At 37.1% G+C, this 56,230-nt stretch overlaps 2 protein-coding genes across 3 annotated transcripts; one reads left to right on the top strand and one right to left on the bottom strand.

Annotated features, from left to right (window-relative positions):
• Nucleotides 1–33,024: 33,024 nt before the first annotated feature.
• LOC137744030 (cytokinin dehydrogenase 1-like) lies at nucleotides 33,025–36,194 on the top strand. Its single transcript, XM_068483891.1, has 5 exons — nucleotides 33,025–33,685; nucleotides 34,736–34,863; nucleotides 35,069–35,329; nucleotides 35,402–35,664; nucleotides 35,752–36,194. The coding sequence occupies exons 1-5, from the start codon at nucleotides 33,025–33,027 to the stop codon at nucleotides 36,113–36,115; spliced, it is 1,677 nt and encodes a 558-aa protein (XP_068339992.1). The 3' UTR covers nucleotides 36,116–36,194.
• A 1,142-nt stretch (nucleotides 36,195–37,336) lies between these two features.
• LOC137746058 (uncharacterized) lies at nucleotides 37,337–40,571 on the bottom strand. 2 transcript variants are annotated; one of them, XM_068486111.1, is made up of 3 exons: nucleotides 40,434–40,571; nucleotides 38,706–38,782; nucleotides 37,337–37,866 (listed from the first exon to the last, which is right to left on the bottom strand). In XM_068486111.1, the coding sequence occupies exons 2-3, from the start codon at nucleotides 38,734–38,736 to the stop codon at nucleotides 37,472–37,474; spliced, it is 426 nt and encodes a 141-aa protein (XP_068342212.1). In that variant the 5' UTR covers nucleotides 38,737–38,782; nucleotides 40,434–40,571; the 3' UTR covers nucleotides 37,337–37,471. The 2 variants fall into 2 exon arrangements, with proteins under 2 accessions (XP_068342212.1, XP_068342213.1); XM_068486112.1 differs by lacking the exon at nucleotides 40,434–40,571 and adding an exon at nucleotides 40,281–40,405.
• Nucleotides 40,572–56,230: the final 15,659 nt, after the last annotated feature.

Raw genomic sequence — 56,230 nt, forward strand, 5'->3', positions numbered from 1 at the left:
CGCTTTCTGAACGACACGTGGTAGTGCAGATGCGGCTCCTTTTGACAAAGCTGCACGCGTTTTCTGAAAAGCAGAGAAAGCGTCGCCGAACTTTGCGCTTGTCGGCTAAAGACGTGTAGTTGCGATGATGGCCTCCACGTGTTTTCAGCTTTGTCAGAAATCTTTTGACAAAGTTGAACGCGTTTTCTGAAAAGTCGAGGGAGCGTCGCCTAACTTACGCCGGAAAATCCGGCTTTTTGAATCGGTGGACGCGTCGCCTAGGCTTTTTATAGAGCTATCGATCACCGCCAACATACACACTCTGAAGAACTCCCATTCTTGAAAATTGTCTCCGGCCCTTCGAAATTTAACTCCATCCACTCCTTCTCTTTGAACACTTTTGAAAGAAAATGGCAAACTCATCGAACCTTAGCTTAGATTTGAGTCTCAGCAGCGATCCGGTTGCGCCCCGTCAAGGTAATGTATGGCGCCCTTCTTTTTTATCTTCTAACGGTCCTCTTTCAGGTGAAGACTCTGTGATGCAGGACGCCACAACAGCTACAATAGTAGCTAAGAATCTCCTCACTCCGAAGGATAGTAGGCTGCTGTCAGGACGGTCCGATGAGTTGGCCGTTCAAGAGTCCCTCGCACTTAGTGTTCAGTGTGCGAGCTCTGTGTCCAACATGGGCCTACGCCTGCTTGCCCGCTCCCGTCAGGTGGAATCGTTGATGGCAGAGGTGGAAAGACTTAAGCAAGAGATCCAGCAGCTTAAGTACGAGAATAGAAGTTTGCATGTGCTTGCAAATAACTATTCGTCGGGGATGAAGAGGAAGCTTGATGAGCTGCAAGAATCTGAGGGTCGAATTCACAGTGACCGTCAAAGGCTTGCGTCTTATCTCCAGAGGCACCTTTTTCCTGGGTCATCCAGCGCTTGGCCAAGTATTGAGGCCTGGAATGCTCTAGCTCCGATGCCTCCCGCTCCGATGGCTTCCGCTCCGATGCCTCCCGCTTCTATGCCTCCCGCTTCTGCGCCTTCCGCTTCTGCGCCTCGTAGTGGGGCTTCACGTAAACAACCTTTGTGAAGCTCCACCTTTCTCCATGTTTAGTATCTTTCTTTCAAATTTTTTTTTTTTTTTTTTTTTTTTTTTTTATTAACATAAATAAAATCAAACGGCATGGAATTTATCTTTGAATGGGCGGTGATACTTGAAATGATCCGGTAATAGTTTAAATTCCATTTTGGGTGCCTGAATCATTAACCACATGTTAGTATAAAAGAAAATTGAAATTCGGGGAGGCGGCTTACCTGTGTGCTCCAAAATGAACTCCAGAATAAACACCCCTTCGAAAGTTATGACTTGTCCCGTGTCATAAAATCCAACTTCCTTGGGAATTGTGGTTTCAAATTTGTCCTCTTTGATGCCTTCTACATCTTCTCCAGCCACTACCTTCTCTTGAATCATTCTTCTTGGTGTACAAAGTCCTTTGAAGAATTCAACACCATCTAAAACTTGCTGTGTTGCACCAAGAATTTGAATAGCATTTTGCACCTTTGGGAAGGCTTCCACGATGTCCTTTTTACTCTCTTCTTGGTTGGGAATCAAAAACCTACTAGGAAAAGGGACATTGGGTGGAATAACATCAGAATAACATGGAATTGGGACGTCCTTACTGGTGGTGGGTGGTTTAGAGGGCTTAGGGGGCTGCGGCAAGGGTTGTTCTACCCTTGCCGTGTGCATGTCTTCTTCCTCCTCCTCAATTAGCAGCTCTTCATCCACTTCTAGGCTATGTTTGGACATTTTTAGGTCAGCTCCAACCTCCATAGCACTTCCCAAAGTGATAGCATTATGGATTTCAAAATCTTCCTTCGAGTTTTCAATAGTTGAGTTGGAAAGTTCACTTTGCTCTTGAATTTGTTTCATGAACTCCATAATCTGCCCAAATTGCTCGTCCAATTTACCTAACTTCTTGTCTTGATTTTGTTCGTCCTGTGTCAAAGAGTTTAGTAATTGAAAATTTTTATCATTATCCATGGACATACTTGAACTTGATTGGAATTGTTGTGGGGGAGGTTGTGGTGGCTGCATAGGTGTTGTATTGAACTCCTCATATGGTTGCCAATATGCTTCTTGTTGAGCCTCCTTGGCTTGATTTTGTGACCCCTGCGCCAAAGAATTTATTTCATTAAGAATTTGAATATAATCTATTGGCGAACTTGAATTTAATTGAGCATATTGCATATGAAGTTGTGGTGGCTGCATAGGTCTTGAATAGAACTCCTCATATGGTTGCCAATATGCTTCACGTTGAACTTGTTGATCTTCCCACCATATAGAGTTTGAATGATCCCTCCAATCTCTTTGTGGACATTGATTGGCTTGAAATCCTTGCCTATATGAAGCACCAAATGTAGGGACACTCTGCATTGTGGTCCTTTCGGCATACGGCGACAATTTAGAAGTAAGATTTGCCAATTGAGCTTGAATGCTAGCAAAATCCATAACTTACTTCTCTAGTACCTAAAAAGAAAGAGAACTAAATCAAAAATCAAAAGTAACAACAAACAAAGAAAACAACACTAAGTTAGAAACTAAAACGAAAACAACTAAACCAAAAAAAAAGAAAAGAACTAAGGGATTAGCAAAGTTGCTAATCCCCGGCAACGGCGCCAAAATTTGGTGCGAGATTTATACGCACACAAATTAAACCCTCTTTTTGACGATTTGTAGTATAAGTGCAAGTAGGGATCGTTCTGGACCGGGGATTAGGAGGGATTGCAAATCTCTTGGAAACTGACTCAAAAACGTAAAATAAAGTTTAAAACACTAAACTAGACTCAAAGAATGCAAAATTAAAATTTAAAACACTAAGACAAACCAAAAACTCAAAATGCTTTAAAAACACAAACTAAATTGAATTCTAACTAAAATGAGCATTAAAGCAAAAGGGGGATTGAGGTTCTTACGAAAATTGAAATAACGAAACAAGTTAATAAACTAGACAGAATGTAAATATGAAGTTTATGGATGAATGCTAGCTAAGGGGTTCATCTCCATACATGTTACACTTGCATACAAGATTGATTCTCAGTTGGTCTTTCGATAAATTATGAAACTCAATGCTCCAAGTTAATTAGGTTCGCTTAAATTAACTTTCAGATTTCCCTAGATTCGTTGGATTGAATGGAATACGCATTACAACCAAATTATTCTTAATCAAAGTCCCTAACTATGGAATACGCATGATAGAGACATTCAACAAAGATCATTAAGTTCAACGGAAATCATAAACATCGACGAGGCATTCGTTACTATGGAATACGCATGAAACTTATGCCAAGAATTCGTTTAACGCGATTATGAGCAACCTCCACTACTTGTGAATATAAGTTCGTAACGTTTAGGTGAAACTCACTTATATTCTAGCGTCATATTCATGCATGAAAATTAAGCTTGCAATCTCAATGAACATACATAAATAAGTTATCAATCAAACAGTTAAACGAATTGAATCCACAACTTATGAAATTCCAACGAAAGTTAATCAATTCATATTGCAAATATAAACATAGTTTCGAATCACCCCCTAGCTAAAGGGGGGTTTATTTCCTCATAACTTTGAAATTAAAGAAACACCTAAACATTCCAACAACTCAAATTTGAATTGTATGAACGTTTAGGCACTCTTCTCTTCCATTCCTTATACGTACAAAACAAAGAGAATTAAAATGAAACATTGAAATCAAAGAATCACCTAAACATTCCAACAACTCAAACTTGAATTGTATGAACGTTTAGGTCCTCTTCTCTTCCTCGTTGTTGTAGCATAAGGTCTAAGGATAGTTGGTTTGGGGGAATGGAAGTGTGGAATGGAGTGAGGAGTGATGGAAATGGAAAGATGGTTGGTGTTTGGATTAGTAGGGAGGGGGGACTCACGGCTAAGGAAAGAATGGAAGTGTTTGAGGGGTGTTGTGTTGTGAATGAGATGTTCTTGAATGAATGAATGCAAGGGTATTTATAGGAGTAGTGGAGGGAACATATGGTTGTTTGTTTAAGATGCAAGTGGCTAATTAATGATGGAAAAGTATGTGATTGAATTAAAGGATGCAAAGTGAATGAATCATGAATCATTGTGGATGAAAGGTGGAAGTGCATGTGTTGATGACTAGGTTAGTGGGTGGAAATCTGAAAATGGCATATAGGAATGGGAGCTCACGGTTTGAATGTGTAAAGTGTGTGTGAATGCATGTGAAGATGCAATAAATAATGCATGTAGGGTTAGGAAATAATGAAGAAATGCATGTGAGATGTTTGGAAAGGAAATGGGAACCCACGGCAATGAAGTTGTTTTGTGTTGTGAATTATGATGAATGCATGTGAGTTAAAGAGGGAGAATGTGGTGAAATGATGAAGTAGGAAGGTGGAAATGTGAGTGAATGATGTGCATGTGTGAGAATGCATGTGGAATTAAGAGGAGTATGGAAGTGAAATAAATGAATGATATGTTAAGTGATAAGTGAATGATATGTGGTGAGTGATAAGTGAATGGTTTGATAAGTGATAAATGAATTAGTTTAAAGGGCTAGGGTTTAAGTACATAGAATGGGCCTAAAATAGGTTGGTTTGTATGGCATAATGTGTTTGATTGGGCTAGAGCCATTGTTTTGTGTCTTCAAGTGCATACAAGGCCTTCAAATTCGTCCATCCTCTTGGCTCCATGGATAAGCTATCCAATCCATGCCCAAAAATGCTCCAAATGGCCTCAAAATGCACTTTCTTGCTCCCTAAGCCCTTAGAACCTGAAAACACACAAAAGAAGCATAAAGGACTAAAATAACGAGAGAAACATAACGTAAATGCACGAGAACAAGCCATTTAAGTCGCAAGAATATGCTCCTATCACCCAACCTGTTAAAATTAACTGGTAATATGACCCGGACCATTACTCGCTAAAGAAAATATATTTTACTTCAATGAATAATCAAATGAAAAACGTTATATCAATTAATATCTATATACCACGTTTTCATTAAATTAGTACTACATACCCCAAACCAAAACCCTAAACCTTAAAACCTAAAACTCAAACGATGATGAAACCATAGTCAAAGTGTAGAGGATGCGATCACGAGCATTGACACAATTTTTTTTTTCCAGATTTTTCACACTTATAAATTAATTATTATGAATTATTACACATTTTCAACTCACAAACTGTTCACGAAGGTTTTGAAGGTTTTAAAAATTCAAACGATGATGTACGTAACCACTTCAAAGCATAAGAATGCGATCACAAGTGTTTGTATATATGTTTCATATTTTTCACACTTATAAGTTAATTATTATGAATTGTTTAATGTAATTTGAATTTTTTCTCTACAAAAGACCAAAGCACATTAAAAATTTCATAATAATTAATTTACAAGTGTCAAAAATGTGAAGAAAAAAAATGCAAATGCTTGTGATTGCATCCTATTAATGATGCGTATATCATCGTTTGGATTTTTGAAACTCTTCATGTCACATCCTGGCCCGAGGCGAATCACTTCCCGGGCCCCCTCCACCACTGTAGCACAATATTGTCCACTTTGGGCTTACCATTCTCTCACAGTTTTGTTTTTGGGAACTCACGAGCAACTTCCCAGTGGGTCATCCATCATGAGATTGCTCTAGCCCCCTTCTCGCTTAACTTCGGAGTTCCTACGGAACCTAAAGCCAGTGAGCTCCTATAAGGCCTCATGCTAGGTAGGGATGAGAATATACATTTAAGGATCACTCCCCTGGGTGATATGGGATGTCACAATCCACCCCCGTTAGGGGCCCGACATCCTCGTCGACACACACACAGCCAGGGTTAGACTCTGATACCAATTGTCACATCCCGGCCAAGGGCGGATCACTTCCCGGGCCCACTCCACCACCGTAGCACGATATTGTCCTCTTTGGGCTTACCATTCCCTCACGGTTTTGTTTTTGGGAACTCACAAGCAACTTCCCAGTGGGTCACCCATCATAGGATTGCTCTAGCCCCCTTCTCACTTAACTTCGGAGTTCCTACGGAACCCGAAGCCAGTGAGCTCCCAAAATGCCTCGTGCTAGGTAGGGATGAGAATATACATTTAAGGATCACTCCCCTGGGCGACGTGGGATGTCACACTTCAAACCCTCATGAACAATGTTTTAAGGAGGAGTTTAAAATAAATAAAAATTCATAATAATCAATGTATGAGTGTGAAAATTGTAATAATTAATGTTATATATATATATATATATATATATATATATATATATATATATATATAAATGCTCGTGGTTGCATCCTCTACTCTTGGACGATGGTTACATCGTCATTTGGATTTTTAAAATCCTCAAAAGCCCCATAAATAGTGTTTTTCTTGAGTGCAAAATTAATAAGAATTCATAATAATTAATGTACAAGTGTGAAAAATGTACAGAAAAAATACGAACACTTGTAATGACAATCTCTACAACTTTCGTACAAGGGTCAACTCCGAAATTCAACACAATAATCCATAAACCCTAGATTTACATATAACTGTCGGTTGTCATTTATGTTTATGCATCATTCCTCTCACCAGATTTCATTTTTTCAGATTTTCTTTTTCGAAATGATCTTTTAGCAAATGCAAAAAGATAAAAGGTTCAGATCATTGGTATCACGTTTAGATTTTTGTGGTTAGTGAAATTATTGCTCAGAGTTCATAAAGTTTCTAAAAACTATATACCATCGACTCATTTTTCAGTTAATCATACATATTGGAACGTGAGATCAACGATGCGAACCATTCATTTTTCTGCATCTACTAAAAGACCATGTTTTTAAAAATGAAAATCTGAAAGAAAAAAACTAAGTCCGATAAGGAAAATGGAGCATAAACGTAAATGACAATCGATAGTTAAGTATAAATATACGTTATGGATTATGGTGTTGAATTTCAAAATTGATCTCTTCACGAAAGTTGTAGAGCTTGTCATTATGAGTGTTTGTCATTTTTTTATTCCATTTTTCACAGTTGTCATTGTGAGGGTATTAAAAAGACGATGTAACCACCGTTCAAGCGTAGAGTTGCAATCACAAGCATTTGTATATTCTTTTCACATTTTTCACACTTGTACACTAATTATTATGAATTTGCATTTATTTTGAACTCTCCCTGAGGGTTTTGAGGCTTTTAAAAATTCAAAGGTACACAACTCTCATCTCTCTCTCAAGGTTCTGATATTTTATAAGTACCGAGTCCCTTTCTTTTTCTCCTCACATTGCAACTTTCCTCTCTCTCTCTCTCTCTCTCTCTCTCTCTCTCTCTCAAGATACACAACTCTCATTTCTTATGTGAATAATAAGGGATCGATCTGTTTTCTTTTCCCTTCCGTTACTACATATTCTTAATGTGGAAAACGAGAAGCTGGTGTTTGCTTGAGAGAACTTTTTTATTGTTTTATTCTAAAGAAAAGGTTGCAAACTTGAGGGAACAAAAAAAAAAAAAAAAAGAACAATTGACTAATGTTCGGGCGAAGATTTCTCCGGAGAGGGCCCCTCGAACCTCAGCACAGCTCCCCAAGGGATTGGCACTTTGGATGTGTAGTCAGGCTCTTGCTTGCTGATGTGCTGCAAGAAGAGAACAAAGTTAGTTCTAAAAGGTGCCTTTGTGAGGCCTTAGGTGTAGGCCTTGAGGCTCGCAATCAAAACTAACTGAGTGCTAGGCGTGCCACTACTATCTCAATATAGCAAATGTAAAACAAGAGTGTGTTTAGTTGATTACTTGCGCCCCAAGTTACTCGGACTTCTTGTTATCAAAGGATTGTCGTCGATAGGTTAAGTCCACATTAAGTTCTTTTTCTTTCCTTGTGACCAAGGACTTTCAATTCATAGTCTTGTATATTCGTATGAAATGAGTTCGGATCTCCTTTAAGTCATTTAGCCATGTGCTTGGTTCTTGATTGATTTCAACGATAGCCTATCCATTAAACTAACCAGATCCAGATGCAAATTGGACTCTTAAAGTAGGACAATAGGTGGACATGACTTGAATACATATTGGGGAATGCATTATGTAATAGATCTACAAATTTAGAGATTAAACAAAGAGCTTCGGGCAAGATTTCACCTTATTTGTCAAGGTTGAACTTCTTGCAGTCACTTATCTTTGTGATTATAGGGGTTTGTATGCTAAAAATGGATGGATGGTAAACAGGTTTACACAAGGGAATCGATATTACGCCACTAAGGGAGATAATAGAGCTTTAAACTAGAGAGAAAAATAGTTTGTCACTAAAAATAACTAAACCTTGGTTGATTTCAGCTTTTGGGTGCAAATCTAGCTTGAGAGCAGAGTTTGTGTGTTTGTTTGTTTGATTGGTTAAGTGTCATTGTCTCTATTAGCTTTTTACTTCTATTGCTACTGAAAAGTGTTTTTTGGCTGATATTGAGTTAGTCTACATCACTTGTTATTTAAATCATAAGCACATGGTCTATGCATTAATGTGGAGGTGCCAATTTGTCTCTGGACTTGGTGCTGGGCTTTGAGCAAATCTTCTTCTAATTGGCATCTCTGGGCTTTCCCACACTTGCAGGCCAATGTTCAAATATTAACCCAAACAGTGCCCTTTTTAATCATTGTTGGGTTTGTAACCCAAGATGCTAATAATGATTAAATAGTCACTGCATGCCTTTACCTGGGACTCGCACCATTTAAAGCAACCGTCGGTTAACAAAACCCTTGCACTAACCCACGAACTCCACCGTTAAGTAACCGCTCACTATATAATTCTCACTTAACCTCATTGGCGAAGTATCTTAGCCATTTTAAGGACTCAAATTCCCAGAACTTTCCAGAATTCTTAGAGACTTCTCTCGTTCTTCAGTTCTTGCCCCCTAATTCCAACTTTTTTCTTCTCTTCTTCTCGAAATCCCTAATGGCACCCAAAGTTACTCGAACTCAATCTCCCTGCGAGACTGGTGAGGGGATTTCCACCATGCGCCTTTTACTCAATGGCCTTCATCGCCCTCGGGCAAGCCTGCAGACTTCTCTTTTCTTCAAGGATGGATGAGTGCATTTCTTGAGACCTGCATGGACTTCTCAAATCCCAATTGTTGTTGAAAGCAACATGCCCAAGGAGAAATCAATTCCCACAATATCCTCATAAAGGTGTACTATTTCCACCTTCTGTTTCAGGACTTTTATGGCATTAAGGAGTAGCCGAGCAACTTTAATTCCACCGGTAGATTCTACTTGTGGATATAAAGCTATCTTATCTTACACTGATATCCACAAGTTCGGACTTCCCCAAAGCTTCTGTTTTCTTGATCACTTCATCATCATAAGTGTATACTTTGGGATCAACTACCACGACCTTATCAGTTTTAGGATCAACGTCAAAGGCTTTGGTAGGACTTGTGGAAGAAAGCTCTGCTATGGAGACAAGGATCACGAATGTATCTTCTGAAAATGAGAGGTTGGAAAAGCAACTATCAAGTGACCTTAGATAACCAGGATTTTAGGATAGTTACTCTAGTCAAGGATGTAAAACTATTGAGCTGATTTTTATGTAACTTTAACATATAATGAAATCAAAATGACTTTTTTCATTCACTTTGGCTTGCATTTCCTTCTTGAAACTCATCTATGATGAGTACATAAGCTGACTTTAAATTTCTTGCAATGCTTATACTTCTTCAATGTAGCAATCCCTAACATCCCACAAGGTTGGGTGGTATTTCTTTAAAAACTTAGCATTGATTTGATGCCTCTGCAAGCTTCCTTCCAAATCTGCCAAGTAATATCCTCATTTGCCTAGTACTTGATTAACAATGAAAGGATCGTCTTAAGTCAGGCTCCACCCGAAGACTCTTATTTGAGCTCCCACATGTAGAATTGATTTCCATACTAACTCTCTTTCCTTGAAGGTCTTTAATTTTACCTTCTTATTGTTTGCTTGGCCAACAATTCTTTTCCCATCTTGAATTTTATCTAGGGCTTCAATTCGAGCTATATTTAGATCTTCAACTTTTTTACACATAGCTTGAATATATTCTTCACTATTCAGCCCGAACTAATTTTGAATCCTAACAGAACTCACATTAATCACCATAAGGAGTACAGCATCTTGCCCGAAAGTCAAGGCATAAGGAGTAGTTCCAATTCTTGCCCTCTTGGAGGTTCTGTAAGCCCACAAAGTGTCTTTCAACTTCTCATTCCACTTCTCTGGACTGTCTGCCACCATTTTTTTGATAATGTTCACTAAGACCTTGTTCCTAGCTTCTGCTTGACTATTTGACTGAGGGTAGTAAGGACTAGATTAGATCATTTTTATCTTGAACTTACTTGCAAACTCTTCTACTTCCATTGAAATAAAAGATGGCTCGCGGTCTGTGACAATTATCTAGGGCACCCCAAATCTATGTAAGATCTTGGTTTCAATGAACTTCTTGACTACAGTTGAAGTGATAGTCGTCACAGCATAGCTGAAGCTTCTACCTACTTGGTGAAGTAATCCATTGCCATAATTATGAACGTTTGTCCTTCGTTAGAGGCTGGGTGAATCTGCCAGATAAATTCCATTGCCTATCCTCTAAAGGGCCAAGGCTTGACCACGGGGTACAAGGGTACTAAGGGCACATGTTGGAGAGGTCCATGTCTTTGGCATTCTTCACACCCTCGGGCATAAGCTTTGCAGTCTTTCTCCATTTCGGGCCAGAAATAACCATATCTTCTCACACCCTCGGGCATAAGCTTTGCAGTCTTTCTCCATTTCGGGCCAGAAATAACCATATCTTCTAAGCAACCATCTCATCTTAGTTCCAGCCTGATGTGCCTCACAGATTCCTTCATGTACTTCGGCCATTACCCTAATTGATTTTTCCTGGCCTAAGCACTTCAGCAGAAGTACATCTAGAGTCTTTCTTAATAGATTTTCTTCCCACAAAACATACTTAGTTGCTTGTCGTCTATTTTTCTTACTTATGGGGAAGGATAAATCTTTCAAATACTGAACAATAGGTGTCCTTCAATCCTCTATCTCCATTGACATCCTCTGTGGTGCTTGTTTTACAAGTTTATATCCCTCCTTAATAGACATCATATGGTGTACTAAGGTTGGATCTAAACCTGGCATCTTAGTCTAATGCTAAGCAAAACAGTCTTTGAACTAGTGTAAAAGGTTGACTATTTTTGCCCGATCTTCCACTTCTAACAGGCCACTAACCTGTATAGGCCTTGGATCTTCCTTAGTCCCTAAATCAATGGTCTTCAAGGGGGTATTGCACTTCTGGTGGTGGCTTGTCAGGTTCTGCACACAAAAACTTGACTAACTCTGGATTCTCGAGTAAGTCTTCTGGCATATCCAAGTCATATATACATTCGTCCATTTGTATGGCCGCTTCCAACTCTCTTCCAAAAACTTTTCTTCACCTCGTTTCTGGCTGCTTGAAGCTTCTTCCCCTTGTTCGTCGGCCAAACTTTCCCTTTCTTGCTTCTTCTCTCTTCCATACACCAACAGTCTTTTGATTAAGGACCTGACTATAACTACTTGGTCATTTCTTCTTTGTTCTGTCATTACTGGTGTTGGGGAGTTGGGACAATATGGGGCCTATCCCATTCTTCCTTGGTGAAGAATAACCCTTATTCTAGAAGCTTTTGGGCCGTCACCTTAGTCGAGCGACCGTTCTTATCAGCTTCTAAGTATTGCAGAATCCCAACACTGGGATTGTAAAAGCTAGCTTCTGAAACATTAGCAGTGGGGAGGAATGGTCGTGACTCGGCCTCCACCATCTCCCAAAATCTTGGTCTCTTGGCTCCTTCCTCATGGTAAACTGCTACATGTTGGTATAGGGTGGAAGGCACAAAGAAACTCTGATGAATCCAATCTCGGCCTAGTAAAGCTCAATAAGTAGAAGTGTTGTCCACCACGAAGAAAGCTAGCATGATTTGCTTGGAACCCAAGTCAACCTCCATGAGTAATATCCTATGAATTCTAATGATGGCTCCAAAAAAGCTGGAAACTGTTAGATTCGTGGGGATGAGATCATCCTCACTTCTACACATCCTCATCATTTGCTTGTACATTAACACATTGACCGCAACTTTTCCATCAATCAAAACCTTCTTAAAAGGCATTCCCTCCAGATGAGCAGTTACATAAATAGGCTTGAGATGGTCGGCTAGGATCAAACTTGGGCAACTAAAGACCATTCTATCTGAGTATACTCTTTCAGGCTCTTTCTTTGTGAGCTCGGGCAAACCTATTCTGCCCAACCGTTGTTTTCATACCTCTTCAACACTAAAATGTGCCATCATACGTTTTGTTGCAAAGTAATCACCCTCCATTGTGGCAGGTTGATCATGTTTGGGACAAAACATGGTAGGTTAATCACCCTCCATTATGGCAAGTTAATCACCCTCTGTCCCCCTCAGTCTTGCTATTTTCCTTTTCGACCTTCTTTTTGGTTCTCTAATGGAGTTAATTTCTTCTACCATCAGGTACTTTCTCAAACTTTACATTTTCAGAGATTTCTGAAGTAATGGGGATTTTTAATGAGTTCATGTGGGTTTTGTGCTGCCTCTGAACTCTCCTAACCGTAGAGGCTCCCATTTCTTTGACGGGTCTCCCATCATTTCCAACCACATACCATTTCTGCCCGCGTCGGGCAAGATTCTTCTTTGTGACTGGATTCACTATCTTTTCCCTTCTTCTGACATCTTCACCAGCATAGCTTGGCTGGAGTGGCCTCACATCCACCCATCTTGGTATTTTGGTTTCTCGGTCCTCCACCTTTTTAGAGGCTTCATAATTTCTGAATACCTCTAATAAGCCCTTTGATTGAGAATCTTCTCCTAACCTTTGGAAAACATTTTTAGAGGTACCTTTCTCAACTATCCTCAAGATACTTCTGTGGGCTTCTTGTTCTTCTTTTTCTCTTCTTTTGATCAACTCCTGATCAATGATAGCTCCAAATGTTGGTACTTCCAACTCACATTCACACCAACATTTGCTGAATAACATCACTCTTTTGACTACGGTTACTTCAGGCTTCTCGGGCAACTTGATAGTTCTTTCTATTGGTATGTCAACTTGCCTCCTTTCTGCTTTGACTTCCCAGGTAGACTTCCCTTTCCCTTTCTCAGCCCATGTCAAGTTGATCATGTTTATTAGGGCTTTTGGGAAGGGATATGTGTCAATCATCATATTAGCTTGTGGTTTTTCCAACAGAAACTTTCCTTTCACTATTAGGTCTTGTATCCAATCCCTGAACCGAACACAGTTAGTTATGGAGTGATTAAAAGTGTAATGCAGCTTGCAAAACTTTTCCCCTCTTAGTTTCTCTGGTTTAAGCATCATTTTGGTGCTGTTGGGCACAATCACTCTTGCCTGCACCAACTCTTCATAGATCTCAGAGGCTTTGGTCAGATCGAAAAAGTAACTCTAATATTTAGGGGGGCTTCATAGGGACAAATCCACCATCATTCATCACCACTTTCTGATGTTTAACAGGTTGGACTAACCATTTCACTATTAAAGGTTTGAAGGGGGTAGTCATCTCCGCCACGCACATGTCCATCCATTTCCTTCTATGGCCATCATTCTCTTCTGGCTCTGCCTCTTCAAACTTCACTTGGTGAATTGCAGCTTTACTTTTGTAAAAATAAGGAGCCTTAGATGAGTGCTTCACTTGTTGTTCCTCGAGCAACAATTTCTTATACTTTGTGGTAGTAATCACCAACTCTTGCAACTCATTCAACTATACATCATAGAACTTCTTCGTCTAAGGTAGCCTCAAGGCTTTCTGAGCAATGGATATAAGTTGGGCATGATTGATAAAGAATTGGCACCTCATTCTTGTCCTTCTAAATCTCATCATGAAGTCCTCTGTAGACTCATGTTCATATTGCTTTACCTCCACTAGGTCATTGATAAACATCTCGGGCTCCATCCTATAGAACTGCTCATGGAAAGCCATCTTCATTTGCCCTCAGTTAGCAATAGAATTGGGAGGCAACAAAGAATACCATTAAGAGGCTAAGCCCACCAACGAGTTCCCAAACAATCTTAACTTATAATTAGGATTGTTTTCAAATGCCGCACAATGGTTGGAGAACTTAAAGTTGTGATCTTTAGAGGATACACAGCTATCCTCCCACACTAAAAGTAGGAAACGCGGGCATCTTGAAGTTGAGGGGAAAGGATTCTGCTCATCAATATGCTCAGGGTATGGCTTCTGATAGGTGATCCTGAACAACGGGCGAGCTTGGGGTTGAACATTCTGGACCACCATCCTCCTTAACTCGGCTAGCTAGTCTCTGAGCTGTTGGTTAGCTGTATTGTCGTAAGGGGTATATAGGGCTTCCCACTTTAGGCTGCGATCATTGCCCGAGAAAGTCTCATTCCTTGGTTCGGGCTTTCTCCACTTGGCATCCCCTCCCTTACTGGCCAATGGTGGGGGCCTATAAGGAGGAGGCTTGTCTGCCTTGGTAGGCTCGCCTCTTCCACTAGATCCCCCAATCAACTAGGGCATCCCATACTTTCATCTTTCTTGCCCACTCTGCCCCATACTATCTAGTGAAAATAGTGGTGTAACAACCCAAAAATTCTTATTTGGAAGCTAAAATCCGGTGATAGGCCAAAATAAATTCATAACCAATTTCCACGCTATTAACCATAATAATTTATTTCCTTAAAAGAAATCCATCACAATAATAAATTTGGATTATTTTATGGCTGCATCTCACCGTCTCGTTAGACTGCCTGCATACCCTACAAAAGGATCAAGTCATTCGTAATTCACAGATTCAATTTCTAACTCATTTCCAAAAATCATTCAAGTGACTAACAATCACTAACTAGGTTTAAACAAGTGAAATCATACCAAATGCATAACAAATATGGTTTCACAATATCTAAATACGCATAAAATGGTAGCGTTGGCTCACTGGCCATGCACCACCGCACGTGCCACCATGCGTGGCTGTCAGCCACCCCTACTCGTCGGAAAATTTCAACTATTTCCAAAAATTTCCAAATTTTTTAGGAATGTACAACTCAAGGAGATGAACGTTTTTCATACCTGGGCCAAGGTCTAATTCGGCCTAAAAGTACCTGAATTTGGCCACGAACCGTCGGAACCCTAGAAATTAAGTGACCTCGATCCGCCACCTCCGGTGCTCCGCCGCCCCTACCAAGGCTTGGGCTTTGTTCAAGGCCTAATAGGGAGTCTCATAGTGGTGGTAATTGGTGGGAATAGCTTCAAGGCTTTGGGATTTCACGCACGAACCCGTCGCAACCTCCGACGATTCTCCACCTATTTGCAACAATTTTCTTCTAAATATGGGGCGGAAAAGGAAGAAGGAAGGGCTAGATGATGTTTGGGAGTGGTGGCTTGGTCCAATTCATGGAAAATTCCGATGGAAAACCATAAAAAATTATGGAGGAAATAGGTTGAAGACGCAGGTCGAAAGGTGACTCGGTTATTCCCTTTCCTTCGTCTTCTCTCCTTTCCCTCATTTCCTTCTTCACTGATTGGTTCCTGTCTTCCTCCCCATAATCTGATTGGTCCTATCACCCCTTTAATTGATTGGGCCGAAACCAAACCCTTGATTGGTTCTCACTCCCACTTCGTAGGAGTTTAATTAATTTAAAACTATAGTTTAGTAAAACAACTTCAAATGTCCGTAACTATACCATTATAATCCGGACTCGCAAACGGCTTTCGCCTATGCGCTCGTGGAATCATCCTCTATCGAAATATGTCAAGAAATACGATAAAATATACAAGGATAAAATACATCCTCGTAAAATTACATTAACCAAATGTAGGCATTTCATTTTCCAAAAAAAATTCCACATAATCATATATTTTAAAATTTTCAGGGTATTACAAGTGGGGGGTCAGCCAACTCTGCATCTAGGATTTCCTCCAACATTGGCTGACTAGCTCTAGATCCTTCCTTGTTTTTTCTTTTATCCCTCTTTTCCTTAAGCAAAGGAAATAGAGGGATAACTGGTTCGTTCTCAGGACTTTCTTCCCTGGCACAACCATTTTTTGGAGTAGAGTACTCCAAATCTAATCTTCTTTGCAAACTCCCTATTAAAGAATAGAGTCTGCTTACTTCTCCTCTGGTTTCCAGAGTGATACTCTTTATAGTTTTCGATACTTGCATCATACTAGCTTGCAAGTCCTCATTGGTTACCTTCCCTCCTAACTTCTCAGATGGGGTCAAGCTTCACATAATAGCTGATCTTTGTGAGATAGGGAAATCTTCTGGATGATATGTCATGCTTGATCTTGATAGACACTAGCGCGGCCCATATTCTATGTTCCACCTGAAGGTTTTCTCCTTCCTTTTTCTTCTTGGCATACAAGACTATGAATGTCCCACTAGGAGTGCCAAAACTATGTTCGGGCAAATATTTCTCCAAAGAGGGTTCATCGGACCTCAGCACAGCTCCCCAAATGATTGGCACTTTGGATGTGTAGTCGAGCTCTTGCTTGCTGATGTGCTGCAAGAAGAGGACAAAGTTAGTTCTGAAATGTGCCTTTGTAGGGCCTTAGGTGTAGGCCTTGAGGCTTGGAATCAAAACTAATTGAGTGCTAGGTGTGCCACTACTATCTCAGTATAGCATATGTAGAACAAGAGTGTGTTTAGTCGATTACTTGCACCCCAAGTTACTCGGACTTCTTGTTATCAAAGGATTGTCGTGGATGAGTTAAGTCCACATTAAGTTCTTTTTCTTGCCTTGTGACCAAGGACTTTCAGTTCATAGTCTTGTATGTTCATATGAAAGGAGTTCGGATCTCCTTTAAGCCATTTAGCTGTTTGCTTGGTTCTTGATTGATTTTAATGATAGCCTATCCATTAAACTAACCAGATCCAGATGCAAATGGGACTCTTAAAGTAGGACAACAGGTGGACATGACTTGAATACATACTGGGGAATGCATTACTTAATAGATCTACAAATTTAGAGAACAAACAAAGAGCTTCGGGCAAGATTTCACCTTGTCTGTCAAGGTTGAACTTCCTGCATTCACTTCTCTTTGTGATTACAGGGGTTTGTATGCTAAAAAGGGATGGATGGTAAACAAGTCTATACAAGGGAATCAATACTACACCACTAAGAGAGATAACAGAGCTTTAAACTAAAGAGAAAGATAGCTTGTCGCTAAAAATGACTAAACCTGGGTTAATTTTAGCTTTTGGGTGCAAATCTAGCTTGAGAGCCGATTTTGTATGTTTGTTTGTATGATTGGTTGAGTGTCATTGTCTCTAAGGCATCTTACTCCTTTTATAGACCAATTAGCCCTACTCCTCTGACTTTGTTCTTGCCTGAAAACATCAAAAGAGTAGTGAGTCATCAGCTTTTTACTTGTATTGCCACTGAAAAGTGCTTTGTGGCTGATTGTGAGTTAATCTCTATCAATTGTCATTTAAATCATAGGCACATGGTCTATGTATTAATGGGGAAGTGCCAATTTGTCTCTGGACCTGGTGCTGGGCATCAGGCAAATCTTCTTCTAATTGGCATCTCTAGGCTTTCTCACACTTGCAGCCCAATGTTCAAATATTAACCCAAACAACTAGGTCGAGAGATTCTACTCTCCAAGAGGCACACATATGGCGCTTTGAGGTTGCAAAAGCTTGAGAGTGCGTTGTGATATTAGAATCAGTTGTTGTGAGACCCAAGGACAAGGTCAGGGTTGCCGAGGCAGATGCTCAAGCTAGAATAAAGGAAGCTAGAAATTAGAAGCAGCTACACAATTTGTTTTTTAAATTAATTAAATAAAAAAAATATTTTAAAAAAAATTAATTTTTGCCAGACGAACCTTTTTGTTGGGCTAATTTTTCTTTTTTCAATTTAATGTGTTTGCCAAATGAATAGTTTTGTCGGACAAAATATTAATGTCGTCAGGCAAACATGGTCAATGCGCTTTTGCCGACAACACAATTTCATCAGGCAAACATATTTTGCCCAACGAAAATTATAAATTCATCAGGTAAAAATTTGCCCAACGTGCTTTACGCGACAATTTTTGCGCGATGAAATTCCGTCGAGTAAAATCTTAAGCGACGAAAAGTTACTTTGGCCCGACGAAATGATTTCGTCTGGAAATGATGTTTTTCTTGTAGTGTTAGGAACTATTTGTCATTATCCTACTGAGAATAGGAAAGTGATGGTTTTGTGTACTTCCATTATTACCTATTTTTGGAAACTTGTGACTTGGAAAATTTCCTTTTTTATCTTTTCCTCACATGTTTTCCCTTACTATTTCTTGTTGGAGCAATATTAGAAAATATGAAAAATAACAATATAATTCCTATGATAATAATCATAAAGAAATTCACAACATCAATTATATATAAGATTAATATAAACAACTAGAGAGAAAGTTAGAAAAACTGACAAACTTGGAGATTGAGGCTTGGATAAATGAAATGTCCTAAAGACATAATTTTGCCCCTACTCTTGTGCTTGTAATTCGGTAGGCGTCCGTCTCCCAGGATTCAACAATCTATAATAATCTGAAGTCGAAGCCCTTCAATATTCGGACTCTAACGAACTTTATATATTCCATACTCTCAAAACACGACTCGGAATTTGATAAACGAAGAATGAGAGAAATAGAGTGAGGAAACCCTATTTCTCAAGAGTAAAAATTAACTCTAATTTTGTATATTACTAACGATGGTTTCATGAGTTTATATAGCACCCAAGTACTTCTTGTTAAAGAGATGTAACTTTTCATCTATAAGTATACATAATTTGACAAGGGAATGCACCTAAATAACATAACCTTTCTAAGAAGGGAAGTGTTATTGGCACTCCAAAAATCTCATTCTACACTCCTCCCAAGTGTATTTTTCTTTCCAAATATAGAAAGTTTGGAGTGTAGAATGAGATTTTTGGAGTGCCAATAACAATTCCCTTCTAAGAAATATGGTTAACACTATTTTTCATTCAATTATTAAAATTATGTATTACAATATTTTATATTATAATATATAATTTCCAACAATCCCCCACATGAATGAAAAATTAGAAAGAATTTGAGAGTACAGAAGGACAAGATATACATCGAGCGAGGTGCCTTTTGGACTTGAACTTACCTTAGTTAATACTTATTGGGTTTACTTGGTGACGCAATGGATGCGAAAAATCTTGAACTGGTCACCGCAGCAGTAAACCGAGCCTATAAACAACACACATCACTAATCCTAATATATTATGATTCATATGGTTGTGTTCATTTTGGCCCTAAACAAAACCTGGATTCATGAGAGCTTTAGAAAATTTAGCCATCTCATTCTCATAGAAGTGACCCACTTCTACTCTCACATAGGTGACCAATAATTAAGAATAGTCTGCTCTATTCCTCTTATTTATAAGATATCACTGTCATTAAGTATAAATATACACCCTAAAACTTATTCCATCATAGGAATGAGGTATATAGTGTGTTAACTTCTTTGAATCATGCCCAACCAATTTGCATATTGAACTTAGACCATGGGATCTCCAATTAACTAAGTTGGGTTTCTGCCTGGCTCATTCATTAGTTATGTTGGCTTTAGCCTCATTCCCCTCGATGATCAACTTACTCTCTAATCTAACCTTTAATAATTGGATCCACTACTAGGTTGACTATCTTTAATGGTGTGCACCACCCATTTTTTGAAATTTTAATTCATATAAGAGTAGTTGTTTTCCAATGTTAAGTCCTCGAAACATATGTTAGGACTTACACAATAATTTGCTAACACTAGGAAGTAGACTTCCCCCATATTTAAGGTATTTGTAAGTAGGTCTCTAACCTTGCCATACCTTAAACAATTACATATGACATCTTGATTGTCTCATTCAATTAACAAATTATGATTCCATTTTTCTTAATATGTCAAATATGAAAAATGACAATACAACTCCAATGATAAATAACAATATAATTCCAATGATAATAATCAAAAAGAAATTCACAACATCAATTATATATGAGATTAATATAAACTACAAGAGAGAAAGTTAAAAAAACTGACAAACTTGGAGATTGAGGCTTGCATAAATGCAATGTCCTAAAGACAGAATTTCACCCCTACTCTTGTGCTTATAGTTCGGTAGGCGTCCATCTCCCAGGATTCAATAATCTATAATCCGATGTCAAAGCACTTCAATGTTCGGACTCTTTCAAACTTTATATATTCCGTACTCTCAAGACACGACTCGAAATTTGACAAACGAAGAATGAGAGAAATAGAGTGGGGAAATCCTATTTCTCAAGAGTAAAAATTAACTCTAATTTTGTATATTAATGATGATGGTTTCATGAGTTTATATAGCACCCAAGTACTTCTTGTTAAAGAAATGTAACTTTTCACCAATAAGTATACAACATTTGACAAGGGAATGCACCTAAATAACATAACCTTTCTAAGAAATATGTTTAACACTATTTTTCATTCAATTATTAAAATTATGTATTACAATATTTTATAGGAAAGTGTTATTAGCACTTCAAAAATCTCATTCTACACTCCTCACAAGTGTATTTTTCTTTCTACGTAGAATGAGAATTTTGGAGTGCCAATAACAATTCCCATTCATATTATAATATATAATTTCCAACATTTCATACATTCTATATCTATATATGTTTCCACTTTCCCTATTTTCTTGTGAGAGACGAGATGTTTTGATTGCCACAAGAAAGTTGCTAGAGTGCTAACTGAGATGAGTGACCTAAAGACATCGTTTCTCTCTCTTGAGCTAAGCACACATTAGTATCTTCAATAGTTAGAATCCTTAAACACAAATAATATATGGTTATGTGAATCTGATTGATAATTACATGTCTGAATTGGAATTTTCTCCTTTCCTTAGTAGTTATTGTTACAATCACCCATTGAATTTCATATACGGGCATTTATTCATGGATAAAGGAGAACAACTTTTGTGGAGTTGTTCTTACTATGCGACAATGACAAAAGAACATGCATTTAAAAAATAAAATATCCAGTTATGCCTGAAGAGAGAGGGGTGGGGTGGGGGGCTACGGGAAGTCTTGGTCCCCGCTCTCCGGGGAGGGTGGGTGCTTTGCACCCTTCATCGATTATTAGCTAATCTGGCCTACTCCTCTCCTACTTGAAATTTAAAAAAATAAAAAATAAAAAATAAATAGAAAACAAAAAAAATAAATAAATAAAAAAAGAGAAAAATGAAAAGAAGAACATCTAGTTATTACATATAGACACATGCTATCATTTTATAACTAGACTACAATCTCATGGACTACGCAGAAGGAATTAATAGCCCCATAAAAGTTTTGTTTCTTCTGTTTTCTGTTATGGTTCATCTATTACTTCGTGGGAATGTATGGTTATTATTTTAGAAAAGATTGCAATTTTTTATGGAATTTTACATACCAAGAGTTGGATTGCTAGAAACAAAAAGAGTAGTGCGTCCAAAACCAAAACGTTTGAAAAGAAAAAAGTATGGGAATGACTCCTCTTCCAAGCAAACAAGAGGGTGGCATTGTATGAGAAGCTCAAGTATTTATTTGTAGATGTTACAGCTTATTAGAACCCAAAAGGCGATGACTTCTACATCTCGTCAGACAACTACACCTACTACTGCTGCCACTGCTCCGTCAAAGATGGACCATAGGCCGATGAATCCTATTGACCCAATTGGTCCTCCAGTCCCACATGCGCCAACATCTTCCACATCTTTGGTGGCGCTACCTGTTAGCGCCCAACGTGCTCATCATCGCTCCCACACTCCGGAGCAATCGATGCCTCGGGTACACAGCCAAGTATATTATCCTAATTTACTCCCCAATTCCCATGTTAACTTAGTTTTGTTATTTAGGTTCAATTTGTTAAGTTATGTCATTTAAGGATTGAAAAGTTATTATATATATATATATATATATATATTGTTTATTGTTGTCATCGTTCCGAACCTATTATTAAACAATTGTGATCATTGCGTTGGATACATATATTGTTTATGTTATTTTGAAGGTTTTGGGAAATGTTTTAATTATAGGGAGGTTATGCCGAAATTTTAGCAGGATTAGTTATTAGTTTTGGGTTAATGTTAATCTTTCATTTCTTTGCAGCCAAGAAAAACACCCGAGGACCTTGTCGGTAATTGAAGACGGTGAAGGTCACCCGGGTAACCAACGGTCATATCACAATCGAATACGATGAGCGACGTCAGGCAGCGCCAATGGCGAAGCAGCATAGTGCATTGGTCCACGACATTAAGCACGTCATGTGAACCTATTGCCCTATGTTATGGAAGTCTTGGAATGCGATGCGGGAGGAGGTGAAGAACACGGTGCCCAATCATTTGTTGATAAGTATTGTTGCCTTTTTAATGCTTTTCATGTTTTATTTGTATATTTATATTTATTAATGTCTTTTATTACTAATACTTTCATAATATTTGTTACATTGCAGACAAACTACAATTTAGATGACATCAACGAGGACATGTTGGCCCACCTCAATCGGCTCTTCTCCGAAGGCTATAAGCAGTGGAAGAGTGACCTGCACTAGTATTTTGAGATGTTTGATGATCTGCAGGTCGCTCTTGAGGAGGGTTGCCCGAACGAGTTCAAGGACCGACAAGATAGTTGGGTTTGGCTCTGCGGTCATTTTTAGGAGCTGGGCTATGTGGTGCGTTTTTAATTATGACTTCTTTCATTTTACTTTTTTAAATTTTTACTAATGTTTATTATGAATTTTTTTTATTTGCTTTAAATATTACAACTAATACGTTTATTTTGTGTATCACAGAAAAAGGCGAACAAGATCAATCGGGAGAAGAAGACTATTCTCCACCATTTGGGTTCGAGGCCTTTTTCATATAGGATGGAGGCGCATCGGAAGGTATATATTACAGTTTTCATTTCCAATTTTAAAATGTTGCTAATATTTTTTTTTTTCCGTACTAACATTTTCCTTATCTTTTTCTATTTCATGAGGGTTCAAAATTCCTGGAGATCGACGTCTTTGCTAACGTTTATGTTCGGCCTGAGAATAAGTTGATCGCGTCCCTTCATGTAAGTAATTTCTTATGCATTAAAGATTTATACTAATTATTTCAAATTGTTTGCTATTAATAATCCATGTTTTTTTCACAGGCCATTATGGTGGAGAAGGGTTAGTCGGTCCTTCAGGAGTCCGCCTCCCAGCTTCTTCCGGACACGCCGATCGAGTCTATGCATCCTTCTGAGGATGCGAGGTTTCACATCCTTACAAAGGCGTTGGACCAGACTTTCGATCAAAGGCCAAGGACATATTGTCAGGGGATGGGAAATGCTAGGCGGCGAGAGAGTGGAGCCTCTTCATCCTCATAGTTGCAGGGCGAGGTTACGGCTTTGACGCAAGAAGTCACTGGCTTGAGGAATGAGCTCGCATCATACAAGACTCAAATGTCATTGATTTTACAAGCCCTCAGTTCCTCCAGGATCCATCTCCTTGATTTTTTGGCACCACCACCGTCAAAGCGCCTCCACCCCGAGCATACACAGCAATCAGACCCATCGACCTCCGACCTTGTCCCCAATCCCACCCCCTTCCAGCAGCGAGATTATCAAGAACCTCCAAGCAACTTGCCCATAGATTATGCCTCATTTTTTTTGTAGTTTTTTTTTACACTTTCTTTTTAAACTTTGTATTTGTACGTATATTTTTTTACTTATATATAAATAAATTGTTTTTCTATTCATTAATTTGTTTTTTTTTTTTTTTTGTCAATTGTATGGAATATATTTTTTAATAATATTACATTTATTATATATATTAATTTTTTTTTAATTAAAATTACACTCGAAGACATATCGGCACGCAAAACCACACACGCCTTACATGTTTCGTCGCGTAAACATTTTCGAGACGAATTATAGACGTCCCCAGAAATTTCTAGTCACAAAGCACACTTGTACCCTCTTATATCATGTGACGAAAACCTTTGTCTGTATACCTTTCGCGCAACGAGCAGTAAAACGTCGCGCAATCGTTTAGTTGCGTGACAAATGTGCACTTCTTCGTCGTGCAAGGTCTTTCTTCATGACCTTTGCACGACAAATTCTGCGTTGCCATAGGTTTTGTGCGACCTGGAATTGCTTTGCACGACAAATACTCCTTCTTCGCACAAAGTGTTTAATTTAGTAGTGTTAGGGTTTAACTATTGTGAATGATGAGTTCAATCATGACTGAAACATTGTGTAGCTTTGTCTTCCCTATCCCTTAGTGTAGCAACTCCAGAACAGAACTTGCTCGAATCTTGCTTACACATTCACCATATACTCATATTTTCAAGCAACTAAGGGTTCTTTTGATAGCCATTTCGTTTTATTTTATTTATTCTTGTGCTTGAGATATGAGGAAGTCTGGGGTACAAGAGAAATGAAAGAAGTATGAAGGAAAAATAAAATCTTGAAAATAAAAAAACCTTAAATAGTTTTTATTTTTTTGTTACTTTTCTTCTACCTCTCTCGCTATGTTTTTTTTTTTTCCTTTCATTTATGCACCTCATTTCTCTCATGTATTTTCACTCTATGTAGTGTTAGGAACTGTTTGTCATTATCCTACTGAGAATAGGAAAGTGATGGTTTTGAGTACTTCCACTATCACCTATTTTTGGAAAACTGTAGCTTGGAAAATTTCCTTTTTTCCTTATCCTCGCATGCTTTCCCTTACTATTTTCGCACATTCTCTATCTATATATGTTTCCACTCTCCCTATTTTCTTGTAGGAGACAAGAGATGTTTTGATTGCCACAAGAAAGTTGCTAGAGTGCTAACTGAGATGAGTGACCCAAAGACATCGTTTCTTTCTCGAGTTATGCACACATTAGTATCTTCAATAGTTAGAATCCTCAAACACAAATAATATATGGTTATGTGAATCTGATTGATAATTATATGTCTGAATTGGAATTTTCTCCTTTCCTTAGTAGTTATTGTTACAATCACCCAATGAATTTCATATACGCGCATTTATTCATGAATAAAGGAGAACAACTTTCGTAGGGTTGTTCTTACTATGTGACAGTGACAAAAGAACATGTATTTAAAAAATAAAATATCCAGTCATTACATCGAAAGAGAGAGGGGTGGGGTGGGGGGCTAGGGAAGTCTCGGTCCCCGCTCTCCGAGGAGGGTGGATGCCTTGCACCCTTCATCGTTAATCTGGCCTACTCCTCTCCTACTTCAATTTTTTTTTTTTTTTAAACAAAAAATTTAAAATAAAAATAAATAAAAATAAAAAAAGAGATAAATGAAAAGATAGCATATAGACACATACTATCCTTTTATAACTAGAAGGAATTAATAGCCCCATAAAAGTTTTGTTTCTTCTGTTTTCTGTTATGGTTCATCTATTACTTCGTGGGAATGTGTGGTTATCATTTAAGAAATGATTGCAATTTTTTATGAAATTTTACAAACCAAGAGTTGGATTGCCAGAAACAAAAAGACTAGTGCGACCAAAATCAAAAAGATTGAAAAGAAAAAAGTATGGGAATGGCTCCCCTTCCAAGCAAACAAGAGGGTGGCGTTGTATGGGAAGTTCAAGTATTTATTGAGTTTAGTAAATTTATGTACTGCAGTTTCTTAATCAATTGGAAATTTCATTGCCACGCACACATCGTTATTAAAAGTTAGCAGGTTTGTTTTTTACACAAAATAGAATTTAAATTATTTACCGTCATACAAAATTACAAACTCCCGCAATATACTATATCAAAACGAGTCGAAAACTGAAATCTTGAAAGAGAATCTCTAGCCTCCGTTTAGTACAAGGTCTAGTGGGTATTCCTCCACTAAATGAGAGTTATTAGGTTTGACTATCATGAATGACGAGTTCAATCATGACTGAAACATTATGTGGCTTTGTCTTCCCTATCCCTTAGTGTAGCAACTCCAGAAGAGAACTTGCTCGAATCTTGCTTACATATTCACAATGTACTCATATTTTCAAGCAACTAAGGGTTCCTTTGATAGCCGTTTTGTTTTATTTTATTTATTCTTGTGCTAGAGATATGAGGAAGTCTGGGGTACAATAGAAATGAAAGAAGTATGAAGGAAAAATAAAATCTTGAACATAAAAAAAACCTTAAAATAGTTTTTATTTTTTTTGTTACTTTTCTTCTACCTCTCTCGCCATGTTTTTTTTTTCCTTTCACTCTATGTAGTGTTAGAAACTGTTTGTCATTATCCTACTGAGAATAGGAAAGTGATGGTTTTGAGTACTTCCACTATCACCTATTTTTGGAAAACTGTGGCTCGGAAAATTTCCTTTTTTTCTTTTTCCTCGCATGCTTTCCCTTACTATTTTCGTACATTCTCTATCTATATATGTTTCCACTCTCCCTATTTTCTTCTGGGAGACAAGAGATGTTTTGATTGCCACAAGAAAGTTGCTAGAGTGCTAACTGAGATGAGTGACATAAAGACATCATTTCTCTCTCTTGAGTTAGGCACACGTTAGTATCTTCAATAGTTAGAATCTTCGAACACAAATAATATATGGTTATGTGAATTTGATTGATAGTTACATGTCTGAATTGGAATTTTCTCCTTTCCTTAGTAGTTATTGTTACAATCACCCATTGAATTTCATATACGCGCATCTATTCATGCATAAAGGAAAACAACTTTTGTAGGGTTGTTCTTACTATGTGATAGTGACAAAAGAACATGTATTTAAAAAATAAAATATTCAGTCATTACACCCGAAGAGAGTGCGGTTGGGTGGGGGGCTACGGGAAGTCTTGGTCCCCGTTCTCCGGGGAGGGTGGGTGCTTGCAAACTTCATCGGCTATTAGCTAATTTGGCCTACTCCTCTTATACTTAAAATTAAAAAAATAAAAAATAAAATAAAATAAAAAGAGAAAAATTAAAAGAAGAACACATCTAGTTATTACATATAGGCACATTCTATCTTTTTATTACTAGACAATCTCATGGACTATACTACGTAGAAGGAATTAATTGCCCCTTAAAAGTTTTGTTTCTTCTGTTTTCTGTTATGGTTCATCTATTACTTCGTGGGAATGTATGGTTATCATTTTAGAAAAGATTGCATTTTTTTATGGAATTTTACATACCAAGAGTTGGATTGCCAGAAACAAAAAGAGTAGTGCGACCGAAATCAAAAAGATTGAAAAGAAAAAAGTATGGGAATAACTCCCCTTCCAAGCAAACAAGAGGGTCGCATTGTATTAGAAGCTCAAGTATTTATTGAGTTTAGTAAATTGATGTACTGCAGTTTCTTAATCAATTGGAAATTTCTTTGCCACACACACATCGTTATTAAAAGTTAGCAGGTTTGTTTTTTACACAATAAAATTTAAACGCTAAACCAAAAACTAAAAATGAAATGGTATCAAACGAACTCTAAATTATTCTTTAGAAAAATACTAAATCTTGAACTTCTAGTTAAATTAATTTTAATATCAAAGAATCCAACATTTACTTTTTCATTCATCTCTCCTCAATGAGTACAACTGTACAAGGACCGATGATAGTTTATGCAACCTTTGCTTGTAAATTTCTTCCCCCTTTCAACCACAAAAAGCAATGTATAGACCGTACATAGTTTATTATATTTGATATCGGATAATCATTTTAGGGATGTCATAGTGCTGGGGTCAAAAACTCCAATGCCAATAAGTTGTTAGGTAATGCCCTTGTAGTGTTTCCTCCATTCAAACTATCATACTTATCATCCCCTTGTTCCACTTTCCAACCCTTGCTAGCTACACAGCCCAAAGCACCCCTACATGCCACCAACGTAATGATACTTGAATACTTCTTTGGCCAATGGTTGCACATAGCTTTCCTCGGACTACTATAAAAAAACACTTTGCACAACGAAATAAGTTTATTGCGCAAAGTACAATTTCGTTGCGCAAAACCTTGCGCGACAAAATTTTGGTCGCACATGGTTCGTCGTGCAAAGCTTGTGAAGATAGGGTTTGCGCGACGAAAAATATTTTTGTTTTATAAATTTTTAATTAAATTAATGGGTTAATCTCAATTTACTATTTAATCTCAGTTTATTACTCTAAAATTTCTTGGTTCTCAACATTTGGTACATAAAGTTTTTTTTGTCCCAGTCTGGTACCTAAAGTTGTAATTTTGGGACACTCTCATACATCCGTTAAGTTTTCCGTTGGAACTTCTGTTAACTGATGACGTGGCGCCCACGTGGATAATAACTGGATGCAACGTGTCAATATAGGCCCACTTGAATATTAAAAAATTAAAAAAATACAAAAACATAAAAAAAAAAAAAAAAAATACCCATCCGTCTTCTACCTCCCCCTAACCCCCTCCCTCCGTTCCACACCCTCCCTTCTCTCCTCTGCAACCTGCACCACCCTCCTTCACCTCTTCTGCAACCCACACCCACCTATCCTACCTCACCTCACCCCCGCTCCCTCCCTTATTTCCTCTGCGCCCACCCTGCGCTCTATCCCCGACTAACCTCCACCCTCTTCACCTTCTCTCCATTCTCTCTCCTCCATCATTTTCACGTCCACCCTTTGCAAAAACCCTAATCCCCAAAATTTAAGGAACAAAAATTCGAAATTCGATCCTGAGCAGCTACGGTTCGCAGGCTACTCGAGGAGAGAGAACAACCAAAGCAAGGGAGCCACCACGTGCCATTGTCGGAGTTCAGTGGGGTGGCAGCAGGGGCTAGGAATGGTCAAGAATCGGCTAGGATTTGGGAATTTATCCAAATTAGGGATTTGGGTCAGCTGGGTTTTTGATAAATTTCAGAAATTGGATGGGTTCCTTGTTGAATTGGAATTCCTTTGGGTGGGATTTTGTTGGGTTGGGTATGCGGGGAGGGTGGGTACGGGTTGCAGAGGAGAGAAAGGAGGTGGTGCAGGTTGCAGAAGAGAGAAGGGAGGAAGGGTGGGTGAGGGTTGCAAAGGAGAGAATGAAGGGTGCGGAAGGAATGGAGAGGGTTGGGGGGAGGTAGAAGACGGGTGGGTTTTTTTGTTTTTTTGAATTTTTTTGAATTTTTAATTTTTGAATACTCAAGTGGGCCTATATTGACACATGGCGTCCAGTTATTATCCACGTGGGCATCACGTTATCAATTAACAGAAATTCTAACAAAAAACTTAACGAATATAAGTATCCCAAAATTACAACTTTAGGTACCAAACTGGGGAAAAAAAGCTTCATATACCAAATGTTGAAAACCAAGAAACTTCAAGGTAGTAAATTGAGATTAACCCTAAATTAAATTAATTTAATATTTTGCATGATGAAATATTTTGTCGTGCAACGTTTTTGACTTCTTGTTTTATTATTTCTCTTATATTAATTTAATTATATTAATTGTTTGCGCGACGAAATATTTGGTAGCGCAAGATTTTTCGAATTTTTACTTTTTTAATTTAATTTAATTGTGTGATTTTGTTTTCTTAATTACTTTAATTTAAATTGACATATTCAAAATAAAATTACATATGAAAAATAGTGATCAAATTATCCAATATAAATAATATATTCAAAATGTATACATAAATTAACAAAGTACAATAATAACATCCTAATACGAGTCTATTATGGTGGTAATGGCTGGGGATGGTTCGATAGCGTCCTAATCCTCAACTTTAGCCATCAAAGTCTTGACAATTCCCTACCAAAAAAAAAAAAAAAAAAATTGGTGAAAACAACATAAAATAACACCAAAAAATTGGCATAATCTCCCCTAAAATTGGTATACCCCAAACTCCACCCCTCACCCCAAAGCTTGTACCAAACTTAAAATTAACTCCAAAAACACACATTAATGAAAAAAAAATTAAAATTTGGGGAGAATATACATTTTGGCAAGATTGAGAGTGAATGAGAATGAGAAGGAGGAGTGAGTGTGAGAGAATTAGAGGAGATAGTAAGAGAGAGATGAGAGAGTGAATGAGTGAGAGTGAGAGATAGGACAGGTTGAATAAATTTGAGGTAGAAAATGATCATACAATGGCCACATTGAACATATTAATCTCAGTCCACAAAAACATTCAAGTTCACACTAATATTTTCACACCTCTTTGATAATAAATTTTGAGTCACCCTTTCCTATTGGAGTGCTCAAGCCCTAACTAGTTCTCTTTTTAACTCACGTCATGATATTTTGTTTTGATCCTAAATTTTCATTTTTTTAAATCTTCATTAAAAAAATTATCCTTGCAAAAATTCTTCTAAATCAATTAATCAGTTAGCCACCTCATTATTGTCATACAGACTTCATTGAATTTGAGCAACGCTATAGTTATTTTTTCTTTGTCACAATTAAATATTGGGGTTCTCCTGGTTTGGATGAATTTTTGTAATGTTGATTTCTAGATAAATAAAAAAAATTAAAAAAAAAACTAAAATATGTATGATTTGGATCATGAAAAAATATTGTAGAGTGAACCCAAACATGTGATTAGCACATTCATTGATTAGTGTTTGACGCTCCTTCCTTCTTATACACACACACACACATATAAAGCTACGAATAATTACATAATAGAATATAAATATTAAGGTGAAAAATTCCAAGCCTACAACAAGATTCGAGTTCACAAGAGCAATTTCAAACGTAGGTGATCTACAAGGATTTAAGCCACCTATTTATGATTAAACAAGTCGTCCTAAGAAATAAGAATGACTTTTTACTGACTATTCGTATGTTCCTATTAGACCTCGTGGAACATATATATACATACACATGACGTGTGGTTAATTGGTCCTTGAACCAAAGTCAAGGCTAAGACAATTTTTTCTTGATGCCTCGTGAAAGTCACGTGTAAGATGTCCTACATGACCTTGTCTTGTTTAGCATGTTTATGACAACATATATTTCATTTTTGTCACGTTAATTAACATCCTAAAATAAATTTGATAACAACATATTTTCCTGCTTTCTGAAAATAATCTTGTCATTGTATGGTTTTCATTCAACATATATGCACGCTTTTGTCTAGTGATATTTTTCTTGTTAATTAAAGATTATGACATTTCAACATCTGTTTTTTGTTAAAGGACAGACATATTAGTTTTACATGTCTACATAGAATCATATTAGTTATCTAATGCACACGACAAGACAAAAACCTAACATCTTACATACTGAGCTACAAACTTCGTGCTGATATAAAAACAACAAAGAAAAAGTTGCACACGTTTTCCTCACCGGCGCCACACAAATCGAGTTGATTAAGATATTTGAGTTTACAACTAGCTAAGCTAAACCACCCGTGGAGATGATCCATATAATTCTCTATTGATGGTGTAAATATTATGGTTTTTTTGGTGAGCAATATTATGGTTTGGTTGTTCACGAGATCATTAAAAGGTTGAGATAGTCAAATTGGAGAGAAAAGAGCCAAAACCACAAAATGCAAGCTCATGCATGCTGCCGAAGATAAACGCTGTAGTGGAACCCAACTTTTATCCGACTCCCCTGACACTAAGCTCGAACAGCATGCAGCAGCTGTGTAGGGGGGGCATCCCCCGAATCGCTCTCCGATCAGAAAATTGATTCCAGTGGAATACGTGGGGAAGATCTGATATATATATATATATATATATATATATATATTTTTTTTTTTTTTTTTTTTTTTCCAACAGCAAGCAAGTTCATGAACCATGTCTTTTATGGAGGGATACACCACATGTTCCTATATAAATGGTTGGTCATGTGTGTTAAAAGGTTAATAACTTAAAAATTAAAAGTTTCCACCACTTGTATAAAAACACATAATATATCATCCTTATTTCCGTCACAATTAAAAATTTCTCCCCTTTATGTGTGGTCTCACCGTACGATGCTTAGTTGTAATAGTAAATATCGATAATAGTAAAAGACATAAAAGGAGGTACAACATGTTCTTATTATAACAAAGGCGAAAATTGATAAAGGTCATGTGGAATTTTCACTTTCTTGTCAGTTGTGATGTGTGTTTTCTCCTCAAAACCCAACAAGGAAACCTAAAAGCCTTTTGTTGACACTTCCGATTTTAGATTTTAGTTGTTTCTTCTTTACTTAAAGATATATGCCCACTTCTGTCTTTTTATAATTTCAGTTTTTATTCTTTAGCTAGACAACTATTTGAAGTTTAAAAAATTACTTGTAGTGCTTCCTGAAGCAAATGTTTAATGAAGATCAGGCTTTTATTTTTTGAGACAAAAATGCTTTTAACCTTTTCTACTATACGTTGGTGGAAACAATTTTGATGATCTAAAATTACTTTTTCAAAACACTTCCTTTTTTAGGTTTTAGTTTCTATTCTTTAGTTAGAGGAAGGAATAAAGGAGAAATGAAGAAAATTATGTGAAACCATAACTTAATTTTGTAGTTTTTATGGTTTTGTTTTTCGCTTTAGGGTTGCTTTCACATTTTACCACATATATACCTCTTTCTTCCTCATCATTTCTCTCATGCATCTCCCCTTTCTCTTTTACTGAAATAAAAACAAAACACAAAATTTGAAGTGTTGCCAAACAAGTCCTAAAAGACATTTATCCGATTGCAGTTGATTTGTAAACGTCTCATTTGTTTATTGATGAACCAACTTTGATCCATATTTATTTTTTTATCAACAAGAAACTCCATGTTATGTGTCACATCAATTAGTAACGAAAAAGTTGGGACATTAGTTGGTACATGTACCATTACGCTAAGGACAGTACTTGACTCAAGTTATACATGACCTCATAATGAAGCTCCTTAGACCTGACCTAAGTATTTTCCTTACTCAAACCTAAATACACCTAATACAAACTAGTATATAGTCTATATATATTCTGTTGCAACTATGTTTTGACTATACCGCCTAAAACCTCCCCTTTAAATTGTCTTCTAAACCTCTCATTTTCTTACGCTCCTCTTTATACCTATCATTTTGTTTTGCCTAGCCTCTCAAAAGATCAGCAAGAAAACCTCTCTCTCTCTCTCTCTCTCTCTCTCTCTCTCTCTCTTCTCTCTCTCTCTCTAAAAATCCTCAAAATACTTGCTATATGGGCTCACCATTTTACAGCTTCCTCAGGCAGAATAACATTGTCTGCCTCAAATTTTTCTTGATTGTGTTATTCATGGGGTGCATATCACATAGAACAACCAACCATTGTTCCAACCAACTCATTGCCACACCAACTACTCCAACTCACTTAGATGTTACTTCTGCTTTGGAGGCACTGAGCCTAGACGGCTACTTTAGTTTCAACAACAACAATCATGCAGCAAAGGACTTTGGCAATACATACCAATTCCTCCCATTAGCAGTCCTACATCCGAAATCAGTTTCCGATATCTCCTCAATGGTGAAACTTATTTTCGACATGGGTTCCACTTCGGAGCTTACTGTTGCCGCCAGGGGCCATGGCCACTCCCTCCAAGGCCAAGCACAAGCTCATAGAGGTGTAGTCATCAACATGGAATCGCTGATGGGACCTCAAATGCAGGTTCACGCTGGAGAGCAGCCTTTTGTGGACGTTTCAGGTGGTGAGTTGTGGATAAATATTCTACATGAGACTCTCAAACATGGGCTGGCACCCAAATCTTGGACCGATTACCTTCATCTCACCGTCGGCGGGACTTTATCATACGCGGGCATCAGTGGTCAGGCCTTCCGGCATGGTCCCCAGATCAATAACGTCTACCAGCTGCAGGTTGTCACAGGTATGCAAAACCACTTTATGCCCTCCTAAGAATGTCTTCACAGTAGAGAGTTACTTGAAATTGCAGCACAAACAAACACACAGAGCACTCATCACTCATCATTTCAGAAAAAGGCGAAGGGGATTTTCGCGATCTAACCTACTCTTGTTTGGCAAAACACACAGAGCACTCATCACTCATCATTTCAGAAAAAGGCAAAGGGGATTTTCGCGATCTAACGTACTCTTGTTTGGCAGTAAAGTAGTCAAAAAAAATGTTTTGGTCTTACACTAAACACTAGAGGAAAACAAAGAGAAAAAGATGAATGAAGAAGAATGAATAAAGTTTGGTGGGAGAAATCCCGTGGAGACGTAAAAAAATGAAATTAAAAACTATTTTAAGTCGTTTTTGCTTTCAAAATTTTGTTTTGTTCTTTGTTTTTTAAGAGCATCTCTACCTGTTGGTGAAAGATAGTGGCAATTGAAGGGCAGAGCAATCAAAATAGTAATTGTCTTTGTGCAAGTTCACTTGTTTAGAATGAGAAAGGGAAAGGGTAAAGACGATTGCTATTCATAAATAAATATATATATATATATATATATATATTCTTTTTTAATGTTTTCTTCTTCTTGTCCTCACATATTATTATTGCCGTAGATTTTGGGGTACTTTCAAATGTTTAATTTGCAAATGTGTTAGACTTTGTAAGATTTTTTAGAGTGTGAACTTTGTAAGTTTTTTTTTTTTTTAATTTGTTTAGAATTTGATTAATCCTAGCCGTTGAACTGGGAAAATTTTTGAGACTCCAACGTTCCTGATTGCCCTGTTGTTGCACTTATCTGACATTATAATAAAAGAAGAGCTCAAAAGAAATTTCACTGTTAAGAATCAAGTGGAACATGACAAGTAGATTAAATAATGAGTAGCTCATGAAGTATCGGTGTGTTAAGAATCAAGTGGAACATGACTAAAATTCTTTCATTTTGAACTTCATACTCACCCAATTGCAACAATTCGAATTTACCCCGGCGAAAAAATGTGCGAGTATTATAATTAGAGTTTCGATTGCAGGAAAAGGAGAAGTACGTATGTGCTCGAAGAGCAAAAATCCAGACCTTTTCTATGGTGTTCTTGGAGGGCTAGGTCAGTTTGGCATAATTACACAAGCCAGAATCTCTCTTGAACCAGCACCAAAGATGGTAATATACAATCCGCTTAAATCATATTGTTTATTTATAAGAGTTCGTTATTGGCACTCCAAATAAAGCATTCTGCACTTCTCTCTAATGTTGTACATAATTAGCGTGCGGGAGGACTTTTTCAAAGCGCTAACAAGAACTCCCTAATTATAATTATACGGTTTTTTAAACACATCAATTCTAATCATGTAGTTAATTTTGACAGGTGAAATGGATTAGAGTGTTGTACTCAGATTTCTCAGCATTTTCCAAAGATCAAGAGTATCTCATAGAATCTGAAAATTCATTTGACTACATTGAAGGATTTGTAATAATTAACAGAACAGGTCTTCTGAATAACTGGAGATCTTCTTTCAATCCTAAAGATCCAATGCAAGCCAGCCAATTCGATTCGGATGGAAAAACACTGTACTGCCTAGAAATGGCCAAATACTTTAACCCCGACGAAACGAATGTCATAGATCAGGTGACACTAACAGAAACGAAAAATACATTTCTGAGTTCATCCTACGAACACTGAAATATTTCATGTATGCAGATAACCGAAAGCTTACTGTTAGAATTGCACTATATCCCATCGACCCTCTTCCTGTCCGAAGTTTCGTACGTGCAGTTCCTAGATAGGGTGCATGTGTCGGAGCTAAAACTCCGAGCGAACGGACTATGGGACGTTCCCCACCCGTGGATGAACCTACTTGTTCCGAAAAGCAAGATACATGAGTTTGCTGATGAGGTCTTTGGCAATATTCTCAGAGACAACATCAATGGTCCTATCCTTATGTACCCGGTCAACAAAACCAAGTAACTTTTCTACAGTTTTATGACTTGTAATTTAAAATTCTCAAATTCTCAAATTCTCAAATTCTCAATCCTAATATTCTGTTTCAGGTGGAACAATAACACATCGATGGTAACACCAGATGAAGATGTATTCTACCTAGTGGCATTGCTATCCTCTGCAGTATCTTCGAAAGCAACGGACGGCCTCGAACACATTCTAAAACAAAATAAAAGAATACTAGAATACTGCGCTAGGGCCGACCTTGGTGTCAAACAATATTTACCTCATTACAAAACCCAAGGAGACTGGCGAGCTCACTTCGGCCCCCGATGGAAAGTTTTTGCACAGAGGAAGTCTTCTTATGATCCATTGGCAATTCTTGCTCCCGGGCAGAGGATATTTGAAAAGGGGAGGCCAATATTATGCAATGTATTAAAAGGTCAAGGCGTAGGCGAGGTGTTCTATGGATAGCCCCGCCTAGGCGTGGGGAGATGCATCATGGTACCTAAAATTTTAATATAATTATATTTATAAAATAGAATACTTTGTAAAACAAATATAATTATAACTAAATCAAAGATAAAATCTTCAACATTAAGTCTAGTAATACTTAGAAACTATGTCATATAGTCTTAAAATGTGGTAATTATTTATTTTATTGTAAGTAATTATAGAGAACTTCAAGAGAAATAAGGCCAAGTGACCACAATTATAGGGAATTTCAATGAAAATAAACGCGGAATTTCGCAATTACAGACAATTTAAAATGAAATAAAGGTTGAGTGGAGCAATTATAGGAAATTTAAAATGAAATAAAGGCTGAATGGAGCAATTATAGGGAATTTAAAATGAAGTAAATGTTGAGTAAAGCAATTACTATAGGAAAAGGAATAGAATGACTAAATGAAGCAATTATAGGGAATTTGTAGACAAATAAAAGAGAAATATGATGTTTATCCTTTTTTTTGTTGGAATGTTATGAGAATATCCATAAAAATATGCTTATCTATAAATAATAAACACAAAAAGATGCTTATCTATCTTTCTAATAAATAATATAAAAAATAAAAGTGAATAAAAAAAAAGATAGCGAGGTAATAAATGTTAGCATAGTATGGACTATTTAAATTTTAAAGAGAAAAAAATTATTGAAAAACGAAAAGTTAGGAAAATAGAAAACCCTCGCCGTCTGTCACAAAGAAAAAAAAAAAGGGCAAAAATGGGAAAATACAACGCCTGAACTCCTTGAGGCGCGCTCTGGCGACGCCTTACGCCACACCTAGAAAACAGAGGCAGCAAGCTACCTGCCTAACCTTCGGGGCTGCCTAGGCGCCCCCGATGCGAGCCTTTTAAAACACTGATATTATGACACTATTAAAATGATTGAGCCACCCCACACAGGAAGTGCCTCACATGTTCAGAGCCGATCGATAATGTACAGAACTGTATAGTCTTCCTAGATTTCCAGTTCCGTAGTACGCAACAAAGGGAACCTTTTCGTTGTCCGATAAAATTTTGTTCTAAATTCTAAGCATCTAATATAAAGTCCCTGCATGTTGTATATAGAACAATGCATTCAGCCCAATGAACCGTGTTCGTAGCATACTATGAAACCTATGTATGCTTTGTTCCTTGGTTGGTTCCAAGTCGAACAAAATATCAGAGAATTAAAAGAGTAAAAGGATAAAAATCTCGAACTTAAATACACTGAAATTTATGTAACATGTTCAGTAAGATATTAGTCCTTCAGTAGTACAAGAAAAAAGTACCAAAATGTAAAGTGCAACAAACTTACATGCGCGTAGGCAAGCAGTAGCAAGAACACAGTTATTCTGTTTCTTTAGCTTCTTTCCAGCCAAGACCTGGCCTGCAGATATTTCCCTGTGGTTCTTCATAACCTCGAGCATCACGTATTGTGGCTTCAAAGTCAGTAGAATCACTTGCAACGGGAAGAAAACTACTAATATCATCTCTAGCACCAAAGCCTCCAGCACGCATAACATCATCAGATGTTATCGATGCCTCCATATTCACTTCAACAGCGGCATCCTTATAAACAGAAGGTGCATCATGTGTGAGATTAATTCCACCTCCCAAATCAATCAAGTTAGGCTGTACTTTATTATCTGGTGAACCAGCGAAGGGTTCCAAAACATCTCTTCCATCGGCCTTTGAAGGATTGGAATCAGCTACTTCATTCCTTGTCTTGGTTTCGTTCTTATCTGGAGTCAAATCTCAAAAACCTTTAACAAAGAAAGCTAGCATGTTTATAAGTCTAGTTACATGAAAAAGATATCAAATATTAAAAAACTAATAGTATTACATATGGCGAGAAAATCCAATAGAGACATAATAACAGTTCAATAACAATTCAGGAAAGCGTAGCCTACAACAACAGCAGCAGCAAAGCCTTATCCCATTAAGTGGGGTTGGCTGTATGAATCCTAGAACGCATAGCCTAAATAAAGACAATCGCAACTGTATGTAAAATAAAGACAATTCAGTGTCATCCTATATTATAAAATAACAACCAAAGGTTAATATGGAACTAATGTCAAATGCGAAAATGACAGATTTAAAAGGAAATTATCATATGATATTGTTCGGCCTGGAATGTGCCTCACACAACTCTCCCTCAATTTTGGTCCAAACAGATACCAAAAAAGGAAACATGGAAGACGAATATGACAAAACTGCAAATATCTACAGAGGCGGCATTAATATGTGAGTAGTTTAAATGTGCAATTCTTTGTCACATGAGGCAATTAATCCTATTTGAACTGTTGAAACAATCTATAAGGAAAGTCATGATCTTATTTTGTAATGTTAATGACATAGTTCCATAACGTTTATCTAAAAGCAGAACCAGAAATATAGGACAGCCCCTGTCTTAAGTCAGTTCCTCTAATCCTACTTCAGATGTTAGTAATTACCGGAATTTGACAGATGCTGGCAACCTGAACAGAACTGCGTGCTGAACATTATTATTAGTTATGTTAATGCTTGGAGAACAATTACATACGAGAATTGCTTGAAATATGCATGATAAGGAAGCAGATACCATGTACAACTTCATCTTGCTTGGACTCCATGATGGATCAAATCTTCCAATTCTTCTTCTAGTTTAGTTCTTGAAACCTAATAAAAGAACGGTTATTGGAAAGCTCCGATGAACAATATGAAGTATACACTAACCTTAATACCTGGAGACGTGTAGCAAACCAAAAAAAACGTTTTCTCATATTACCAACAACTTCTTATGCAAGAAGATATGGCCACACATCAGTTACAAGCACATGAGAAGTAAAAACACTTGCAAGTATGAAAAAAAACTGAAACTTCACACTGAATTGGCATGGAAATTGTAGATGCTTTAAATAGGTAAAAGGACGCAACAACTTGGCAGACCGACCAACTCCTACACCATTTTGCAGACAAGGTTAGCAGCAGGATCCATCTGAACCATGGTTAGTCTTTTATGTCGAACAAAGTAGCGGTCTGCAGCACAGATTACTAATCTAAACACCAGAGCATTTTAAGCGAGCAAGACTGTTATAGCCACAGAAAGCTGGCTAGAAGGTCTCACATTGTTAAGCAGCATTCTTTTCTTTACCATAATCCAAACACCATATTCTCTTCCAACCATAATAGTCGAGCACAACGAATTACTGGGAAACTACCTCGAAATACCCTATTAGCAAGTGGTGTAGTGCTCCACTTATACTGTAACAAGTAAAAACAAGTTGTGGAGATTTCAGAGGTTATTCTGATAGTCCACGATGACAAGATAATTATTCAGTCATTGAATTATAAAAGGAGGAAGAAATGTCCAAGGATATTCTGGAGGATCATGCGGAGTTATATATCTTGAAGCAAGTAAGTTCACAGTTGTGTAATAATCCACGATAAAACTTTATCAAGGGTGGCATACATTACTATCAGAAGATGCATGGGAGAATTACATGAATACACAGAGAAAATGATCAAAGTGTAATAGATAGAATGGAAGTCCAAATGGTAAAAGAAAATATGCATAAAGCATGAATTAGTGTATCATTAAGTGCAAGAGGAAGATTAAAAAATAAGAGTTTTAAACATAACATGAGATAAGTGGACAACACCGACTAAAACAAAGGGAAAAAAAACTGCATTTGAGACAGAACGTCTATGCAGTCAAATGAATCGTACCCAAGGGAACATTGTTATGGTTATCGTTACGTTCCTGACGAAGTACCCTTTTTTTGTTTGTAGTACTATTTTGATATTCTATCATTTTTATAAAAGGCCTTCATAAAATTTTCAAGGACTTTACTTTTGAACTCCGGTGCGCAACAAATTTAATTTTCAAAGTTGATAATCCCCAAATCCTAAACCCTAAGCAACATATGTTAGTTTTGAAAAACCCTAAACCCTTTGACAAATACTGAACCCCTATTAGAATTACAATTTCTTAACTCCCTACCCTTTTCCAAATTTTTTCCATTTTCCCCTAATTATCTTACAACCTGCATCCTGTGAAATCCAGATGAGGTAACTCACAATCATGGTTTGTCTGGCTGCCAAAAAAACAGACAAGAAGACTGGAAATCAAAGGAAAAAAAATAACCAACCCAAATACTAGAACCAAATAACTTACCCAACAACAAAAACCCAAGTAACTGCGAAATCTCATCAATCATATGTTTCTGGAAGATTCATTCATTTTCTCAGCAAACAAACACAGGGTACATTTCATCTGCTTTTATATGCACGCTACACATATGCATTGAACACGTGTATATATATATACCTGGAATTTGAAGGAAGAGAGGAGATCCGCTTTTTGGTCTGGTTTTTCACTACCTTCTTGTTCTAAGACAAGGGAGCAAAGAGATGGTTTTATAGACTTATCGAGGGCCTTGCTTGTCTGATATTTGTTTTGAATAACATTGGTCGATCAGCGTCAGAACTTGAATTCAACGTGTCATCTCCCTTGTAGGACACGTTTCGAGTGGTTGACAACAGCTGGTGGGAAATCATTGGTAGTCGAGACTCGACGGTTCTGCTAAAATTTGGGTACAGATTTGGTTCCGGCTGGCCCAAGATATTTATAGATACTAGAAAGTGACGTGAATTGAACTAGATATACGTTGCTTAGGTTGGTTTGATACCATTGGATTTGATTAGAGGATGTATTTTAATGGCTCTCTAGTAAAATTGAAGGAAAATAAGAAGAAGAAAAAATCAACTCCGATCACACTTTCTTTCTTTCAATTTGAGTTCGAATTTGCTCGCCACTCTTACTAGGTGATGAGCGTTTTCTTAAATTACACCATGTGTTAGTGGCTTAACAATTATTTTATACATTTGGCTTATTTTTTGCAATATCATTTAAAACTCGAACTTAATCTCATTTTTTTTTAAGGAAACAAAACTATCGTTACTTTTTGCACAATAAACTTTATACGCATAAACTTTTATGGATCATTGTCAATTGTTCAAGCAAAACAACCAAGGGATACTCTTTGTCCATCAAACCAAGACAATGTGTTGACTCGTACAGTGTACAGATGAGTACTGATTGCCTGATCTGCATGGAGAGATTTTTCAGTGTGATCGGCACACGGGATGGTACACCACATGTCACTATATAAATAGTGGGATATGTGTGTTAATAACTTAATAACTTAAAAAATAAAAAATTTCACCACTTACATAAAAATACGTGGTATATCACATGTATTTCCGTCACAATGAAAATTTTCTCATCTGCATGGCTCATCGTACTGGCTCATCAAAACCGAAAAGAATGCGCGACCCTGCATGACCTGAGCGGTGCCGTTAAAATTGTGCATGACCAACATTTATTGTCACAACGATGTTGTTTACTGGATCTGCGAAGCGACCAATGGTTACTTGGATGCGCGTTCGCGAGATGATTGTTGCCCATAGACAAAATTATTGTACATTTGACGTCGTTTTGACGAAATAGACTGAATACTACTAAAGTGGAGCGGAAAATAGATTTTAATCATTTTTATGGAACATAATTGATGTTTAAAGGACATGAATTATTTTAACAACAAAAAGTTGTTTCAAGTCCCAACAAGTATGAAAAATCTTGAAGGACAAGCAGACATTCAATATGATTTTGATAGCAACTCTAGATTGTGAACATGTGGACATTTTAAAAGAGTGAGTGAAAAAGGTTGTAGACATGGTGTTAGTTTACCCCAAGTTGTGCATGTATAAAAATATTTAAAAAAAAAAATAATAAAAAAAATAAAAAATAAAAAAAAGCTAACTTCTCATGCCATATATTTGTCAATGTCAAAGAAAAATACAAAGTTGTTGAAAATGCTAGTAGGTAATGAATGCCCATGCAAATCTAAATTGACTTTGGGAATGCAAATTCAAAAGTTGTGTTGTAAATTTCAAATGTATAATTAATATGTTTGATCAAGACACATCAAGCGCTGCTTTCAAGACACATCAAACAGAAAGAAAGAAAGATCAGTAACATTATCCATTCCTCCCATTTTTATTTGTCGTTCACTTGAGTTATCATTACAGTGTGATATTTTACATCTGTCTCGCTCCTGTCATTAGTAAAGGTTATCTCTCTAACTTTTACATATTTATAACACGTTATCAGCACGAGTCTCTAAAATATAATCATTCTCTCATTTCTCTTCGCCGAACGAAAGAAAGAAAAAATGTTTCCTCTAAGGCTTTACTATTCATCTTCTTCCTCTGCCTCAATTGTGCGGTATACCCTCGCAACGAACTGTTTGCTCCATGCCTGCTTCTAGTTCTCAACCTAACAGTTACATATATTTTTGATTTCTTGTTTGGTATAGAGATTGATTACTAACCCAGTTTTTATTTATGTTAATTTTACTGCAATCCAAGATGGTGCGGTACAATCGCCCATCTTGAATTGCAAATTTATTCTTACTGCGATCCAAGATGGTGCGGTATCATCGCCTATCTTGGACTGCAGATCTAACTTTACCGCAAATTTTAGGTGGAGCGATATAATCGCCCACCCTGCTCTATGTATTTAAATTTTCCTGCTACTTGAGTGGTGCGAAATAATCGCCCATTCTATATTACATTATTTCAATAAGAATGGTGCGGTACAATCGCCCTCCTCATTCACCATGAAAATCTTGAGCCAGAAGTTTCGAGTGCTTATCATTTTGACCTGAAGATCAAAATGAAAAATTTGTAAGAACCAGAAGTTCTAATATTATATTCCTCCAGGAATACATATTATTGCAAGTTCTTACACATCTCATTTTCTTTCAGAAAAGAAAATGGTGAATTTGGGAAGCTTGATTATGCTGCCCTGGACATTACCGGGAAGAATTACCTTAACTGGGTACTGGACACCAAGATCCATCTGGAAGCAGGAAATCTTAGAGATACCATCAGGGAAGAGAACAGCCCATCCTCTCAAGAGCGGGCGAAGGCTATGATCTTTATTTGTCGACATCTTGATGAGGCATTAAAGAGCAAGTACTTAACGGTTGAAGATCCGCTAGCTCTCTAGAAGGCCTTAAGAAACAGATACAATCACCAGACAACGGTGATTCTTCCAAGAGCTCATTATGAGTAGACTCACCTAAGGATCCAGGATTTCAAATCAGTGGCTGAGTACAATTCTGCGTTGTTCAGAATTACCTTTCAGATGAAGCTCTATGGGGATACCATTACTGAGGAAGATATGCTGGAAAAAACTTTCAGCACATTTCATACCTCTAACGTGCTACTCCATCAGCTGTATAGAGCACGAGGCTACACTGAATACAACCAGCTGATATCTATGCTCCTGGTAGCCGAACAAAACAATGAGCTCTTGATGAAAACCATAATTCCCAACCTACTGGATCTGCATCATACCCAGAAGTGAATGCTGCTTCCCTAAAAGTGAACGCCATATCCTCTGGTGGTGATAATCATAAACGAGGACGCGGCCACAAGCGAGGTCGGTGGAACAAGAAAGGCAAGAACCACGGAGTTTAGTTTCACAACCAGGTTCCAAGGCATAATTCAGGCCTGAGCTTTAAAAATGTGAATCTCCACAAAGGCAAAGCTCATATGAACAATGCTCCCAGGAACTTTAACGGAGCCTGCCATAGGTGTGGTGGCGATGGGCATTAAGCGCGTACTTGTCGTACCCCAAAACATCTGGTGGAACTGTATCAAGCCTTCCTTAAGGAGAAGGGTGTCGAGACTAATTTCCTCGACCGTGCTAGACCAATGGATATACCTGATCTAGTGTGCGACTTATCAGGACAGTTGAACACAACCCATCTAGATGTTTCAGACTCTATTGTGGAAAAGGGAAATGAAGTATACCGGTCCGATTGAATCATTGATGTTTGATGTACTTTTATTATGCTGAACTTGTAATTTAAAAGCATTTCAGATTCAATAAAAGTGGCATGTAAATTTCTTGTTATAACTTGTTTTTAACTCTGATTCTCTTACTCAGAGAGCATAGATAAAAACTATGGTCATTCTCAAAACATGAGAAATGGCGAAGATATTTGTCTTGCAGACTGTGCAACAACGCATACAATACTTCAAGATCGAAAGTACTTCTCAAGATTGATGCTTACAAAAGTAAGGGTAACAACAATATCAGGACCTTCAGATGTAATTGAAGGCTCAGGGAAAGCTCAGATTATATTACCAAATGGAACAATATTGTCCGTATAGAATGCGTTGTACGCTACTCGATCTACTCGAAATTTGTTGAGTTTCAAAGACATACGTTTAAATGGATACCACATTGAAACGAAAAGTGCAGAAAATGTGGAGTATCTATGCATTACCTCGAATGATACCCAGAAGCATATATTGGAGAAGTTGCATGGTTTATCAAGTGGATTGTATTATACATACATAAAGACAGTTAAATCACATATTGTCATGAACCAGAAGTTCATTGATTCAAAAGTTTACATGTTTTGGCATGACCATTTGGGTCATCCAGGATCTACCATGATGCATAGGATCATTACCAACTCTAATGGACATCTATTAGTGAGCAGACACAATGTTATCTCAAATGATAACCCTTACAAGGCTTGTTCTCAAGGAAAGTTGGTAATTAGACCATCACAACTAAAGATTGATGCTAAATCCCCATCATTTCTGCAAAGAATTCAAGGGGATATTTGTGGACCTATTCAACCATCATGTGGACCATTCCGATATTTTATGGTTTTGGTTAATGCATCTACTCGAAGGTCACATGTTTGTCTCTTGTCTACTTGGAATGCAGTTTTTGCGAGACTTCTTGCTCAGATAATTAAGTTACGAGCACAGTTCCCAGATTACCCCATTAAGTCAATCCGACTTGATAATGCTGGTGAATTTACGTCTCAAACCTTTGATGATTACTACATAACATTGGGTATCGATGTTGAACACCCCGTTCCTCATGTCCATACTCAAAATGGTTTAGCAGAAGCATTGATCAAGCGGCTTTAGTTAATAGCTCGCACTTTGCTTATGAAAACCAAATTTCCAATCTCTGCATAGGGACATGCCATCTTACATGCTGCGTCATTGGTTCGATTGAGACCTATAACCAACCACCAATACTCCTCAGTATAACTCGTGTTTGGACATCAGCCAAACATTTCACATTTACGAGTTTTTGGTTGTGCTGTTTATGTACCTATTGCACCGCCGCAACGCACTAAAATGGGACCTCAACGTAGACTAGGAATTTACGTGGGTTTTGATTCACCATCTATCATTAGATATTTGAAACCCTTGACAAGTGATATGTTTACAGCTTGTTTGCTGATTGTCACTTTGATGAGACAGTCTTCCCGTCATTAAGGGGAGAAAAAACCGTTCCAGAAGAACGGAAAGAGCTGACACGGGTTGTTCCCACCTTATCTCATTTTGATCCTCGAAGCATTCAATGTGAAAATGAAGTGAAAATGATCGTTCATCTTCAAAGTATTGCTAATCAAATGCTAGATGCATTTAATGATGCTATGAAAGTGACAAAATCACATATACCAACTGCAAATGCATCTGCAAGAATTGATGTCCCTGTTGGACAAAATAAAGTGGCATTGAATGATTCATCAGGTGCACGCCTGAAGCATGGTAGACCTCTAGGTTCAAAAGATTCAGCCTATCGAAAGAGAAAGACGAGAATCCAAATAAGATCATTCAAGAAGAAAAAATGAATGACACATCCACAATTCATGACTCTGTACTTTCAGAAAAAGAAAATGTCATTGATGAGACACATGTACCTGAAGAAACAGAGGTACATGAAACTAAAGAAATCTCTATAAATTATGCATGTACAAATGAATTGTGGGATCAAAATCAAATAATCATCGATGATATGTTCGCATTCGCAGTAGCCACTGAAATCATATTAAGTGATGATATTGAGCCTCGCTCTGTTGATGAATGCAAACAGAGACAAGATTGGCCTAAGTGGAAAGATGCAATCCAGGCAGAATTAAATTCCTTGGAAAGGCGGAATGTTTTTGGACCAGTAGTCCAAACCCCATCTGGTGTAAACCCTGTGGGTTACAAATGGGTATTCACAAGGAAACGCAATGAGAAAAACGAGATTGCAAGATATAAAGCACGACTCATTGCACAAGGCTTTTCGCAAAGACCTAGAATTGATTATGTGGAGGCATACTCTCCTGTAATGGACGCAATTACGTTTCGTTACTTAATAAGTTTAGTGGTTTCAGAAAAACTTAACATGCGACTTATGGATGTCATCACCGCGTATCTATATGGAGAATTAGATACTGACATATATATGAAAGTCCCAAAAGGACTTAAGTTGCCTGAAACAAGTAACAAACCACGAGGTATGGCGATCATTGTATGGGTTGAAACAATTTGGACGAATGTGGTATAATCATCTCAGTGAGTATTTGATCAAAGAAGGGTATATCAACAATGTCATTTGCCCTTGTGTGTTCATTAAGAAATCCAACTCTGGATTTACTATAGTGGCAGTATATGTTGATGATATTAACCTAGTTGGAACTCCTGAAGAGCTTAATAAAACTGCTGAATATTTGAAAAGCAAATTTGAAATGAAAGACCTTGGGAAAACAAAATATTGTCTCAGCTTGCAGATCGAGCATTCTGCTAGTGGAATTTTGGTCCACCAATTAGCTTATATTGAAAAAATCCAGAAACGATTTGGTATGGATAAGGTTTATCCATTCAGCACGCCAATGGTCGTTCGTTCTTTGGACATTAAGAAAGATCCATTCTATCTAAAAGAAGATGATGAGCTAGTCCTTGGTCCAGAAGTACCATATCTGAGTGCAATAAGTGCTTTGTTATATTTAGCACAATGTAGTAGACCAGATATAGCTTTTTCAGTCAACTTGTTAGCAAGGTATAGCTCTGCTCCAACAATTTGTCGAAAGGTGTCAAAGATGTATTGCGATACCTTCGTGGGACAACAGACATGGGTTTCTTCTACTCAAAGAACTCCACAAATGACCAGGTCCTTGTTGGATATGCAGATGTTGGTTTTCTCTCTGATCCGCATAAAGCCCGCTCACAAACTGGATATGTGTTTAAGAATGGAGATAAGACAATCTCATAGCGCTCAACCAAGCAAACATTAGTTGCGACATCTTCAAATCATTCAGAAATACTTGCTTTACATGAAGCAAGTCGTGAATGTTCTTGGTTAAGATCAATGATCCATCATATCTAGAATTCATATGGTCTAACTTCGAAGACAGATAATCCAACTGTCATTCATGAAGATAATGCAGCCTGTGTTGCCCAAATGAAGGAAAGATTCATCAAGGGTGATAAGACTAAACACATATCTCTTAAGTTTTTCAGTGCACATGAGCTTCAGAAGGCTAAAGTAATTGAAGTCAAACAAATCCGTTCTAGTGAAAATATGGCAGATTTGTTCACCAAATCTCTACCAAAATGCATGTTTTAGAAGTTAGTGCAAAGTATCGGATTACGTCGACTTACCAAACAGCTACATTTGGAGAATGCGGAATCAGGGGGAGCATCCATGATACATGCAAGTTGTACTCTTTTTCCTTCGATTAGGATTTTTCCCACTGGGTTTTTCCTATCAAGGTTTTAACGAGGCAACATAAGCATATTTAACACTATATCAACAATCCAGGAAAAGTTGTACTCTTTTTCCTTCGCTATGATTTTTTCCCACTGGATTTTTCCAAGCAAGATTTTAACGAGGCAACTGATATTGATATGTGGGCATCCAAGGGGGAGTGTTGAAAATGCTGGTGGGTAGTGAATGCCCACAGTACTTTGGCAAAAGTTTTCAATGCCCATGCAAATCTAAATTGACTTTGGGAATGCAGATTCAAAAGTTGTGTTGTAAATTTCAAATGTATAATTAATATGTTTGATCGAAGCTGCTTTATAAATAGAGCGCTCCGTATGCTTTCAAGACACCGCAAACAGAAAAAAAGAAACATCAATAACATTATCCATTCCTCCCATTTTTATTTGTCGTTCACTTGAGTTATCATTACAGTGTGATATTTTACATTTGCCTCGCTCCTGTCATTAGTAAAGGTTATCTCTCTAACTTTTACATATTTATAACAAAAGTGAACAAAGAAACAACCAAATACTAAAAATGACATTTTACCAAAAAAAAAAAAAAAACTAAAAATGACAGACTCTTAAATAGCTAGTAGACTCAGTTAATGTTGCTGGGAGCAACATAGCTTCTTCTACACCGTTGAATTTCCAACTACTCTTTAATCTGGACCATCGGATTTGCAACGGTCAAGAAAAATTCAAACCTCCCCTAACGGATAGATGACGTGGCACAATCTGAACCGTTTGATTTTCAAATCAACAGTCCACGGTTTTCGGCTTTAATTTTTTTATAAAAAAAACAAAAAAAAAATCTGATATGTTACTGTTAGGCCATGTGTCACAATCTGGATTATTGGATTTCAAATTTTTTTTGTAATCCAATGGTCCAGATTAATTAAGTTAATAAAAAATTTAAAAAATATTAAACATTAATTAAAAATCCGAAAAAAAATTATAATTTTTTTCCATAAATACCTTACAACATTATCTTCCACCTTAAGAATAATCAGTTCCAACATTGGTTGGAAACTCTTAATTATAATGAGGATGGTTTATCTTATTTAAGTAAAGTTGTTCTATTTTTCAGCAAATTTGGTTTGAAAGGAATAATCTAGTTTTAGGGGAGTTTCTTCGAACCATGTCAAGGGGGCTGTCATTGTCTATAGTGTTAGGAAGGCCCTTTCGAACGCCAACAAGAAGAAGTCTAGAGTGGATTCGAGTCATGCTAATAGTTACATCAAATGGATGCCTCATGAGAAACGGATACGATTAAGCAAAACTTTGATGGCTCAGTGTGCAATGACAAAGCGTCGGTGACTTTTGTTCTTAGAGATTATGGTTGTCAGGTAGTGGGAGCAGGATCCTTCAACCTTGATGGAGCTACTATTACTTTTGCAGAGGAAATGGGCTTAAAGGAAGGTCTCAATCTCGCTAAGGCTAAGGGCTTTCGGAAGTTAACCGTGGAGGAGATTCCAAAGTGGTGTTTGAAGTAGTGGTGGGTAATTGGGATGTTTCGAGGAAGATTAAAACTCTCATTGAAGAGGGTTGTCTAGCCCTGGATTCGAGGTCCATGGAATAAATAAACTTGTGTGCGGTGCGCGAATAAAAGTGAAAATAGTAAGAAATAATTTACTTGAAAATCTCTTAATTTACATCAGAACCTTTCAGTAACACTCTAACTACATTACAAAAAGTCCTCTACTTTCTGATGAGTCCATATTATACCATATATTTTACCCTAATCTTAGTATTAATTTATTAGTTATTTTGGTAGAATTTTGATATTTTGTTATATATTTTCAATGTAGGACATTAGATTTCCTCTGGAGCAAAAAGTATTCAAACAGATGAATTTTGGAGTGATTTCAATTGGAGGATGTTCGTGAGTCTTTCAAGATGATTGTATCAAAAATCCAGATTTTTCTACCAAGCCGTTTGACAGTGGCAATGAAATAAAGGCCCAGCGCGCAGCTTTCCCAAATTGATGTTTCTGGACGTTTTGAGTATTTTGGAAGTCAAGATGGCATATTTTGAGGAAGATTGCTTCTGAGGATTTGTAGGGGATGTCTTCAGCTTTAAAAAGAAACATTTTAGGACCAAATTAGAGTTGATTTGGTCAGTCAAAAGTGTGATTTTCTGAGAACTTTGAATTCTAGTTCAAATAGGAAACCTTTTATTTTCTATTTAATCATTTAATTATGTTTCCTAGTTTTATTCTAAGACCTTTTCAAGGTAGGGTTTTATTTTCTAGTAGTATAAATAAGACTTTTTAGCCATTAGAAGAAGGGAGGGAACGTACGTGGAGAATTTAGCTAGGCTTTAACACTTTGTATTTTGAAGGTGTTTTCTATCCTTTTTCCATTTCAATAAATTCCTTTTGTTTTATGGTTGCTAGTAGCTAATTTTCGTTTGCTAGGGCAATGCCTTGAGCCTTAGCATGAATATGTAGTTTTTATTTAATTGCTTATGATATTATGCATGCATGCTTTGAATTATTAATTACTGTGCTTTAAATTGTCTCTATATCTTAATGCTTAGCTACCATTATGATGTTTAGATAAGTAATCGGATGCAATTCGGTCGGAATAGCACCGGGGAATTGAGTATCTTCTTGTTATTGATAGTTGTAATTTCACCTAGGATGAATACCATGTCTTAGGGGTTGCATGGTTTTTCAAAGGGTTTTTACAAAGCGTAATGAGTCATGCATGTTTATATTTGATCTGAATATCACGAACGGATTGCATATTTGATATACGTTCTAACTTGAATACCACGAGTAGAATATGCATTAGGAAAACCTAACATTCAAAGTTGCACGTGTAATTCATAAGTAATTGATAAATCTACATAGGATTGTCAAGGTGATGGCGGAACCGTAGGCTTTTACAATTTGGTTTTCAGAACGTTTTCCTTTGTTTTCTTTACTTCGCTAATTTCTTTATTCATTTTAATTAAATTCGTTTTTATTATTTTTAAATTCAAAATCAACTTTTTCCAATCCTTGTTTTTAAATAATTAACTAAGAATTTGGTTTTGCATAAATTATTTATTCAATCCTTGTGGAAAACGATCTTGCTTGAGCCGTTTATACTACTACCTTGTTCTCTTACAAGTATTTTTAAGTGTTTTTATTCCTACTTTTGCAGGTGGTAAAATCTCTATCACTTTCCATGAAAGTTGACTACATTTTCAAGTCTCTAGTTCAACACCTGTCAAATAATTCATAAAGGGGTGAGCTACTAGCTCAACATGGCAATAACCACAATGCATTTAACACACTGAAAGCAATGATGATGCATGAACGTAATGTTTCCTCTTCATTCTATTATGTTAACCCAGTTAACAGATAATCTCGTTTCTTTTCATTAGTCGTCTTGTCAAACTCTCAGCCCCAAATTCAAAATCCAAATAGATCGTTTTATCTGACTCTAACCAAAAGGGCTTCCCTTATTTTGTGCACTTTGGGTTTAATATAAATCTTGGTGCCCCGATAGTGGACTCAACTACTTTTAGTTCCATATTTTCATAAATCACATACTTTCCCAATTTGGGACTCCAACAAATGATCGTGTAATGATCATAGTTATTCAATTACATCGATCATTTCCCAATGAGTCCACAATGCATGATACAGTTATCGTTCATGATAATTATGAAACAATATTCAAATGACATTTCAAACGAATAATATTCATGCAGAAATATTAACAAAATTAAGCATTTGAATCACGTTATCAAGTAGTGATACAATTCCACCAATTAACATGTAACACATAATATGAAGCCAAGTAATATACATACATAAAGGTTCCTCGAGAATATCCACTACCTGGATTCCAAGCTTAGCATGTTCCCACAATTCAGCATCTCATCCAAATGTTGGCGTCTCTAGCTGCTGCCACGTGAAAATCAGCCACTTCTCATCTGCCATGTCGCACTTTCTCATCCGTTAAATTCAAAGTTCCACAGAAAGTTCATTTGAGCCTCGAAAATTAATCCAAAATGTTCTATGAACTCGTAATAACGTTCACTATCTTCATATGAAAACCTTTTTGATAAATAAGCACAACATATTTTTTCCAAATATTTCTCTTCTTCGATAATAAATTATTGGGGTTTCACAAGGCTCGGTTTATTAATGCTTCGTTCTGGTGGGTTGAGTGGAGGCATGCCTCCCGTGAAACCAACTTTGTCACGGATGCTTTGGTGCATTTTGGGGCTTCTCTTACTTCACCTCACATTTGGGACCATTGTCTGCCTTCGAGTGCTTTACCTGCTTTCCATTTTGATTGTATTGGTAACGGATGTACTAGAGACTTTTCTCTTTAATGAATGATTTTTATATAAGAAAAATAAAAAATACTTTCAACAACATTCCAATCTTTCTCAAAGTTTTCATATACTTTTGTTTGCAAAAAAATGGCTAATGATGCAGATTCGAATCGGTCAATGATTGAAGATGTCTTTGAACTTAATGCATAAATAGATGGAATAGCAGCAAATAGTTCTTCCATATTTTGGACCTTAGCTCCATGGAACAATATACTAACTACTGCTAAAATACGTTGTGTTCTAGCTGGGTTCTAGCTTGTGCTTGAAGCTACTCATGATCAGATTACGTTGCGTTCTAGCTAGGTTCAAGCTACTAATGATGCAGATTTGAATCAGTAGATGATTGAAGATGTTACGTTGTGTTCTAGCTGGGTTCATTCCCTTTTTTGCGAGAAGCTTGGTGGCAGAAGAATGGAACAATCTCTCACAAGTCGTTGGAGAATACTCAACCAATCGTTTAGTTTTTGGAGAGACGCCTTGGCACAATCTAGTACTAATATTCGAAGTGGTGAAAATTTAGCGGATCAGGTAACAATATATTATTTATTTGTTTGTATTATACTCCAATTTACATTAACTACTTTGATTATAATTTTTTTCTTCTCTTACATTTTGTAGACACTTCAAGCACAAGCTTGGTCCAATGCCAAAAACAAAAACAAATCATTTAACCGGTGAGAATGATGGAATATTGTCAAAGATTGTCCTAAATACATAATTGTGTCTGTTGGTCCATAAGCTATCATGAACAACACCCCTGTACACTTTACACCAGATCACAACTCGCATATTCATGAAGGCGACACATAACAAGTGTCGAAAGTGACCCCTGAAGAAGTGTCGGGGCCAACCCGTCATCCACTCATGCCTCAAGGTAAGAAAGCTTCAAAGGAAAAAAGGAGTTCTTCCAAGAATGATTATGCAAAATATACGGAAGAACTTGAGCGCCAAGGTGAATTGACTTTGGCTTGGGAAGTGGCTAAATTTGAGGTTGATAAGGCTAGAGATGAGGTAAAAGTTGCGGCTACTGAGAGATTGTTTCAAGCTAATGAGAGAGAAAAATAGCTACTTAGGCAAGAAAAAGAGATGCTTAGAGAATAAAGAATGGCTCAATAAGATCGTGACATTATGAACACACCTGTAGAAAAAATGTCTCCGAATTGTAAATATTTTTGGGATTCGGAGAAGGCAGACCTAGTGCAAAGGAGGCGTGCAAGAGACGGGGAAGCAAGTGGAGATGGTCCTAGCACCACAAATTGGCTAGGTGATGACTAGGGAATTTGTTGTAAAATCAGAGCCCCATAATTTTCCATTTACTTTGGGTTGTAATTTCGTATTTATTTAATTTGGTACTTTATGTAATTTCGTATTTATTTAGTTTAGTACTTTGTATAATTTCGTATTTATTTAGTTTAGTACTTTAAGTAATTTCGTATTTATTTAATTTTGTACTTTATTTAAACCAAGAGAATCTTTATTTAATTTGGTACTTTATTTAAATTAAGAGCATCGTTATTCAAACAACATAAACAAACCAAATAAAATTAAAAAAAACACACAATATAAACCTCATAAAAAAAAACACACCAAATAAACTTAAAAAAAAAAAAACACACTAAACGAACTTAAAAAAACACCAAATAAAATTAAAAAATGCACCAAATGAACTTAAAAAAATAAAACACACCAAAGAAACTAAGAGCATTCTTCTTCCACCACAAGCTTGTTTTTAAGTTTATTAAGATTGTTTCAATCTCTACAAGTGCTCTATCAAGTCATTTTGCTGGGTTTTGTAATGGTATGGAGATTGGAATGAAGTATATCGTTGAATGAGCATTTGATTTTAACATTCATCCTTTTCCAAAGGCTCGTGTTACACGAGTCTTCAGTGGTGTCATTAGCACAATATATCTGTGTTTTGGAATTGTTCATCGTGTTAGGCTCAAATTCATCAATAACATCATAATATTACTCATCTTCCACAATCATGTTGTGAGAATGATACACATAATCATGACGAATTGAAGCGCCTTTATATCAAACAATCTGGCAACACCCCTAACAATCGCCCAACGAACTTGGAGGATACCAAAACAATGCTCAACATCCTTCTTACGGGTCTTGACATCTTGTGAAGTGTTTTTCTTTTCCACTTTGTGGAAGTGACACTGTTTTGACAAATGATGTCCACATTGGGTAGATGTCATTTGCTAAGTAGTATGCTCCTGAGTGTACGGTTCCATTGATTGTATATGTGACTTGAGAAGCTTTTCCTTGTAGGACATCGTTGAATACTAAGGATCGGGTAAGGATATTGAGGTAATTTTGAGCTCTTGGAACACTAAAAAAAAGCATGCCAATCCAAACGATACTTTTGGCTTCTTTTCTGTCTCCATAATCTCCTTGCCATGCACTTAAGCAGTTTTTCCGGGTATAATGCATACAGTCGATGCTTCCAATCATGCCAGGAAAACCTTGCATCTCACCATTCTTTAGAAGCCTTTGTAGGTCCATTGTCGTGGGTTTCCAGAGGTACTCTTCGTTGTAGATGACTTCGATTGCAAAGCAAAACCTCATCACTTACTCAAGAATGGTTGATTCCTTATCCGTGTTATCTCATCTACTTGGTCTACAAATGCTTCATATGCAAGCATCCACAAGGTTTTTTGCTTAGGAAGGAGATCCATGACATTAAAAGCATGATAAGCATCCCTCTTTTGCACAAAGTAATAATCATGGTTGCAAACATCAATCATGAATTTGTTGAACAATGTCGTTAAATTCCAAAACGATGTCTAATGTACACATCAAGGAATGCACTGTTATGACCACAATAATTGTCCAAGAGATTCTTACCTCGTCATTGCTTACTTCTATTAATGTTTGCAGAATGCCTGGGCCTAGAGATCTCAGCCTTGGATGACTCGACGAAAATGTGAGGCTCTCTCGCTCCTTGCTTCGTCATCTCTCCTTTTACGTTCCTCATCCTTTTCCTCTTCGATCTTATTTTCTCTCTCCTAGAGATTGAACATATCTTCTTCTTGCTTAAACAATTTTTTCTCTTACTCATCGATTTCCTACAAATCCTTGAAGAAGATATTGTAAGAACTCAAGATTTATAAACTACGAAGAAGGATAGAGATTTTGAGAGATTTTGATTTTGGTGTGTGATGGTGGGTTATATTTCTCCCGAAGTTACAGGGCTATGTTGCTGAGTGCCTCCTATGAATCATTAATTTTTCTTTCGTGGAGTTTTTCCATTATTCATATTATTCCATATTTTAAAAAACATAAAAACCATTTAAGCGCAATAATCACGCCAAGTGCTATTTTTACTCAAGGTTTTGCTACTTCGGGTCTTTTAACTGAAATGCATCAATCTGTGATATTAGTACCCACTCTCCAATCCCATTGGTTAATGATGCACATAAGTATGAACGATACTTCTTTATCTTTTGAGTTGTTCTGCTAGATCGGTCGCTCAAGACCTTTGGTCTTTACCCCGACCCGATGAAAAAAATGGGATCACTTCTTATGGACTCGTTGAGAATGATTCTAATCTAGTTCATGGCCTAATAGCAGCAGAATGCACTCCGATGGGATCCTCACGGACAAAAAAAGATTGTAGTCAGTTTGATAATGATCGAGTGACATTGCTTCTTCGGCCCGAACCAAGGAATCCCTTAGATATGATGCAAAATAGATCTTGTTCTATCGTTGATCAGAGATTTCTCTATGAACAATACGAATCGGAGTTTGAAGAAGGGGAAGGAGTCCTCGACCCGCAACGGATAGAGGAAGATTTATTCAATCACATAGTTTGGGCTCCTAGAATATGGCGCCCTTGGGGCTTTCTATTTGATTGTATGGAAAGGCCCAATGAATTGGGATTTCCCTATTGGGTCAGGTCATTTCGGGGCAAGCGGATCATTTATGATGAAGTGGTAAAAAAGAAAGGATTAGGTTGTAGATAATGCCACGTGGGACGCCGTGATTTGTAAAAAATATTATCAAAATCTATCCTCAAAGATTCTAAATAGACAGTGATAAATGGTGCGACAAGATTGGTTATCGGAAATGTATACTCAACGATTCTAAATAGGTAATGACACGTGGCGCAACATAATTAGATAGAAATCTTATCGAAATCTA

This window comes from Pyrus communis, chromosome 9 (assembly GCF_963583255.1).
Source record: "Pyrus communis chromosome 9, drPyrComm1.1, whole genome shotgun sequence".
NCBI lineage: Eukaryota > Viridiplantae > Streptophyta > Magnoliopsida > Rosales > Rosaceae > Pyrus > Pyrus communis.

What these genes read in the sequence shown, in the direction of transcription:
- LOC137744030 (XM_068483891.1), top strand. Translation starts at nt 33,025, where the DNA reads ATGGGCTCACCATTTTACAGCTTCCTCAGGCAGAATAACATTGTCTGC. An exon ending in TTGAACCAGCACCAAAGATG is followed by an intron (nt 34,864 to 35,068) that starts GTAATATACAAT and finishes TAATTTTGACAG; the next exon opens with GTGAAATGGATTAGAGTGTT. An exon ending in AAACGAATGTCATAGATCAG is followed by an intron (nt 35,330 to 35,401) that starts GTGACACTAACA and finishes TCATGTATGCAG; the next exon opens with ATAACCGAAAGCTTACTGTT.
- LOC137746058 (XM_068486111.1), bottom strand. Translation starts at nt 38,736, where the DNA reads ATGGAGTCCAAGCAAGATGAAGTTGTACATG. An exon ending in GCAAGATGAAGTTGTACATG is followed by an intron (nt 37,867 to 38,705) that starts GTATCTGCTTCC and finishes ATTTGACTCCAG; the next exon opens with ATAAGAACGAAACCAAGACA.